This window comes from Protopterus annectens, chromosome 6.part0 (genome assembly GCF_019279795.1).
Source record: "Protopterus annectens isolate FY-2018-M chromosome 6.part0, PAN1.0, whole genome shotgun sequence".
Lineage (NCBI taxonomy): Eukaryota > Metazoa > Chordata > Ceratodontiformes > Protopteridae > Protopterus > Protopterus annectens.
In genome coordinates this window covers 135,942,257-136,014,345 of record NC_056737.1, presented here as the reverse complement: position 1 = coordinate 136,014,345, position 72,089 = coordinate 135,942,257, and positions in this window count along the sequence as shown.

The window sequence follows — 72,089 nt, the reverse complement described above, 5'->3', positions numbered from 1 at the left end:
CACCAAATGGCCTTCTGGCCTCTGCCAAAGGCCTGTGTCTCACATGTACTACCAATGCATGTTATGTCATAGACACCGACATAACACACTCCACATAAGCCATATATGCAAGGCCATGTGGACAAACCACAGTAACATAAATAACTAAATTCCAAACGGAAAAAATGGTAGTAACAAAAAAAGAGAAAAAACAGCCACCAAGAACAAAACCAGTAGTCTTGATCGGTGTATAAAATAAATTTAATAAAACACTGAACCATAGAAAAAAATGACTAAGCGCTTTCACCAGATAAACACACTGGCTTCTTCAGAGTCATTCAATGTTACAAACACTTCACTTAAATAGTGAACTGTGTGGTTAATTGATTAATTAATTATTAAAACCAACCAATCCAACAATATATAAAACAAGGCTGATTACAATTCAGTCGCAAATGTCCATTTAACATCCATTTCTTGTCTCCTCAACCGGAATAAATAGTTAAAAATACACAAGCATAAAAACAGGCAGAAAAATCCTTCTTGGTAAAACTTAATCATATTCTAAACATATACAAAGTAACAAACCCTAATAATTAAATGTACTGATTAATTCATTGGTTATTTAAATCCTACCATAGTGTAAATATTAAAATAGTTGAGAATAATAATGTTGTTTTTCTCACATTTTACATAAACCTGGCTTGCTTTTAACTTTACGATGGGCTTCAAAGAGACCCCATTATTCAATCCAGGTGACTTCAAAGCATTAAGCCTGAGTTGCCACTTGGTTTCCAAAGAACCAATTGTATTGTTAACATCACACCCCATTTCAGTGGTGACTACCCAATCTACAACAAAAAACACTATTTTTTTTAAATTCTTACATTGTGTTCGTCATTTCTTTTAATGCTTCTTGCACAGCATGTGAAGTGTTTTACGTGCGGAAGACCATCCGTAAATTACGGGATAGGATATCCGAACATTTGAGAAGCACTATTTAAGTGAAGTGTTTGTAACATTGAATGACTCTGAAGAAACCAGTGTGTTTATCCGGTGAAAGCGCTTAGTCATTTTTTCTATGGTTCAGGGTTTTATTAAATTTATTTTATACACTGATCAGGACTACCGGTTTTGTTCTTGGTGGCTGTTTTTTCTCTTTTTTTGAAACCACAACAACATGTCCACCATGTCCAACTGCATGAACTGTGGATCAACACCAAAACACAGCTGTGATGAAGTGATAACCTTAGGGAAAGTATCAGAGATTGTATGCATAATGTATGGCAGAGGATAGAATAATGGGGGGGTGGGAGCATGGGCAGCATGGAATGTGCAAGGTCCGACACACAGCTGTGTCAACACACTATCCCTGGCTGCAAACACATAAATGGGTGGCTATAAACCTGCCTGTACACCACAATATGGGCAATGTCCTGACCCATGGCCCCTGCCTCTGGGTAACCTGTGTGAATCTGTACAGCTGTGAGGTATTGCCACAGCAAGTTAAGGCCATACTGTTATGTTGATGGATGTACAAGTATGGGATCCTCTGCCAGCACTGTACCAAGGTGCTGAACTGGATACACAGACCCAGCAGCAAGTATCTGCAGCTCCCCCTCCAGAATGCCATAACTTACGATGAATATATAGGCATCTTCCCACAATACTGGACACAGCTGCATTCACCCTTGTTCCCTAGGACATCACTGTGAGCAAAAATGTCCACCTGACAGTACTTGAGGACATAAAACATCACAGTGTATAACAGTACACATGTCTGAATATCTCTGCTAACACCAGTACCATGTAGCAGAAGCAGCACAGACACAATCACCTAGAGTACACATTATCCCTTGCACAGTGTGTCCCCATATTGCCAAATGATCTACGGATACCCTGCAGAAACAGTTTGCTACCTGTACGTGTACAACACAAAGGTCTGCACTGGAGTACAAACGACCTGGAATGGATTCACACATTCAATACAGAGGGGCATACTGGGCATGCTCACACACTTAAACAAATGAAGCCCATGTCTGCAAACAACAGTGGACCATACATATCTGACTGTTGCAGATGTTAGTGCATACACTCCTCAGTATGCACCAGTCAAGCTTTGCACACACAGTGGATAGGAATACAGACATATATCCAAGAACAACACACTATAAAAAGCCAAAAGTAGACATACAAAGATGTATGGAAGAGAGTGACTATGACAAAGAGCCATCCATCATGAGGCCTGTTGCACCCAGCACACAGCCAAATGGCTACAATCTCATGCTGTGTAAATGTCACACATTAGCTACCAGTATCCGTCAGCATTACAGACTATGTGGTGCAAGTGCTAGCTGTGCAACATGACTGTACAAGGAAGTAGTCATCTAGCTGCTGCATACATGTACCTGCAGAATATAACCCTGTGTGTGCCTGCATGTGGTGTGTCAACCTCTGGATGAATGGGTTGTGGCCCATGCACACATACTGCCCTCCCCATAGCCCTACTATGACAAGCCTGCTGATGTCATCTACTTTGAAATACACCTTTAGGAATGGCATAGCCTAGTAAACTCTGTGGTGCATCCTAATACCACATAATGCTGTATTGTGATAGACTAGTTAGGTCTGAGTTCTAATCCCAGACATGGCAAGTGTGTGTCTCTCTGTCTGTGCAGGGAGCAATGCTTTTTAGGCTAGTCACGCTCATTACAATTCAAATGCCCTACTTTGGCAAGGCTGCTGATGTCATTCACTGTGAAATATACCTTTGGGAAAACCATAGCCTAGTAATCTCTGTGGCACATCCTATAACTGCATAATGCTTGAGTGTGATAACCTACCTTAAGTAGAAGTTCTAATACCAGACATGGCAACTGTGTGTGTCTCTGTCTGTGTAGGGAGCAATGCTTTTTAGGCTAGTCACACTCACTACAATTGAAATGTCCTACTTTGGCAAGGCTGCTGATGTCATTCACTGTGAATTACACCTTTGGGAAAAGTGTAGTCTGGTAATCTCTGTGGCACGTTCTATAACAGTGCAATGCTGTAATGTGATATAGTACTCTGGTAGGGGTTATATTCCCACACATGGTAAGCGTGGATGTTTGTGTGTGTTTCTATGTCTGTGGAGGGAAGAATGCCTTTTAGGCTAGTCACACTCACTGCAGATCAAATGCCCTACTTTGGCAAGATTGCTGATGTCATTCACTGTGAAATATACCTTTGAGAAAAATGTACCTCAGTAATCCCAGTGGCGCATCCTATAACAGTGTCATGCTGTAGTGTGATATAGTACTCTGGTAGGGGTTCTATTCCCACCCATAAAAAGTGTGGATGTTTCTGTGTGCATTTCTATGTCATTGTAGGGAGCAATGCTAGTCACACTCACTACAGATTAAATGCCCTACTTTGGCAAGGCTGCTGATGTCATTCACTATGAAATACACCTTTGGGGAAGTAGTATACCAGTAATGTCCATGGCACGTCCTATAACTGCGTAGTGCTGTAGTGTAATAAACTAGTTAGGTAGGAGTTCTAATCCCAGGCATGGCAGGTGTGTGTCTGTGTTTGTCATTCATATCCTGTGTGGAGGTGACCATAAGTGTGTAACAACTGGACTCATTGTGTAGTGGGTTTTGCAAATTTCTTATATGGTGGCCCTATTATATGTCACAATGTCCACCGTGCAAGGATAACAGATGTGATATAGCTGAGAGGCTGGGGTCCCAATCCATACCCCTACATGTGACATCAAGGCCTGGCGACCAAAGTTAGCAACCCTTGTATTACCCAGAGAACACTCTCAACCCATGTTTCATACACAAACACACTTGCCTAGGCAACAACCGCTATGGTGGTAGTACCCTGCATATTTCCCACAGATAGTTACCATGGTGTGATTGCAGCGGACTACAGAGGGCAGGGCACCCTGTCCATCAGTACAATAGGCATACACATGCAGACAGTGCACCTTCATTATGTTCCCCACTGGACATCTGCAGCACCTGTGGTGCCATCAAATGTCACCCACAAAGGACATACCATGCCTTAAACACATGCCCTATTTGAACAGATGCCATTGACATCAGGGAACACCTGTATAATGCTATCATTGTAGGTGCAGGGTCAAATTGCTGTCCATTACCTGTTTCCGCCACATGAAGCCAGGACTGGCACATCTGATGATACCAATCTGTGTGCACAACATGGGCCAGACACCTCAGGTACAGTTCCACATCTAACTGTACATACATGTGGGATGGGTGTACATCCCAGACACCATCCATGTCATAGACTAAAGAACACATACATGGCAAGCAATGTACAGCAGTGGCCACAAACAATAGTTACCCAGGTGACTGGATGGTGAATACAATACTCACCTGTGTGGGCCAAGCCAGACACTACACCCCTGAGCCACACTGCAGACCATTGTCATGTGGCCTGATGCCAAGGTATGACCATCACCTAGCTTTGTACAGTACATGGTGACAGACATGAGAGTTACTGACTTCATATCCCTCATAGGACATATGTCACAACAAACTCTTTTACAACAATAAATGTATGAGGTTATCACAGTAACATGTCAATATTGGCCCTGTGTTTGTGCCTCCAGCCACAACTCTGTCAACCTGTGTATTCTTGTTCTATTCTTTTTCAAGGGAAGGAATAGGTAAGCCATACTTTTCAGATATGGATACCATCATAGATGAAGGAACTGTTAGTCAGAAACACATGAGAGTACAAGTATCCTACTCGAGTAACATTAGATCTTTACAGGAAGTATATCGAAAAAACTGGAATATACTATGTGCTGATGATGATGATGTTAAAAGGCTGGTAGGTGAGACCCCGAGATTTGCTTACAAGAATAAAAAATCTATAAAAAGATTATTATGTGGACCACAACCCATGGAAACAAGAATAGAAAATGCAGTCAGATATGGAACCTTCCCCTACAATAAATGTAATTACTGCACCTTCGTTGACACTGGAAGTAGATTTCTACATTCAAATCTAAAGAAGGAGTTTACCTTCAGAATATTAGCTAACTGTGACAGTATGAATATTATATACTTGGCACACTGCACAGTCTGTCCTGCCTTCTACGTTGGAATGACAACGCGAAGGCTGAGAGACCGGATGAGGGAGCATGTATATGATATCACCAGAGGAATAGAGACAAATGCCTTAGCCAGGCATGTGAGGGACCATGATGAGACACACAAATTTTTATTTTTAGTAATAGAAAAAGTCTATACCGACAATAGAGGTGGAGATGTTAGGAATAGAGTAGAAACTAGGGAACTAGAATGGATTATAAGGCTATGAGCTAACATTGGGGTAGGCCTGAATGACAAAATCAATATTAAACCCATTCTTCTAAATAGAGATTTAAAGAAATGGTAGGTAGTACCCCCATCCCCCCTCGACCTTTTATACTTTTTTATAATTTTTTATACTTTTTTATATATTTTTACACTTTTATATATATTTATACTTTTATATTGTATGTATTAAGTTGCATGATGTAATATGCTGTTTCTATTGTTGAGCTGTTTTTAATTTTAAGCTTTTAAAATTTTTCACACTAGATATAAAACTTTTTATACTAAGTATATGGCTTTAAGGATTAATTGGGCAGTTGATGGCAATGATAAGCTTGGTATAAATGCTGTGCTTTACTCTTCTTTGATTGCCTGATGAAGTGGCTGGTGCCACGAAAGCGCTCACCTCTTTTACTAATAAAGCTGTTATTCTACATAGCCGTGGATGCTACCTACTGCTTTGTTTTTTACTGTTCATTTTATTGTTGTTGGAGGTAACTCTTGCCAGCACCGTTTGGTTTTACTATATATATATATATATATATATATATATATATATATATATATATATATATATATATATATATATATATATGTGCATACAAAGAGATGTACACATGGCCATATATATATGTTGCACTATACAGATGTGTCTACAGACATATGTATGAATATACATGTGTATGTACATGTAGACATATATCAACCAGTTATATGTATATATTCATATTCCTGTCATGTGTAAGCCTCACGGTTGTGTATACACTCCCAGATGTATCTCACTGTATCTGCTATGTGTACATTATGATAAAACAACATATGCGATGCAACAGTCATATTAATAACAAGTACTACACAATTGTGAAAGTAAAAGCAATTGTTCAATACTAATTAATATGTGTATTGACAGATATATTGTAAAAGCACCAGCTGTCTTTAGAGTGGTCATGGCATAGTGGTTAAGTGTTGTGACTTTAGTGTGCATGGTCCTGCGTTCAAGACCTACAAGGGCTGTTCATTTTGTTGCTGGGCAGAAAAAGGGATGTCAGATACAGAGTGGTTAAGGCAGTTTTGAGCAGCTTTAAATGCGTTTGCATGGGTTTGCGTGAAGCTAAGCGATGCTAAGCTACAGGTAAACATACGGGCACTTACACACTGTAGGCTTCGCTTACCAGTGCACAAATCAGTTTAGCTGTTATATTGCAGCAATGTTAATACCTGCTAAGCATGGCTTAGCCCTGGTAACCAGTTCACACTACCCAGTCTGATAACATAGCAGGGTAATGACATCTGTAATAAGTGTATGTCATGCCATGTACAATACATGTGCCTATGTGTTGTCATTACAGTAGCAAGGGGTGTGAGTGTCATGTGTGGGACACAGACATATATGAGGCCTGTACAGCACTGTCATCCATGTGACTGTGTTTCATACAGGGGTAATAGCCCAGGGTACATGCTGTGACACTGGCATGTAATGTATCATGGTGGTACTACTGTTGACAGTGCCTACCCAGGCAACAGTCAAGTGCTAAATGTAGTACTGACAACAGGCACACCTGCAGGCATAGCTGGACTCTGAGGCCTCCCTGTTGTATCCCTGGTGTGTGAGCTGTGTCACAGTATATAACCCCTATGGGGTAATGATCTGACATGTGGAATGTAACTGTAGACTACCGTCTGTACAGCACATGATAGGGAGGGCTCCTGTCATGTAGGTATGGCATACATATTGTTATCAAACGTCTGTCTGTCAACACATTCATCCTACTGCATAGCTACTTGCCAAGCTGAAGACTGTCAGTCCCTGTATAGATGTGCAGATGGCAGGTATCCAGCTGGGATATGTACAGGCATCATAAACTTGATTGACACTGACATGTCTGCCCAGCTGTGTAAGAACTGGCACATATTGTAGATAACACCCTGTATGCATCATATGCCATGGGTACTTCCACTACACTACCACAGTCAACAGAACATGCTTGATTACAGGTCTCCATCACAGACACTGACCATGTCTTGTAATGCATGTTGCATGCATGTCAACATGATCATCTCATTGGCCATGTGCAGGAGGCACCTGGAGGAATGGCTAATGCATGTCACTCTCACCCTGAGGGTGTCTGTTGATAGATTGCCTGCTGTGACATGGCAGGTGGCAGGATACCACTGTACATACAACCCCTACACAACCCATGCTCCTTGGACAATAGCTAGGTACACAGCTATGACCACCTGCAGTGATGCACCCCAGTACTGTCATGTGTACATGTGCATGACTGAGTATAGCAGTGTCTGTGTGTTAACACACCAGTACGTGAGAATTCCATGAGGGCCTTCACAACCACCATAACACATATTGCCATAGCCAGTCATGGCTGCTGCTGTATGGGACATTACATGTACCCTGTTAAGTTCCTCCCCATACCGGTTACACGAGCCTTGCAGTGCCATCACAACAGTGTTGTACAAAGGGGTTGATAGGCACGGGATATTCATTTTGTTCTGGCAAGTGTGGGTATGTGTGTATGCCCGTTTATCTGTAGGGTACAGCATTCCAAGGCCACATACACCTATTACAATACCCATTGCCACACGGTAGTACAGATAGTGTTGTTGCTGCCCATTGGTGAGGCATGACAATGCAACACCCTGCTATGCATGTGGCATGTGCATCAGATGCATATCCCTGTAGTACCACTGTTGGGATCTACAATGGCTTGTATCACAGCCATGGCCAATGTGTGATGGTGGGTATATCAGAGTGTCATCATGGGTGTCAGGGAGTACAATATCCACTGGGGGATATGGGTGCTTTGTACACTGTCATTACACCAAGGTATACCTGATATATGTCCCATGTACCATGTTTTCGTTATCACTGTCACCAGGTACTCTTCATAAGCTTACCCAAGAATCCTTCTGCTCCATGGAACAATGGATTACCGATATCCAACTCATTCTAAACCCCAACAAGACCAAAGTTCTCCTTTTTACCCCAATAAATCCAAATCCACACCTTTCACCTTCTCTATCACATCCAAAAACGGGACCACAATCGCCCCCACCCCTCACACTAAGCTGCTTGGGGTTGAAATAGATAACAATCTAAACTTTAATGTCCATATCTCACAAACCTTCACAAAGGTACATAAGAAACTAGGATCCCTATACAAACACAAACAGTTCCTATCGGACCAAGCTAGAATCTCCTTAGCCCAAACCCACCTCTTGTCTACCCTAAAGTATGCATCACCAATCCTAATTCATATCAGGAAAACAGACCTAAACAAATTAGAGGCATGTTACAATAAAATTGAAAAATTTGTTAACAACTCCACTTTTAGAAGTTATCACTGTCTTGCCCTGAAGCAACTATAGTGGTTAGAACTCCCTGAGCTAATTAGCTATCACAAATTAGCCCTCACCTTCAACATAATAAGGAACCCTCAGAAAACTCCAACCCTAAACCAACTTCTTATAGGTTCATAGGTTCATAGGTTCGTACTAGGCTATCTGCCCTAAGGCATTTATAAGCCTAGCCAGACTGTATGTGGCTTACACCACCCCTTAGGATGAGAATACTATGCCCTTTTAGGGTTTAGTTTACTATGCCTCTGTCTAGTAGTGACACAGAGATGACCCCCGGGGTAAACCTATGATCTCCCATCCACTCGTCGAGATTTCTCTTGAATAGAGTCAGTGAGGGGCTCTGCCTAACATGGACTGGGATTCTGTTCCAGAGTGTAGGGAGCCTCTGGGTTATGAATCTGTCCCCCCAGCACATCCTATTTATTTCTGTGTTGAGGTTTAAGTCACTTGTTCTCATGGCTCTGATGGATTTGGATTTTCTGAGGTGGAGCATGTCCATTAATTCAGGATTGGACATGGCCTTGTACTTTCGGCACAGATCACCTCTGAGTAGGCGGTATGCGACTAAATAGAGCTGGAGTTTTTTCAGTCGGGCAGCATAGGACATATGTTTAAGACCCTTTATCCTCTTGGTGAAGAACTTTTGGGGTCTTTCCAACTGCTGCAGGTGTCGGGTGAGATACATCCCAAATGGGGCATTGTACTCAATCATTGGCCTGATAAGAGAAGAGTACAGGGGCACAATGACCTCTCTTGATCTAGATGTGAAACCCTTCATGATAAGGTGGGCAATATAGAAGGTCTTCCTAACCACTTTGGCAATGTGAGTGTCAAATGAGAGGTTACTGTCAACCTGGGTCCCTAGGTCCCTGATTACCTCTTCCGTACTTAATGGATTACCGCCTATGTGGTAATTTGTCGGTACCTTGTTTTTCCCAAAGGGTATGACTATACATTTTGGCGTTCAGCTTAAGGCCATGGCTCTGGCACCAATTATCCATTTCTATGAGGCCTCTCTGAAGGATGTTTGTGTCTGCTGGAGTATCAATTATGGCCCAGTTTGCAGTCATCTGCGAACTTTGTCAGCCACAATCCTCCTATGTTTGCCTGTACCTGAAAATAAATGCCGAACAAGAGGGGTCCCAGGACTGAGCCCTGTGGGACACCGCTTGTGACCAGCTTAGAGTCTGACATAGCACCAGCAACTCTGACCCTGTGGGTTCTGTCCTTGAGCCAGTTTGCAACCCATCTTGTGACATATGGGTTTACATTTAAGCTGGTGAGTTTGTCTATGATGCCCGAGTGGGGTATTGTGTCAAAGGCTTTGCAAGGTCAAGGTAGGCTGTGTGAACTGCCTTACCCTCATCAATGGCCTTAGTGACTGTTTCAAAAAGTCGACCAAGTTCAAAAGGCAGGATCTGCCCTTGACAAAGCCAAATTGAGTAGGATCCAATGTCTGTAGGTCCCCAATGTCTTTGTTTATGAGTTCCATAATGATCCTCTCCATAGCTTTGCAGACCAGGCTCGTGCTTATGGGCGGTAATTTCCAGGGTCCAGAAGCACCGCCTTTGTGAAGTGGGACCACTGTTGCCGTGACGCCACTCTTTGGGCACGTATCCTGTAGCAAGGCTAAGATTAAACAGCAGCCTTATGTGTGGGTTTAGTTCCTCTTGAGTTCATGTAGCACACAGCCCAGGACACCATCCGGTCCCATTGATGCTGTGTTTTTAGCTTTAGAGAGGGCTCTCACCTGGGCATCTGAGATGTTAGGGAGGCTACACTCTGCTGGGATAGTTATTTCTCCTTTTGGGGGAGAGGAGAAATTTGCACTGAACCTGTCTGCCAGAATGTTGGCAATGTCAGTGGGTTCAGTGTATTTTGTGTCATTTTGGACTAACTCTGAGCATATCTGGGAGTTTCCACCCAGGTTTCTAACATAGCTAAAGAAGGCCTTGTGATTGTCTTTTGTGTCTTTTGTGATTTTTCTCTCAAAGTTGGCCTTGGATGATTTTATGAGTGATCGTAGTTTTTTGCTAGTACTGATCAGAGACGCCTTCCCTTTTAGGGATTTTGCTCTGTCATGTAGTAGCTTCCTCCTCCTGTTGTAAAGTTTGTTTATGGCTGGGGTCCACCAGACCAGGCGCCTGCCTTTGGGGGAATGGGTCTTGGTTTTATTTGGGATTTCATGATTCATGCATTCTTGAAGGTGCCCATAGAAGGCATTTGCAAAGGATTCAGCAGTGTGGGTTGTGGTTTCCAATGGCCCAGGGACTTGAAAAATACCACTTCAGTCTTGAGAAGTGTGAAGTTTGCTTTTGAGAAGTTCTTCACTGTGGTCTTTTGTGGGGGGGGGGGGGGGGGGATGTGGATTTCCAGTGAGATTAATTTATGGTCTGATCTTACCAAAGAGGGATATACTTCCGGTGTGGAGCATTTTGTCCCCATGTTTGTGATGATCAGGTCTAGTATATTGTCTCCTCTTGTGGGAATGGTGACTAGTTGTTCCATTGCATTTGAGTTTATGAATTCTAGGAATCTTTGGGCTAGGGTGTTGGGGCTTGAGTAATGTTCCCAGTCTATGTTTGGGTAGTTGAAGTCTCCCAAAATGATGGTATTTGGATAGACAGTCATACTCTCCAGTGTCTTCAGGAAGGCTGTGTGGGGTTCCTGAGTTTGAGAGGGTGGTCTGTAGCATGCTACAAACTGTAAGGCAGTTTTGCCTATGGTTAGTTGCACCTGGATAGTCTCCGATGCTTCGTGCGTTGCCACTAACCTGGAGGTGTGGGTATCTTTGATGAAAATGGATACCTCCTTTTGTGGTTCGGTCCAAGTTTTGGGGCCGGAAAGCATGATATGAGGTAAAACCTGATACTGCTGGGGTGCTCTCAGGAGCCTTGAACCAGGTTTCAGTCACTGCACAGACATCGATGTTCTCCATACTGAGGAGGGCTTGGTGCATCTTGAGGTTTAGACTTCTGGCATTGAGCAGCATTACCCTTAGTTTTTTCCACTTGTTTTCTAGGGAGGTAGGTTTGTCATTTGAGCCTTGCCTAAAAAAGGCACTATGGGGGTGGCAAGAGCCTTGGCCAATATCCGGAAGCCCAGGGATGACAGGTGCAAGCCATCCCTTGTGAAGCAGCGTGGCTTGTCAAGCATGTCATCCCAAGCAGACAGACATTGGATCCCCTTAGAATGACACCAGTAATTAAGCCAATTGTTAAAACTGATCATTTTGTCTTTGTACTGTGGCATCATTCTTGGTGAGGGTAAGATGCTGCTCAGGGTCAGGGTCATACCGCCTGGGCTACATAATCAGAGAGCTCCTCTATGTCTCTTTCATGTAGTCCAGGGAGGTATGTCTCAGGTTGTTCAAACCGCATGTACAATGACTGAGTCATATTTGTACTTGCTGTGGAGTGACCTGAGTGCTTGTGTTATGTGGCAGATTCTAGCTCCCGACAGGCAGCTTACTGTGACCTTTTCCTTGTTCAGTCTGGTGAGTGGGACGTCAGTGTGTCTGACTATGGAGTCACCTATTACAAGTGTGTCTGGCATGTTGTTTGGCCTTAAGGGCTGTGACTGTTTAGCACACTGACTTTGTGAACTATGTGTTGCATGTGCTATGTCTTGAGGTGGTGGTTGCTTGGGTGTCTGCTTTGGAGGCCTCTGTTGTTTTGGTAGATTTTTAATCAGCGCCTCCGAGTATGTTTTTGTGTGTTTATGTGTTTGGTTTGCTGTTGTGATAGTTCTATGTGAGACTGGGTTTGTGGTGTGATGGTTACCTTCTCCTCCTGACTGGTCTTGCCAGTACTGAATTGAGAGAGCTCAGCCTCCAGTTTGGCTATATAGTTGCATCTCTCTCATATATTTGTATTTGTTGGGAGGAGGAGAGGGTTGTCTGTGTACATGAGGCAATTGTAACATTGCCTCAAGATTCCCAGGTTCACCAGCTGAACAGGAGAGGACGCCAGCAACTGACCCTTTGACATGCTGGAAATAGTGAAAAATCCAAAAATCATCCAGCAAAACCATCCTCTGCACAACCAAACACAATACCACTGCAGGGAAAAGCCTGTTCTCTTATACCATTGTTAGAGAATGGAATAACCTCCCCCAAAGTATCTCCTCTGCACCATCCATCTCACTTTTCAAGACATCACTAAAGTCACACCTCTTGCAATCATGGCTCTGTCCCTGTATCGCATAAAATCTTTTCTGCTCTCCTCCTAACTTGCCACACCTCATCTCCTCACTGCTTACCTCAGCTATTCTATACTACTCAAATACTCTCTATCAGGAACTACTGTCCTACAAACTACTTCTCACGCTATGACATATCTCCCGAATAGCATTATTTTCCAGATTCCATTCCTTCATTTCTATGCTTTGTACTACCAATAGGGAATTCAAAGTTATGCTACCTATATACCAAGCTTGCTCAAATCAAACTAAGATACAAAAAATCTCCTTGATTGTATATATGCCACTGTATAGAAATTTTCTATCATTTGTAGATTATGTGTTGTCATATAAAGACATGGAGCTCTGATTGTATATATGCCTCTGTACAGAATTTTTTTTGTCATTTGTTGCATTTGTACTGTTATGTTATGGAGCTTTTCTCCCCAGGCCTTCACTGTAAATGGACATTGTTCCAATTGGACTTTCCCAGTAAACAAATGTAAAATAAAATAAATAAAATAAAATAAAATCAACCATATAGGTAAATGATACCACATTCCAGGCCAGTTATGTATGTGCTGTGTGCAGCCCACCTGTAACACATTGGACACACGGTCAAGTTAGTTAGCAGCGATAGGCCCTGGTCTCTCGGATGCGTGTCTGCCTGTTATGTGTCTGTTAATGTGTATATGAAGGTATGTCACACTATGTATTGTCCATATACACCCATTACATCCCCCATTAGCATACTGTACATGTCTGGGGATGTTCTACATGTAACATGTAACCTGGGACACACTTCTCCCTAAACGCTGTGTAGTGTGTCCAATGTAAGCCACACACTTCAGTATCACTACATATCTAGGTAGGTGTCTAGTCCCAGTGTTACCAAGTAACAGTGTGCATGTATGTGGATGGGTCTACATCAGGTTGCAGGGTATACACGCCCCAGTGGGTCACCTGTCCATGTGGCACAGGCAATAACTGTTATACTAATGTGTGACATGTGTTCAACTGTACCCCAGATATGTCACAGCCATGGTGTCACCACAGTGCCATACCCCATTGTGGATTATGACTGCAGACCATCCTCATGCTGACACATGTGCACCTCCAACACAAATGGATAACATTATAGAGACCACAATCAGGCAGTGTTACTAACAGCTCTAATGCCTCATTGCTGGACGGCTACACTAACTGACATATAGGCATTACACTTTACTCCTTACAACATGTTACACTGCAGTACAGTGGTCCACTGTAGTACAGTCACCATATGCATCAGAACTATATTAGCCTGTTCCTGCATTGATGGTATGGATGACAGGGATGTGGCACAGGTATCATCATATGCACAGGGCATCCTCATGCTGACACATGTACACCTACAACACAAATAGATAACATTACAGAGACCACAATAAACCAGTGTTACTAACAGGTATTATGCAACATTGCTGGATGGCTACACTAACTGACATATATGCATTACACTTTACTCCTTACAACATGTTACATTGCAGTACTGTGGTACACTGTAGTACAGTCACCATGTGCATCATGACCATAGTAGCCTGTCCCTGTGTAGATGGTATGGATGACAGGGATGTAGCACAGGTATCATCATATGCACAGGATGTGTTGTTGGTTTTCCAGAGGCCGAGGGTGGGCTATATATTTGACACCGTGTGTGTGGGTGAGGAATGTAACAAGGTGAACTGGGCATGGTGATGTAGTGTGTGTAGGTATGGGGTTGCCCTAGGTGTGTTTATATAATGTGTGGGTATGCATGCACACAGTTCTGCCATGTGGTTGCTCTACACAGGCATTTATGGACAGCTGCAGACCATACCTGGCAGAGTGTGCAGTTCACTGCCTCCGACCACGGACACGTGAACTGTGCTTGCCAGGGGTTCCATGGGCATGTACAGGTACAGGCTTCGATGTGCTACTCTCATCTGATGATGACAAATGTCTGTCTGCTGGTACCAGGTCCCTCCTGGGACTGGCCAGGACCATGTGCTTGTGGCCTGCTGTGGTGTGGACAGTGCCCCCCCTCAGTGCCGGGGCTGGTACTGCCACTATGGGAGCCCCTTGGTGTCCTAGTACATCCACATTGACTACCAGCTGTTGGCATTGCTGGCATATGTCCATGTGGCCATTGCTGCACTCCCACCACACGTTCAAGCATGGACAGACCACGGTCAAGGTGGGCCATCATCTTACCAAACCATCTATCCATGAACTCAGTTAATGCACGGATGGCACCAGTCAGTTCACAGGCATTGTCACTTGCAGATGTGAGAGCAGCCCTCTGCAGACTTAGGCCCTGTCTGGTGTAATGTTCTATATGTGCCTGCACCTCCATGACAGCCTGAAACATGCACCTGCTGGTACCAGCTATGTTGCCTCTGCCAAGGGCATGATGCCCAGTGGCCCTAACATGAACACCTATGCCTATGTGGTGCCCTGCTGGACATCTGGCTATGCCTGCTGCAACCAGACACAGTAGGCATGGTTACATCACTTTCCTGTGCACAGCCACCAAACGCCAGGCATTATGAAGCAGATCAGAAAAATGATGCCGGACATGCTCATAACTGCGGTTGTGCAGTCCGACATAATTGACCCTCTGAACTAGTACGTTCCACAGGTCCATTCCTGCTGATCATGGGTGGCCTGGCCAAACAAGATCGCATAGTGCTGTATTAGTTCATTCAGCGGGATTTCATTTTCAGCTGCTGTGTAGGCTGGCAGCCTTCCATGGGACATCGTGCCTGAAAGATATAAAGATGAACACAGGTGTGAGCAAGTCATGCAACAAGATTACCACAGTTTTTAATACACATCACTGTCACCCCCCCACCATATCAGCAACAACAAACTGTACACACACCTCAATAGGTATGGCTACAGCATACCTACCAGTGGGGCAGATCTTGTACTGTACCACACTTTGTGTAATGTGTTTGTAGCCATGTTCCCTGTGTGGACACTATCATTGCTGGCCTGTTACAGACTGTTAACCTGCATGCCATTGTCAGGGCCACAATGGTTCCATATATGCCTGTGGTATGCTTGCTATGTTTTTGCTGCACATCTGACATTTTATGTTATTGCGGTTATCTATGCATGCTGTTGGACATGTTCTGGGATTATGTAGACTATTACTACCGACATATGTTCTATAACAGTGACACAATAGCATGTATATGTACTATTGGCCAGCAGAACCAATTCTCCAAACTCATCTTCCCATGTTACCAGGCAACATCACATGTATGACCCACCCTGGGGCCTCCTCATGCACTGGTCCAGCAATACCATCAGGTGGAACCGACCCAGGGGATGTTGTCCCCCCCAGGGGCACACACAGACATGTTCCTGTCCCCTGATGACAGGTCCAGGATCTGTTCCATAACGGGCACCACAGACACATGTGAGATGTGCTACATCCCCTTGAGGCACCCTTTACACATTCACAGGGCCCACATGCTCCTCCTGCTCAGCCTTCAAGCCAGGCACCTTCAGGACATGGATTGCTGTTGTGAGTAGCAGTGGGTGGGAAGCTTGATCCCATTGTGTCCATATTGGCACCCATGGGGCATCCACATCACAGACCACACACACCATCCAGGGTGTTTACCCACCACATGTGCCACCATCCCTGTAGGCTGTCCTCTATATCTACCAACCCTGACCACCTCCACAACTATACCTGCCATACTTCCCCATATTCCCATTTCATACTTCACAGACAAGGGCAATGTGGTCCCAACAAGGGGTTCACATGTGACATACCCATCCATGTTGCACACACTGACAGCTGTAGATATCTGTGTGCATTGCTATGTGTACTGTTTCCTCGCACATAGAATGCAGCACTGTGGTAGTAATATAGGGGACATGTATGTACATACATATATGTTTATGTGCATGTTTGTATATATGTAGACATGTGCATATAGGTATATATCTATATGCGTGTAGATATATGTGATGTTGTATATATGTGCTCATATATATGTCTACACGTGGGTATCTGTATATTTGTGGACATACCTGTAGATATATATATATATATATATATATATATATATATATATATATATATATGTACACATATGCATACCTATATGTGGGGTACATTCAGACATCAGGTCAACAATCTCAAAACACCTTCCTGCACAGCTGCACTGTTCTGCCTTGCTACAACACAGACAGGTGCCACATATGGACACAGACTGAGATTAGGAGAGTATATGTAGGGCTGGATTGCAGGTAACCCTATTACACACCTATGGCATTCCTGCATGCTACAATACAGGTTAACCTGAGTATCCTGCAAGAGATGGGCTGTGGAACCCACATGTCCATCATTATGGCATTACTTCCACTACCAGCTATTGGCCACGTAATATACATGCTTCCCATTATGCAACATACTCTATGATGGCTTACATCTTAACAGTCAGTGCTGCTCTGCACGGTTGACGAGTATGGCCCACTACCCACAGGGACGGACTCTATTGTCCTTAGCAGTTTTTCAGCTCAACATCATTACAACACCTGAAGGCACATATAAATGTTTCCACATCATCTATCCCATTATTATGGACCAAGTACTATGGTCAATTACATACATATATACTTCACATACCTGTTCTGGGAATGCAGACTCTTCTGGATGTTTTTTTTCTATGCCTTATACGCATACACACACTCTTTCTCTCTCTCTATCTCTCTCTCACTCTCAGTATCTCTCCAGTAAATGGCATAAGCTGCTTTGCATAGATTGCAGCATGGAATTTGTAGGTGATGCACATGATCAGGTGATGGCCTCTGCACCAATCAGTGTCCTCCACTTGCTATCTGCATGCAGCATACTGTGTAGTACTCTCAATTACCACTGTCATGGCAGCCAACTACTGTATAAATCCCTACATCATGTGGGCACGGTCCCTTTACCTTTCCTGTATGATGGACATACTTCCTGTGTGTGGCCAGCAGTGTTATAGACAGCAGGTAGCAATACCTCTTACAGGAGAACCTGCACACTCAGGCCAGCCACATATTTGTAGGAGGTTCCAGAACTACAGACATAGTGCGAGTAGTGTTGTTGTCTGCATTTTATAGCACCAGTGTCACAGGGTTTGTGTGTACATACTAGTTTAACTTGAAATGCAGTCTGTCTGCATAGCTCTCAACTGTGGGTCTATCTTCTTGATGGCCAGAGGTGTGCCTGTTATGTTTTGTCTGTCCACCACACAGGTCATGTGTCAGATATATCACTGGCAGTGTGTGTGTTCAGTGGTATTGGTACAGGGCTACATCCATTTCTGTTTCTAACTTCATATTCCTGATTAAGGGTATGTTGCAGACTATCCTGTAACATCAGTGACTTGCTGAGTGTATGACAACAGTTTTACACATATGGACCTGTGTACCAGCCTCTGTCCTCCACCTATATACCAAGCTTTGTACATATGGCATGCTGTCAGGGGTTGTTATGTAGTGGGCTGTGAGTATGTCATGCTGCTATTCCTTCCATCTGTCGACTGCTGTTGTGTCCCCCACACATACTGTGGGGTTGGGTCCATATATGTGTGGGCTTCACCTACACAATACATGTGTACCCTTATGCACTCCAGAGGGCAGTGTATGTTACAGTGGTATATGACCCTGTATTATTGAGTCGGGGGGGATGCACCATAACTAGCCTATGTTGTTACAACATGTGGGGGTATCAGGAGTAAGCTGCCTTAAGGTATCTGGATGTACATTACCATACAATTCACCTTGGGTAAATGCAGGCCTACTCTCTCCTGCCATACAAACTGTTCTGTTTGTCAGCGTGATTGTGATGGTGTCAGTTATGCCTTGTTATGTAACAGATACATCCCATTGTGTCAGCTGAGGTCTTTACCCCCAAGGGATTGTGTACAGAGTGTAGATAGATGCTGCTGGACTATACATCTGCATTACTTACTGTTGATTGATTGGTATCCTGTGGCCCAGTCTGTCTTTACTATTGTACTACTTGAAGGCCTCGGCCTGGACAGCAACATATGTAAACCTTTCCAGACTGCTGTATTGATATAACTGTTTAACAGTTGTATTACTCTGTTTATTATATCTATGTCAGTGTCTTAACAGCTATATGACATGGCATATACAACTGTAATAGTACACAAATAAAGCTTTCCCATGTATGCAAACCTGTGTGTGGTGTTTTATCCTTTGAACTCTCTGTGGGTATATGTTGCAGGCAACAATTGTCATTTGTATGGGTGGCTCATACAGTGTCCAGTTGGTAAGGTGGTAACTATAGGCATAGTGGCTGTTCCATACTGTGTGCACCATCTACATATGTATCTTCCTATACATATCTCTGTGTGCGTAAGTGTAGTTACATAGATATATATATATATATATATATATATATATATATATATATATATATATATATATATATATTATATATATATATATATATATATATATATATATATATATATATATATATATATATATTATATATATATATATATATATATATATATATATGCATATCTGTATCTGCATATATGGGTCTGTGTATATGTATCGTAGGGATGTTAATTGCTTCCACATTGTACATTCCCTATGGTAGCCAGACTGTACTGCATGATATGTTACTGATACCAGCCTGACATCATACAGGTGGAATGGAGTACTGCTAACATCTTGTGCCCATGTTGTGTCAGGTCCTGATTATGGGATCTGCAATAGTTGGTAGTGTATTGCAGGGCAGACGTGTTTGACTGCGGGGAGAATACCTATGCATACAAGATATATGTTGATTGGGCCCCCTCATTCCCATTAATGGTGCATGTGGACATATATGTTTTTGTTATGTTCCCATTTTTATCTACAGATGTATGTCTGTATATACCTATATAGACATATATATCTGCTTACATATATATATTGCCGTATATATATAGACATATAGATGTAGACATATATATCTATAGACGTATGCATATGTATGCATACATGTTTTTATATATATATATATATATATATATATATATATATATATATATATATATATATATGTATATATTTCTATATATATATATCTATATCTACATATATGAATATGTATATATCTATATATATATATATATATATATATATACACACACACACACACCCACACACACACACACACACACACACACACACACACACACACACACACACACACACACACACACACACACACACACACACATGTACATGTTTAGATACATTTTCTGTACTGTTGAATGACTGGGCTTGATGATATGCTTCTGAAAACATCAGAATTAAGTGTATCTGACATGGCTGAGTGGTAAATCACTTTGATTATGGTGTGCAGGGTCCTGGGTTCAAGCCTTACAGACTCAGTTTATTTTGTTGCTGGGCAGAACACAGGCCATTGAATACAGGGTGATTAAGGCACTTTTAAGCAGTTGTAAGCGGGTTTGCGTGGGTTTATGCAGAGGTAAGCACTGCTAACTTCTGGTTACAGTTTCTTATACTCAGCTTCTAAATTGCTTAACTTGTGTAGGCATTGCTTACCCGCATACAAACAAGCTTAAACCCACTTACTGCTGCTTAAAACTGCTTAATCCTGCTTACCCCCGCTCTAATTTCTTTAAAAGAAAAGAAAAAAGGGTTGATAGGAAAGTGGTGAAAAAGGGGCTCAAAGAGGGAAAGACAGTGCAGAAAATAGCTAGGTATGTGCAGGAGGGTGTAGGGAAGGTCCACAGCTGCCCATTTTTTCAACAGCAACAGCTGTGCATATGTACTGAATTTGGAGGTAGGTTTGGACACTCAAACTCCTGAGAGAGGGTTGAGGACAACAATAATATGTTGTGATGCCAATTAGACTAGATTACATGTGTCCAGTGGACACGTGTGTGAAATGGACAGCTATGTACAGGGCAATATTTTTTTTGGGGAACAGAGTGCCCTTTTTTTTCAGGTGAAAGTGGGATGTTGGGGGGGTAGTAGGTATATTTGGGGAGGTAGTTTGGACAGGTTAACAGACAAGACATACAAGATGCATACATGGGCAGTATATGACACATGTGGGGGGCAAACACCTTGATGGGGAGGGGTGTTGGGAAATTGGAAGCCCATGAGCCCCCTAGTAGAAACAGTGGGACTGAGATCCCCACCCATGGGCAGTCACCACTGCACCTTCACAGCCCCAAAGGTGGCTGTGCTGGGGGCTAAGCCAGAGAGCCAGGCCGACCCTCTAGTCATGACATGTGGCCCTCGAGCTGGCATAGAAGATTTCCAAACTGCTGATTGAGCTCTCTACTTACCATGACCCAGACCTGGTGATGGGTGTCAGCTTCCTGTCCACACCCACTCCCAGCGAGGGGGCAAGCCCCAAACCCTGAGGCGGTTCCACCAGAAGGTAGTGCAGGACCAATGGACGAGGAGGTCCTGGGTTGGGTCCCAGACATGCTGGTACCCGGTGCCACGGCCAGCTGAGGTGGGACAGGTGGGTGCGCTGGGACCCACATTCCCATATGTGCTATGATTATTATGGTGTATCAACATATGTGGGTTAGTTATAGTCAGCACTTTCCAGGGTTAGGTATAACAGCATGCATAGATATTCCCATTAACCCAGACACCAGATACGGAACAGCTGCATAGCAAACGGAACACATGCATATATGGGACCACAGTGGTAATAACAACAGCATGCAGGTATGTTGATGGCACCATGCCACCAATGTTGGAGTATTTCAACATAGCACATGCAAAGAAACAGATTTAAATAATTATTGACCAATAGGACATATGTCTAAACATAACAGTGGAGTCATCACATACCAGTTGAGATGGGTATGCAGTGTATTATTTGAAATATGGTGGGGGGAGAAAGATGTCAATTAACAACTAGTATATTCCTGTAGTTCGCATTACTTTCCTAGTCAGTGCTGTTATCTGTACCTTACACGTATTACTACACTACCCTATTGCCTTAGTTTGGAGAGTAATATGGCTGTTATCTGTATACATGGACTGGTTTTACTTGCAGTATACACCTCTTACCTGGTATACCTGTGGAGGAAATGTTTAACACTAACTAACTGTTTCTACACATACTCCCAGATTCCAGGCTGATGTTGTGCACATATCTGTCCATCTCTTCTTGCATAGACTCTGGCCATGTCTTGACCACATGCAGGTGAACTGGGACATATCTAGACTATTGCCCTCTTCAACCTTTACTGACTTACAACACTCTTATATAGGATTTCCTACACAGTTATATTATGTAGCACAGTGTGGGTGACAGTGATCAGTGATACTTTATTATTCAGAGCAACTGCATCACTCACAGTTCCATACAATACCAGAGTAAACAGTACCAGTACAGGGTATCAAGCTTTTATTTCTCGGCACAGTGTTTGTATCTGTGGGAGCAATGTTTGTTAGCACTACCTGAATGTTGCCACACAAAGTACCAGATTTCACATTAGTATTATGCACATACATCTCACTCTGTTACTGCACACACTCTGGTCACAGCTTGACAACATGGAGGTGTAGATAGGACATACTTCACTTATTACTCTCATAACAGTTTCGGGAGTTGCTAGAGTGACAGGTTTGTTCTGATAGATGTGTGACAATCAATTGTATTTCCTGTTTGCTGTCTAAACAACTGGGAACATCCCACTGACGTCCGAGGGGGACAGGGTGACAGGCGGCAGATATGGGCCCATATACTGGACATTCTGGACTTATCTGTACAGTTGTGGGGTATGGTTCTATATGCAGCCTGCTTCCATTCCCAGGTTTCAGACCATGGCTGTGTCTGCTAAAACTAAAACACTGTCCATCACAGTTGTGTGTACTATATATATATATATATATATATATATTGCTGTATATCTCCTATCTGCTTTCTGTCTTATAATTATAATTCTCCTGTAGTTTTACATTCTGACCTTGTATTACAACACTCTTATACAGGATTTCCTAGACAGTTATATTATGTAGAACAGTGTGGGTGACAGTGATGAGTAATACCTTATTATTTAGAGCAACTGCATCAGTCACAATGCCATACAATACCAAAGTAAACAGTACCAGTACAGGGTATCATTCTTTTATTTCTGGGCACAGGGTTCATATCTGACAGACCTGTGGGAGCAATGTTTGTTAGCACTACCTGAATGTTGCCACACACAGTACCAAATTCCACATTACTATTATGCACATGCATATCACTCTGTTACTGTACACACTCTGGTCACAGCTTGACAACATGAGGGTGTAAATGAGACATACGTGGCTTATTACTCTCATAAAAGTTTGGGGAGTTGCTAGTGTGCCAGCTTTGTTCTTACAGATGTGTGACAATCAGTTGTATTTCGTGTTTGCTGCCTATACGTCTGGGATCATCCCACTAATTTCCCAGGGGGACAGAGTGACAGGCAGCAGATATGGGACAATTTACTGGACATTCTGGACATATCTGTACAGTTGTGGGGTACGATTCTGTATGCAGACTACTACTACTCCCAGGATTCGAACCATGGCTGTGTGTGCTAAAAAATACAACAGTTCACATCTCAGTTGCATGTGCTATTTGAATTTTGTTGTCTTCCTTTTCACTGTTTTCTGTCTATATGTCTCTCAGTTGTACTAAGCGACCTCTGGGGATTACACCAATCATATACAGACATTCCTACACATGCTATCTATGTTGCACAGTGTGGGTAACAATGATTAATGCATCAATACTATTAAGTGATTGCAAATCTACATTACTATATGATACCAGAGTACACACATGCAGTCCAGCAGTTAGACCTTGATTGTCAGGCTATCATGCCTTTATTTACATACAAACTATATGAGACTCTTCCTGCCATATTCTCCAGTGTATGCAGTACTTGCCTTAAACAATACAGTTTTTATACTGGCAATTAATTTACTAATACTTTAGATTTGTTTCCTATGAGAGTACATGCAAGAGTATTACTAACCTGCCTTGCATTGCAACCTCTCCAGATGACAGCCATGGGCCTCCTGGTTCACAACCCGCTCACTTGCTGCTGTGCAGGACATAAGAGGAATATTTAGCCATACCTATCCATAATATACATGAGCTGTCAATTATTAAAAGGTAGTGGAGTGATACTTACACACAATTGTCCTAGCATCTTGGATCCACTGATCCAAGAGATCCCCCTTTTGCCACTTCAGGTTGGAATAGTGATACCTGACCTGCTCACCAGTTCGGGGTATACCAGAGGCACTGGTGAGGTCACGGACGAGATGGTCCCAGGCTTCCGCCTTATATTGGGTACCCTGGTACTGGCCCTGCAGCAGTCTCTGCTAATGGTCTTTGACAAGGAGTCCTGCCATGACTCTGGACTCCTGGATGACCCAGCGCTGCACCCCAAAGTGAACTCCATCTACGCTTTCTGCCATGGTGCCTGCAAGGGGAAGCTACAACCAGTTATGAGATGTATTCTTGCCTGTTGGGTTTAAGTAGGACCTAATTCCCACACTTTGCTGTGATTGGCCAGTTTTGAAAAGGCTAAGCAATGGGCACACCTGTTTACCTAAGGTTGACATTGTTTAAAGAGGTATACCACTGGGCACATTGAGTTAGCTGGCCTACACATTGCTTAAACCTCCTAAGCTGGCCTGTGCAATGCTTACTTTTGCTTAAAATTGACTTTGCATTATATTTGCTTTTTGATATTATTCATTACATCTTATATATATATATATATATATATATATATATATATATATATGTGTGTGTGTGTGTGTGTGTGTGTATGTGTGTCTGGTATCCATGATTCATGTGCACGTACACTGTATGGGGTCCTTGTGTTTAGTAGGGGACTTCAACACTCTATTAAATTTACACCTCACATCTGGCCTTACTTCTGTACTCCAGTTCACATATTTATGTTATGTAGTAGGTTATAGAACATATGACTGTATACTGATTCCTTTCTCATGTTCAGTTTGATTTTACTATAGTGAGGGTTTGTTTGGTGATACCTCATTCTTATGCACTGCTGTGATGGCTTGGTGGTTAACTATGGTAATTATAGTGTATAGGGTCCTGGGTTCAAGACCTGCAAGGGTGTTCATTTTGTTGCTGGCAGAACAGCGGCTGTTGGATACAGAGCGATTAAGGCACTTTTAAGCACTTCTATGCAGGTTTGTTTGGGTTTGCGCGAGGGTGAGCAATGATAACCTCCAGTTAAATATGCTTACAGAGAGTTATCTTCAATATTGCTTAACCTGTGTCCGCATTGCTTACCCTCGTGCAAATGGGCTTAAACCCACTTACTAGTGCTTACATATGCTTACTCCCACTTACTACTGCTTAATACTGCTTACACTTGCTTACTAGTGCTTACTCCTGCTTACCACTGCACTAATTTAGACAGTAATGTCTAATGGTTCTTGGGAAGGTGGGAGATTTGGAAGCTGTATGGAGTTATCATTCATTACACATTTTACCTTCCATTTGTATCTATGATTCCTGTGTACATATACTGTATGGGGCACATGTGATTATCTGTAGATTTTGCAACATTATGACACTGACACCTCACATCTGCATTTAACGCAGTACTCCAATTCACAAATATATGTTATTTATTAAGTTATGCAACTTAAATATTGGTCATAATGCGATTTGACATAGAAAATGGAATGTGCTGTAGTGGGACTTGAACCGGGAATGCCTGATCATAAGGCAAATACTCTGTTCACTACACTATTGATATACTGCTGCTTTTGCATATATCTTCCTTGTTGTCCTCTTCAGCCATTTAAGCTGCATTAGCCGTAGCTAAGCAATGGGCAAACCCGCGCACCTATGGTTAAATTTAATCTGTTTCATAAAAATAAAACATGGTATATTTATATTGCGTACTTACTATTGCTGTTGTACACATGGGGAGATGTTGCTGGGGGTATGCAGGCACCTATGAGCAGTCTTGGTCATTTTTTTTGGGCTTTCTGCTGTTCTTCATTGCAGGGGTGTGTACATTCTGAGAGCTCTGCTCTCAGACATGCCCCCTGCACTCTTACATGCTCTGTGTAAGATTAGGAGCTCAGGCAACGCGCCTTCATTAATATGCATGGCACGCTGCCATTCTGCTCCTAAATGGCTGCTTCCATGATGGAAGATTAGTAAATCAGGGGGTAGACAACTCAGTAATATATATAGTTAACAGTAGAATCAAAATTAAATGCGAACACATCTCTGTACAGATATCTCCATGTGTAGGTATATATACACATATAAGTAAAAATCTCTCAATGACAATATTTCTTAAATTAATTAAAAGTGCATTGTACTCCACCAGGAAACATTTCTACTGTATAATTTATATACAGCCTACTTTTGCAAAATAAAATTTGGCACAGGCAGTCGAGGTATGGGGTTACTTCTTTGAGTGATGTCCAGATGGGATTCCTTGCATTTTGAGTTGACTTTAGCTACAAGAGTCCATAAAAAAAGCTTAAGCATATGTACTAAAATAAAAACCAATTTACTCTGTAAAGCAACAGAAAGTGATATGTTTGCACATTCTATTTGAAATCAGGCACCTCTTTCCTGTGTACTAGAAAAATCATTTAAAGTAAAGTTTAATGAGTTCCCTTTCAGATTTCATTTGAACAGTGTTTGTTTTTAGAGATTGGGCTATGCTGTCTTTACTCTGCAATCTTAGGAATATGCAGAGAGCTAGCCTAGTAAAGAACTTATATAACCTAAATCTTACAATGGAAGAGTGTTCAGTTTTAACATCTCAGCTAAGATGTACACTTCACAAAGAGAACTGAAAAAAATTTCCAATCAGTTTACAAATTTATTTATTTCAATTATTCTAGCCTGAAAATGATCAATTTTAAAGTGTGTTTGATTTTAGATCGGTTAAAGCAAAAGAGACCTAATGAACAAAGTAAATTGTAGGGTGAACAAATATTTCTCTAGAAGAATACATAAGGGACTGGATGCCAAAACTATTTGTGAGTGCACAAAGTGTTGATGGAAGACTTCATCACACCAAATGTGCACATGATTTCAGAAGATAAGCTGCAAGCAGTCTGAGTATTTAACTTTCATCGTAGGATAATTACTGATTCCATGCACACCTGTCAAATTACAAAGCATATTGTGCCCACCCAATGCAACTTAAATGCAATAGATTGCAATGCCAACTCATTTTTCACAATTCTCAGCATATGCAATATTGCATCACAAGGAAAAAAAGCTAATACCATAGAATTATTAATTTATTTGCATTTGTTTACCAGGAAGGTCCACTGGGCCTAGGTGTGCCCATCTTCAGTGGAGACCCAGAGAGAAAAGCTCCACCAGAACTTCTTCTTTCGGCTTTTCCCGGTTAGGGGTCACCACAGTGGATCACCTGTCCACTCATGATTGGCAGTGGAGTTTTTACAGTGTCGAGTTGCCAGCCCGGTACCCAACCTTCCACAGAAGCCATACACATGCACACACTCACACCTAGGGCCAATTTAGAGTGTCCAATCCACCTACAGCATGTCTTTGGGATGAAACTGGAGCACCTGGAAGAATCCCACATGACCACAGGAAGGACATGCAGACTCTGCACAGAAGGCACCCCTGCTGAGGATCGAACCAGAGAATCTCTTGCTGTGAGGTGACAATGCTAACTGCTGCACCACCGCTACCACCCAAAAGCTCCACCAGAACAGTTATGTAAAATACAATATGGTAGTAAACATTACACATAACACAAGTCTTTGGAACATATGGACTCAAGAAGATTCAACAAGTGATAACAGTGTCTAGTAAGTTTACAAAAGTGCAACATAAGGAGGTATACATAGGTGCAATTGGGCAGGTCCCATATCAAGATATTTTGGAGCCTTCCACAGGAAACCAGTATAAGCATTCACTTGAAGCTAGACAGCAAAGAACAGGAAACTGTGGAAACTCTGATGCAGTCAGTGTTGAGGAGTGACAGGCCAATGAGTTCCCATATGACAGAGCAACAAATGGCACAGGATGAAATAGAAGAGAAGGTGCCACAGGAAGATGCTATAGAACTTTCTATAGAATGCCCTCAGGAAATGGAAAACAAGGTATGTGCCCTATGTTTTGCAGAAAATGAGCTAAGAGAAGAGTTGCTTGATTTATTAGACATGGATAAATATATTAAGATCAATGAGGGAAATAGACTGCAGAAGGTCAATAAAACCCCAAAAGTTAGAAGTCTGATAAAACAAATGAATGCAGTAATTAGGGCTGTCCATAGAGATTCACGCAATATAGCAGAAGTAAACAGGATATATTAGTGTGCTGCTAAATTCATAACTGGTAAAATTCTACCACAAGAACACAGGTTTACACAGGAAAGGAAGGGGAGAAATTGAATACCATCATGGAAGTATCGAAAAGAGAAATCTATAAAGCAATTAAGACACAAAGTGTCACTGTTAGAAGACTATAGAAGAGGGAATAGATCAACAAAAATACTAAGAAAGATAGATGTGATAAAAGCAATGTGCAGTATTAAAACAGACCAGGATCTATCATGCACTATCGCAAATAACTAACAAAAAATTTAGAACAGGTGGAAAATCTTAGAAGATACACAGATAAATATAAAGGAAAAGAACAAAATAAGCATTTATTGATGGCCCAAAAATGTTTTATAGAGAACTGGGAAACAAGGTAAAAGGAATTGAAGGACCACCAAAAAAGAGGAAATAGATACATTTTGGAGAAGAAACTATGAAGATCCTGTGGAACATAACAAAGATGCTAAATGGACAGAAGAAGTAAAAGAAATAATAAGTTTAAAAGTGTAGGATATGAAATGGGATGAAGTAACAGCCAGAGAGATTGAAACAAAGTTAAGAAAAGCCTATAACTGGAAAACCCCAGGCCCAGATGCAGTACCCAACTTTTGGTTAACAGTATTAACATATTTGCATGAAGATTTATCCATGAGTAAGAATTATTTATATGCACACACCGAACAGACATCAACCTGGCTAACAGCAGGCAAAACAATGCTCCTACTTAACAGTAAACCTGCAAGTTTCCCTAAAAATTATAGATCAATAACTTGCCTTCCGATGACATATAAACTATACATGGGAATTGATGCTGACAGAGTTTGTAGTCATTTAGAAGAAAACTCAATAATGGCAGTAGAACAAAAGGGCAATAAAAGAAAGTCATATGGAACAAAGGATCATTTGTTGTTAAATAAAGCCATACTGGAGAACTGTAAAAAGGGGAAGAATTTAAGTATGGCATGGACTGACTATAAAAAAGCATTTGATAGTATCCCACATTCATGGATAAAAGACTGCTTAAAATGTATAAGATACACCCTACACTGATTGACTACATTACAGTGACCATGAAGCAGTGGGAGACCACTTTGCAATTAAACCATGATAAAGGATAGATTATTATCCAGGGATTAACAATTCAAAGTGGGATATTCCAGGGTGACTCTCTGTCACTGTTGCTATTCTGCCTTGCCATTAACCCATTAACCTGTTTACTTAGCTTAGGCCATGGCTACAATTTGGCTCCTAGAAAACAACAAAATGTAAAGGCTTCTCATCTTCGCTGTCAATTATTTAAAACTGTATAGCTCATCAGATGAGGAACTGAAAGCACAGCTGCAGGTTGTCAAAACTTTTTCAGATGATATAAGAATGTCATCAGGTCTCGATAAGTGTGAAAAAGCAACCTTTAAAGCAGGAAAACTGCAGCACATGGAGAACATCAGTTTGGGACAAGAATGTGATATAAAAGAATGTGAGCAAGAGGGAGTGTAGAAATATTTGGGAATTGATGAAGGATCAGCAATAAAACATGAACAATGTGAATAAAACTTAGTAAGGATTACTTTAGAAGACTTAAATTAAATCTGAAAACAACATTGACATCTAGGAACAAAATTCAAGCTATAAACCAATTTGCTCTTCCTGTCATAACTTATAGTTTTGGAGTGATTGACTGGCCCCAAAATGTGTTGGATAGATTAGATAGGAAAACAAGAAGGATGCTTCATGCTTACCAAATGATTTATAAAAATCAGTGTATACCAAGATTATATATTCCCCTTTCTGAAGGAGGGATGGGCCTCCTTGAAATTGATTACATGTATAGATCTGCAATTGCGGGACTCCACACATATTTGCTGACCTGACAAGACCCAAATGTAGTAAAAGTTTTGAAACATGAGGAGAATAAATCTAAGATGACTTATCTGCTTAATTTAGTAGAGGCGTATTGGCTTCAAGCAGGAATGGAAATCAAACCAGAAGTAGATAAAAATCAGGAAACAACTGAATGTGCCAACAAACAAAATAAAATAAGGTGAGGACCAGATGAGAAGGCAAGAAATGTGGAAAAAGCAAAAATCTAGTTTCAAGTATTGAAAACTTCTGGAAGAACCTCATGTTGATCAGGAACGAATGCAGGAATGGTTAAGGAGAGGCGAATTTAAACCAAGAGATGAAAGGTTAATATTGGCAGCCCAAGATATTGGGCTATGTACACACTGGTTTACAAAGTCCATTGAACATGTGGGAGAAACAGACAAATGTAGGTTTTGTAAAACTGAATTGGAAACAGTTGCACACCTTGTGTCTGGTTGTGACATACTAATGGCAGAAAGATTGTATACTGAAAGGCATAATAATGTGGCAAGACTGTTGCTTTGGGGATTGTGCAAACATTATGGTATTGATGCAGCTGAAAAACAGTGAAAACATGAACCATCATAGAAAATTATGAAGTTTATTTCACATGAGATCACCCATTACCAACAGTTCAAAAGACAGATGCTAGAAAAATGGATACAGTGGTCCAGGAAAAGAAGACAAAAGTAGCATTGATAATTGAGATTGCTACACCCAGTGACTACAGTGTCTTGCTTACAGAGAGAGACACAAAGTCATAAAATATCAGGATCTGCAGGCAGAAGCAAGAGCAATGTGGAAGAAAGATACCTAGAAGGAGCAACAGGTCTTATAAAAAATAATCTACAATTGTATTTAGATATGTTACCAATCCATGTAACGCCATACAAATTGCAGAAGGAGTCATTACTGGGCACATTGCAGGTGCTACGAAGAGCACTTTTGGCTGACATCAAAGATTAAAACAATACTAATTTCATTAACTTTAATCATACTTTGACTTAGAAATGGGGTCCATTCCTGTCATATTATTAGAAACCCAAAAGATTTGGAGAAATAAAAAAGTGCAATGTATTACTTAAACTATTTTAGCTTGTTAACAGCTTAGGATATAATGACATAGTATAAAATAATAGACTATACAATGAGAAAAATTGATACTTGTAACTTCACTATTTAGTTCAGTAGAAATTTGAAGACTGTAACTTCAGTATTTGGTTCAGTAGACTACGTAATAATCTTCAAAAAAATAAAAAAGTAAATGCTACTTGCAGTGAATGAACTGCAACAGGCTACAGTACTGCAAGCCATGGAGAAGGATGTGGCTATGCATCCCAGAAGGCAGCCAGCTAAAGAGAGACCAAGGCTGCAACTACACATGGGGGATGCTGTTGGAGTGTTACAGACAGCTGCAAGTCGTATCCTGTCAAAGTTCCTGGCAACAATGTGTGACAAGGTGATGACTTCATATACTTTCCATCTACTTTCATGGAGTGGAGAACTGTTATGCACCAGTTCTATAACCTCGCAAACTTCCCACGTGTACTTGCTGCAATAGACTGGACTCATATCCCTATCAAGAACCCAGTTCATCCAGAATCAGATACCTCAACAGAAAGGGGCATCCCTGAACTGCAAGTTCATGTGTGCAGCAGATGGTAGAATAACAAACATCAAGGCAAGGCACCCTGGAAGGATTCCAGCAAGGTAAAATACCTGAGGGAATACTACTGGGTAAGTACTGCAGAACAGCTAGGATTTAAGCTAAGGACATCCCTGTCAACATATTTCATGATGACAACATATGTGTTTGCTCACCACAACAGGTGACTGTGGTTATCCACTTAAGCCGTGGCTCATGACCTCATACCATCAATCTCTGCAGAGTAGGCCTACAACAGAATGCATGCAACAACACAAAATACGTGAACAACCAAGATACCAGCAAATGAAAAATAGGAAAAACAACTCTAGCAAATCCACAAATCCACAAGTGAAGAACAATGAAAACAAATTTATTCCTCTGACGTCTCGGCCGTAGCCTTCAAGGAGTAAAAAACATAATAGCACACATCATTTATATATACAAAATTAATTAATAAAACAATAATTCAATTAATCAATTAACAATGTAACATAATTTAAATAAATACTCTCCAATTTAAGTCTTCATTAAGACCTTGTGGATACATAGTGTTAAATTTTAGAATATACATAGCTTCCTTGTGTACCAAAGCTTGTTTGATGTACAAAATATTATGCCAGGAACAATTTATTTTTCTAAAACTGTGGCTTGAAGTTCTTCATTTTTACTATTATGAAAATCTTTAAAATGTAGAGCTACAAAACTTTCTTCTCTATTATTAATAATGTCCCTAGCATGTTCCATCAACCTAACCTTAAATGCCCGTTTGGTCTCACCGATATAAAATTTATTACATGGGCATTTAAGGGCATAAATCACCCCCACAGAATTACAGCTGAAAACACCACAAGTGTTAAACCTAACATTATTAATATAAGAAAATGTATTAACCACAAAACCACAAGCTTTACATTTCCCACACTTCAAAGTACTACTAAATGATAAACTTTGTTGTAAACTAGCCACAGGCATCACAAATCTACTCTTTACTAAAAAAATGTTTATATTCCTAACTCTCTTATACGAGAATCGTAAATTAACATCCAACCATGATGACACATTATGTAGGGAACTGAAATAATTCCAATAATGGTTAACTAACTTAACCAGTTCCCCACTAAAACAACCATAAGTCGAAACAAAATATAAAATATCCTTCGGCTTAACTTTGACATTTTGTACATCTAAACACCTAGTATAAACATTGTTACCAACTTTTTTACCCCTATATCCACAAAACCTATTGTAACTATTCTGTATAACTTCCTTATTATATCCCCTTTGGCTAAACGTATGCATTAATAAGTTCAATTCCTTATTAAAAACAACCTCATTATTACATAATCTGGAAATTCTAAGAATTTCACTATATGGCAAAGCTTCCAACGTATGTGTAGGATGGCAACTAGTGCCATAAACATACTGTGTACCTCCATCAAACTTCCTATTAACATAAGTTACTAAACTCTTTCCATCAACAATGTTTAAAATGATATCAAGAAAAGGAATAGATGTACCCTTTTTGAACCCATCAAATTCCAAAGAGAACCTGTTTCTATTTAAATCTAAAATAAAATTATCTACTAAAACTTCACCACCCTCAACCAAAAAAAATTAAATCATCCACAAACCTAAAATATTTAATAACATACTTCTGGAAAAATGTTTTCTATATAAAAATTCAGATTCAAATAAACCCATAGCTAAATTTGCATACATGGGGGCAAAGGCTGCCCCCATGGCTGTATCTCGTTTTTGTCGATACAAACAATCATCAAATTCAAAAAAATTATGTGTCAAGGAAAAATGAATAAGCTCTAAAATATACTCTGTGGCAGGGTAATCCCCTAAGAAAAACCTGACGGCCTCCATGCCAAATTGATGACTAATATTCGTATAGAGGCTTTTAACATTGATGGTAATCCAATACATTTGCTTATTCCACTTAACATCTTTAATTTTTTCTATAAAATCAAAAACATCAGTAATATATGAGGGTAAGGTTTTTACCTTAGTTAACAAAAAATTATGTAAAAAAAGACCAAAATTATGCAAAAAATAATTACACCCTGAAACAATAGGTCTCCCTGGAGGTGTTCTCAAACTTTTATGTATTTTGGGAAGACAATAAAAGTTGGCCATTTTACAACCTTCTCTATTAAATTTCTTCTTTAAATCCATTTGGGAGAAATAACCTAACCTTTCACCCTTCCCAAGTAACTCATCATATTCCTTTAAAGCATCATTATACAAACTATGTCCTACCTTTTGATAAACATTTTCATCATTTAAATGGTCAATACACATTCTAAAATATTGGGACTAGTGCATGACAACAAGCTTGTTGCCTTTATCAGATGGCTTAAAAACAATTTCATTCATTTTGCTCAGTTTTAACAAAGCCTTCCATTCTTTAAGACATACATTATACTGTATATTAGCTCTACATTTCATATATTCTTCAAACGCATGTTCAATGGAAAAATTTAATAAATTAACAAAATGCACAACATCATTATTTAAAACTGGAGGAACAAAGCTACTAACTTACTTAACACAATTAGTATCAAATTTATAATACGCATCATAAATATCTTCGGATGCACATGTATAAAAACTATCACATGAAGAATCCAAACTATCTAAAGAAGACACAGCACTAACATTATTAAATGAGTTGTAAAAAAAACTTTTTAAATGAAGCTTCCTACCAAATCTATAAATATCACTTTTCATTTCATGCATACGAGACACTACAGTGGGAATGAATTTCAATCCCCGGTTGAGAACAGTTAACTCAATTTCCGTGAAAGAATGTCCCGACAAATTAATTACATAGTCTTCATTTGGAGGTAAAGAAAAAAACATCACCATTTACCTCTTTTATGTTCACCTTGTGGAAATTGTTCTCTTTGTGATGAACCATGTACTTCCGTGCTTTCTCCCCTGGGGACCTCCACGGGCATTATTCATCTCTCCACGAAAAGTTTGATAAACTCTATCAGATTGTTGAGGCTTTGGTAGTGTTGGAAATTCTACATTGGTATTATCCATCTCTTCATAGGAAGTATAACCCCCTTCAGACGCTGAAAACAAAGAATTGTAGTTACCCTCACTTCCATGGTCGTTTTGAAAATGCACCCGATGACGTGGCTTCTTGCGATTGGCTCTAGACAAAAAAGCTTTGTTATTCTTATAATCACGTAGATCCCTAAGTAACTTAACTTTCTTTCTTTCAAGCAACAAAGTCTCATAATCTCTTAGTTTTTCATTCATGTTGCTCAAAAAATCATCCATAGTTGGAGCAGAAGTACAAACTGTAAGATTTTCACACAGTCTCTTTATCTCTAAATCCAATTCATGCTGTTTAATTCTATCACGCTCAATCAAAATGTGTACCCATTCGGAAACACATTTATGAGCGGCTGCAACCCAACGTTTATGGAAAGCAATGTCTGTATCTTTTTGCAAGTCAAAAGGGGTAGTTGGATCTTTATAAACTCTTAACCCCCTAGGTGTTATGTCCAAATCAACATATTTTTGTAAGCCACAGATGTTAAAATACGTAGCCGTCTCTTTCCACATATTTTTCTCTAGCTCGTCAAACAGGGACTTACTTTCAATACTGATGGAAGCCGGTAATTTACGCCCCACGTTATTGAAGGGATTAGGGAAACGTTTCTTTCTATCATCCTCCCATTTATCCCAAACATTAGAAATGTTGCCAATCACATTTCTTTGTGAAGAACTTTTTTCAGCACGATCCGAAGAGTTAGCTAAAAAATTGTCCAATGACATATGTGTGCCATCCACAGTGTCTCTGAAAATGCGAGGCAAATGAAGTTGTGGATCGCTCGCCATAAATATGTGAACAACCAAGATACCAGCAAATGAAAAATAGGAAAAAAAAACTCTAGCAAATCCACAATTCCACAAGTGAAGAACAATGAAAACAAATTTATCCCTCTGACGTCTCGGCCGTAGCCTTCAAGGAGTAAAAAACATAATAGCAAACAACATGAGGGAATACTACTGGGTAAGTACTGCAGAACAGCTAGGATTTAAGCTAAGGACATCCCTGTCAACATATTTCATGATGACAACATATGTGTTTGCTCACCACAACAGGTGACTGTGGTTATCCACTTAAGCCATGGCTCATGACCTCATACCATCAATCTCTGCCGAGTAGGCCTACAACAGAATGCATGCAACAACACAAAATACAACTGAGTGTGTGCTTGGTGTACTGAAAACTATGTTCAGATGTCTGGACACATTTGGGGTGCACTGCAATACACAACATGCCACATGATATCCTAACAACAGCAAATGGAAGTCTTCTAGATGCAGATGTGGGCGAACTACCACAAGAACCCCAGATGTCTGAAAATGACATCCCAGAGGGGGCGTAAGATACAGGCGTGGGTGATGGAGGTTGCAACCACAAGTCCAAGCCCAGGCAACATGACAGCATCTGACACATAACTTTGAACCATGATAAGCCACACATACAGAAGTACACACATTAAACATTAATGTCCAGATGTTGTCCCACCACAGCAGTACAGATTGCATCTAATGGCAATTAACCAGTAGATGTACATACTGGACATCAGACATAACAACATAATATTGACATATAATAGTATGAACATATACAAATCTATCCCAACAGGGCACAGGTATGCATTACAGACTCATATTGGTATATCTGTGTATGGCAGATAATAAGAGACACACATCTGTGAAATGCATTCCTTTCTGTCCACTATAGAACAGACATATGCAAACAGGAAAATAACTCAGGATATAATGCAGAACTGCTGTCAAAATCACAAGCCAAGCATATCAATGTAAAGCATGAATAAACTAATGTAATAAATGGTGTCACCTATGGTTAGTAAAACTGTCTGACTTATGTGGCATCAGACTTATCAATGGACAAAGACAGATGACATTGTCAGTGTTTTGCACAAAAATAATCACCACCAGAGGGTGAGATTGACACTACTGGACAGAGTCGATCAACTGTCAGTGTTACTCTGACATAGTCTAGGGTGCTCACACTTATGGCTCATACCATGGTCTGGTCTACACTACTATATATGCTAACATTTGGCCTAGGTTGCTCCACCAATGAGACTGACGGGGTGATGCAAGAATGTGAAAATATATAGTGGGAAGAAACATGACTGCAACTTGACTGCCTGGTTGTGAATACTGGGCCCACATCAGATGGGTCAGCAGTGGAAGTGTCTGCAAGTTTAGCATAGACATTTATGGGCAAAGTTTGGTCTGCTGAGAGGGAGCCTGCCTCTAACATGTGACAATCAGCTAAGCACAATCAAGGCACACAGAACTCTGCTTGTACTACAGGACTACTGTAGTACTTTCATGGCCAGGGATTCTATGGAACATGACACAGATAGCATACTTTAATTTTGTGCAGCCAATGATGCCGTGACCTCACCTTGTCTGCACTCATGTCCTTCATGCAGCACACCTTGCTGGTGTGCCACGTGATCTATGGTATGGCCAAGTGCATGGATATCAGATCTGTGACATCGCTGGGATTGTTCATTTGTCTATAGGAGTATTCAGACACCCACTGACATGTGCCTATGCACACCAGCTGCATGCCTACATCTACTATGATGGGCACTATCAATGTGTTGTGAAGGACTGTCAACATCATCAGCAGTTTCAACATGGGTCTGTTGTCCACAGGCCTCATCCCCTCATTGTCAGAATGGTTGGACAAGTTTTCTTTGACATCTGAGGCTATATCCACATCCACATGACTGTCACTATCTGGGCCAGACTGTACATACATATATGCAAATTTTTCAGGCACAGGCATTAATGCCATTCTAGCCTGCCAATATACCAAAACAATTGTTTCCATAATAAGTGTGCAGGCTATTCTTAAAAATATCCAAACTAGTGCTTGCTTTAATTAAATTTTGTAATCTGTTCCATGCATCAGTTGCTCTCTTAGAGAGCCAATTAGTGCATTTTTCATTCTTATAAAATCTTCTACATAGGTTGTCTGATGATTCTTTAGTATTTTTAATAACCCCAAACTTTTCCAGAGATAGTTGTTTCTAAATGCCCTATATACCTGAATAAGATCTCCTCTTGCATATCTGTAAGAAACACCGTACAAGTTCAGATATTTTAATCTTTCAGAATAACTTAGATTTTCACATCCATGGATGCCCTTGGTATATTTCTGCTGTACTCTTTCCAGTTTGTTCATGCATGCTTTCTTATAAGGTTTCCATATTGTTATTCCACACTCAAGTTTGGAACTAATGTGACTAACAAAGAAAATGATTTTATCATTTCTGATTTCCTAGACTTCATACATCTTTTTATACAACCTATAGTACTATAACTCATTAACCACTGGTTGATATGATTAGAAAAACTCAAATCTGGAACTACCAATGCACCCAGGTCCTTAAATGAGTCTACAGTTTCAGTCACTGTGTGCTGTACTAAGTATTCACCTTTCAATTTTTGTCTCCCAAATCTCACATGCTTAGTTTTTGATATATTTATCAGCATATTATTCTCCTGTGCTCAAATGGTCAATTTAGTTCTTTTACAGACATGTGTAATCAGTTTACCCAATTTCAGGTCATCTGCATATAGATTGCAGAACACCTCAAAGATACAATGTAAACAAGTAAGGCCTAGAACAGAGCCATGTGGAACACCCTGACTGTAAACAAGAATTTCACCTATCTATTTGCTGTATGATGCTTGCCATATCCTATTTGTAAGCAATGCAGCTATCCATATTAGCAAGACTACATCAATACCCAGTTGTTCCAATTTATTGATCAGTGTTTTATGTATGACTCTGTCAAATGTTGAAGTTAAATCTATATACATCATATCACAGCACAATTTTTCATTCATAACTTTTTTAAAATTGTTATAATTATAACTCTCAGTCTTTTAACTGCACTCACATCATACACTTTCAGGCAAGATTATCTAGGCAGGTTAGTGTCAGGGTTAGAGTGTGGACATAGCTCAGAGGTCAGATTTGAATCACAGGTCCTCCACTCTGTGTTCACTTCTGTTCCAATATGTAGAGGACTGTGTGTGTGTGTGTGTGTGTGTGTGTGTGTGTGTGTGTGTGTGTAACATTACAAAATGCATATAGTGAATCTGTGATGTTCTTCAACAGAAAGATTTTTAGAACCTAATCTAAGCAAATGTATATCACTGTTATTTGAGGACTACATCATTCATAGTTGTTCATTTCTTTTTGCAGGTGAGGAGGACAGGACCCTTAACCATGCCCTGTGCATTACGTGCATGCACAGGTTGAAGGAACAGAGGTGGGAGAGAGGTATGCTGCTTATTTTGTGTGTTTTGTTAAATAAAATGTATGTGATCTTTGTTACAGGCCTGTATTTTTAACATTATTGTATATATTACTTATAATGCAGGAATACACATAATGCATCAATAAGATAAGTGCAATACTCACTAAAGATGTGCATACAAGTCTGACTGAAATACAAATATGTTTAAATATCATTTAGTAGCAAACCATGTTTTCTGAAAATAGTTTTTGAAATGTAGGCCACAACCTAAATGACAGTCAGTTATGTGTAACTGTCACACTGAGTTTAATGTGGATGTTTCATATATGTTCATAGTGCTTTGCCCATTGTTTGTAATGTATGTATTGGCAAGCTTTTATGTGTGCTTGTGGTTCTCAGTGACTGATTTGTTGTGCACAGCCTGCCAGTTGACATACTGAATGGGGTCTACTATGTCAGGGTTCAGAGTGTCCTTGGCAAACTGTGTGGCATGCCCTTAAGTTCAACATGAGTATTGCATCTGTCTACCACATTTGATGGGTTTGTTAAAACATACTTGTATCCTGTGTTTGGGGATACTATTGCACAAAGGCATTTCTTTGCACCATTTCATAATCAGCAAGCAGCATCTGGGTCCTTGCATTTTACAGGGTAGTGATTGCTAATAAATATAGGTAGGTCATATATACAGTTGTAGACAGGCAATAATGTTTGCACAACAAACACTACATCCACATGTCACAGGCTGTGGCTGTGTTTATGATTGAACATTATTACTACTTGGTAATGTTTTATTCCTTAAATTGTTGTGGGGTCAGCCAATGACCATGTTGCCTAGGTCAGCTGTTTGCCATATGTCTTTTATATTTTCCACATTATTGTCATTCTCTTCATTATAACAATGTTAATTGGTGGCTGTTAGTATGACTGATTACATGCACAGACACCTGGGATACATTTTACATTCACACATAGACATTACTACTCAGGGAAAACATGCAAGGGAAAAATAAAAGAAACAGTGATTTCCTGTTAGACATTCAGCTGGACAATTTATTGAGGCAGATATCATTAAGAAACAGTGCAGGTCCCAATACTAATGTTGTGTTGTCATTTTACATTTTTTTTTTGTCAAATTACAGTTAACTGAATGTTGCATGAGGCAGTGTCAGGGCATGCTTTCCTTGAAATGTCAGGATATGTTACATGTGGTTGTTTTGCATATGCTTGCCATGCTTAATGCTGGCCATTAAACAACTGTTCAGGTCATGCCATGATCACCACTAGCAAGCAATGTTATGCATGCCATTGCAAGGCCTTCATTAAGCTGCTCACATTGTGTGATGGATACAGTGTCCCTGACATGTTCTTCGATTGGACATATCCATAAGTATAGCTAAAGTGACATAGTGAAGGTGCAGTGTGCATGAAGAGTCAGCTGCTAGCTGAAAATCTGTTGTATTCAGTTGTGCTACTTGGTAATGTTTGGTTTATTTTATCTTGAATTGTGTTTTACATGAGACCTTCAATGTATGCTAATACACCTTCATTCTCATAGTCATTCTTATATTCTGATATATGGAACTCACATGTAGACAGGATGTTATTTGGTTAGCTTAGCTCAGATTACTTTTTTCCCAACTCTTACAGCCAGTTTGCTTTCCAATCTTTTTGTATCTTATCACTCCTCATCATACTGTACTTATATCCTAAACTCTTAGTTTCCCTCCTTCTCTCACATCCCACCACTAACTACAGTTCCTCCTCTGTCCATTTATCTTCTGCTCATTTCCATAACTTCTCCTTTCATATATATTGTATCATTTTTAAGCTACATTCTTATTGTCTGTCTGTAAATTATTACTAAACTCAAATATACCTCAGTTTGATCTTTTCCCTGCAGCCATCATGCTATTAATACATTAATTGTTATTGTATATTTTTTCTATTCAATATTTAGCCAAATTATATTAATTTCTGTCTTGTTCTTGTGTTAGAATACTATGTTCCTGTAAGAAATATTTAAAAAATCATGTAACTAAGCTAATGTATAGATGTTTTTACCATGCAATTATAAAAATACATGTGTAACTTAAATGTGGAGCATTTCTCCCCATGCCTCCACTGAAACTGAATTTTGCTCAGTCCAACTTTTCCCAGTCAACAATGACAAATAAATAAATGATGTATCATAGATTGCAGATGTGCACGTCAGTTTCAATTTAAAGTCAGCTATGATCTTCATAGGAATATGCACCCTGATATAAGTTTGCTTTTCATTGTTATGGTTTAGATTACTGACACACGTCACATATGGCAGTACAGTGGACTATGGTCATAATGTATTGCAACATTTCATGAGGACTATTTTAGCCTGTTCGTTGTGCGGTTATGTTATACAGACAGGTATGCATATGTAGTTTCTATCCCATGTTGTGATTCATCTTGACAGAGCATGGGACCTCTGGACGATCAATAATTAGAGGTAGGTGACGTGTGCATGCCAGGCCACTGCCAACGTTCTCTGATGATGACAATCAAAATGATGAGGATGACAAAAAGGAAGATGGACCTGCATTTGCCATCATCCCTGCCGGACTCCAGAGGAGACGACATGAGAAACAACAATGAGACGATTATCTGGAGCAGATCCAGGAGGTGGTAACCATGTTTCATATACAGATGAGGGAAATGTTGTGGAATCTTTTTTAGAATAGGGCACATGCTATACATGAATAATTCAGGGAGATAACCCAAGAGATCATTTGCAATGTTCATCCCAATCAGGGTGGTCTTTCAAGTTCGTAAGTATTGTCTGTGTGATCCAATTGTGTAATGCTGGCACCATACTGTTTGCCATATCACAGGTTGGGCTGTATATACACTCTTGTGCATGCATACCATTTAGCTGCCATGCTTATGTGTTACAAGTCCAAACATACCATGCAGATATCATGTGACATTTAACATTATGTTTGAACACATGCATGACACACATTAAAACATTAGACTTTCGTTCAACATTCAACTGTCCATAATTTTCATCAGTTAACATGCAGCTACTGCTGCAACAACTCCACTGTAAACATGTGCATTAGTGACAGAATCTCACAAACAATATGTTGGTCATAGTCCAGTACTACCACAGTTGTATGGTTATGATCTGTGTATTGCAATATCATGTGTGTGCGACAGAAAGACATGCTCTTGCCCATGTGTTTTAAATGATAGCTGTCATGCTGACCCACTGGCATGATGTCATGTTGGTGGCATCTGTTAGCAATGCTGAAGCACTGTTGAGTCATATAAATGCATGTCATACATATGGGCAGTACTCCTTTACTGACTGCATATACTGCCTATGTAACATTCATGTATACTCCATGGCAATGATAATTTCTTCAGGAAAACAGCATGTTATGCTATGTTTGGTCTGTGTTACATTTTGCACATCCATTAATTATTCCTATAAATTCACACCTTTTGGCCAACAGTCTACATGGCCAATGATGCATGCACATTTCTCTGCACATAGTCTGATCCTTAGTGAAACACCATTGTATTTTTGACATGTAAGAGTTCAATGACTTAAGGCTGATGCTCACAGGATTGCCCTCTCTTCAGTAATGAGCAAGGTCCATGACAAATAACTGCAGTTCTTTATTCCACATTGGCATGAACAAGGTCCATGACATATAACTGCAGTTCTTTATTCCACATTGGCATGAGCAAGGTCCATGACATATAACTGCAGTTCTTTATTCCACATTGGCATGAACAAGGTCCATGACATATAACTGCAGTTCTTTATTCCACATTGGCATGAACAAGGTCCATGACATATAACTGCAGTTCTTTATTCTACATTGGTATGAACAAGGTCCATGACATATAACTGCAGTTCTTTATTCCACATTGGCATGAACAAGGTCCATGACATATAACTGCAGTTCTTTATTCCACATTGGCATGAACAAGGTCCATGACATATAACTGCAGTTCCTTATTCCACATTGGCATGAACAAGGACCATGACATATAACTGCAGTTCCTTATACCACATTGGCATGAACAAGGTCCATGACATATAACTGCAGTTCCTTATTCCACGTTGGCATGAACAAGGTCCATGACGTATAACTGCAGTTCTTTATTCCACATTGGCATGAACAAGGTCCATGACATATAACTGCAGTTCCTTATTCCACATTGGCATGAACAAGGTCCATGACATACTGCAGTTCTTTATTCCACATTGGCATGAACAAGGTCCATGACATATAACTTCAGTTCTTTATTACACATTGGCATGAACAAGATCCATGACATATAACTGCAGTTCTTTATTCCACATTGGCATGAACAAGGTCCATGACATATAACTGCAGTTCTTTATTCCACATTGGCATGAACAAGGTCCATGACATATAACTGCAGTTCCTTATTCCACATTGGCATGAACAAGGTCTATGACATATAACTGCAGTTCTTTATTCCACATTGGCATGAACAAGGTCCATGACATATAACTGCAGTTCTTTATTCCACATTGGCATGAACAAGGTCCATGACATATAACTGCAGTTCTTTATTCCACATTGGAATGAACAAGGTCCATGACATATAACTGCAGTTCTTTATTCCACATTGGCTTGAACAAGGTCCATGACATATAACTGCAGTTCTTTATTCCAAATTGGCATGGCAGTAGATGTGTATGTGATCAAATTCTTAGCTTGCTTACCTATGGCCGTTGGTGTTCATGATTGCACAGTGGTGTGTATGCATGATTTATAAATGCCCATTTTTCTTGACATCAGCAATGTAGCCTGATCATATGACATACATTTGCCATTTAGGAAAATAGGCAGGAGAGCTTTTTTCAAATCTGCACTCGTAGAATGTCAAACACTAATAACAACGGCCAAAATAAGCAAGAAAAACAACTTTATTGACGTGAAGCGCTTTTCATCTCACTTATAGCGAGACTTCTTCAGACATAGGGTTTTTACACAGTGTTTGATATGTGCTGACAATTTACTCAATCCTCCCAACCACCAATCAGGAACTAAGAAACACAGAACTGGAAATAAATATCCTTTAAGCTTCTCTGATTAACAGCCCTACAAGATGTAATTCTAAAAGAATATATATAAATATACATGTATAAAATATTAATATGAATAAAAATATATACATATAAATAAATTACATCTAAGAAGTATATGTTTAAAAAGAACTTCCAAACAGTGCAAGAAATATGCATAGTCTAAATTGGAAATATAATACAATACACACATCATTACGTAAAAACATAAAAACTTAAAACCAGCCTGGCCGACCTGTAACTAAAGGGTACCCAAATGGTGCTGTAACAAGTCAGAGCAGAGGCCCCACCGGGAACTAAAACACATCAGTGTAAATAAATTAATAATTGATAATATGATAGTTAAATGTAATAAATTAAAAAATAATAGTAAAGGAACAAACCAAGGCTGAAGACTCTCAAATACATATAAAGTTCATGCATACAAACATCCAACACAGGAACAGTACAACCACCGATAAAAATATATACCTATAAATAAATTACATCTAAGAAGTATATGTTTAAAAAGTACTTCCAAAAAGTGCAAGAAATATACCTAGTCTAAACTGGAAATATAATACAATACACACATCATTACGTAACAACATAAAAACTTGAAACCAGCCTGGCCGACCTGTAACTAAAGGGTACCCAAATGGTGCCAGCACTGTAACAAGTCAGAGCAGAGGCCCCTCTGGGAACTAAAACACATCGGTGTAAATAAGTTAATAATTGATATGATAGTTAAATATATAATGTAATAAATAAAGTCATGTAATGAATAAGTAAATAAACATCTACCTAAGATAAAGACATAAGTTTCAAAGTCAGACTTTATATAGTATTTATACTATTTATTTATATGTATATATTTTATTCATATTAATATTTTATACATGTATATTTATATATATTCTTTTAGAATTACTTCTTGTAGGGCTGTTATCAGAGAAACTTAAAGGATGTTTATTTCTGGTTCTGTGTTTCTTGGTTCCTGATTGGTAGTTGGGAGGACTGAGTAAATTGTCAGCACATTTTAAATATCAAACACTGTGTAAAAACCCTGTGTCTGAAGAAGTCTCTCTATAAGTGAAATGAAAAGTGCTTCACGTCAATAAAGTTGTTTTTCGTGCTTATTTTGGCCGTTGTTATTAGTGTTTGACATTCGACGAGTGCAGATTTGAACGAAGCTCTCCTGCCTATTTTCCTGGTTTGTTTTTCTATTTCATTTTGGAGGATACATTTGCCATTTGCTTAAATGGCGTTTAGGTTGGCTTCAACAGCACCCTATGTGGTGTACACATGTACGTGTAATAAATAACCTCACCTTGTTGTCCTGCTTTATTGTTGTCTTCCTTGATGTGGACCCAGGTTGTCCACCTCCCTTCCACCTTTGTAGGCATGTAATATATTTTGCAAGTTTGTTTGCCTTTGTTGGAATTATTGTCCACTGCCATGTATTAGTTTGTTTACAAGGTCAACATATGCAAAATCTATGGCCATTATACACATGCAGGACATGTGCGCACAAGTCACTGGCTACAGCTTGCAATACATCCATGTTCTTGTTATACTTGTAATGTTAACTATTGTACATGTGTTCAACCTGATATTTTTTATACAGCTGTACTTCTAGATTTGTGAACATATATTATTCTTAGATGTCATGGGTATGTATGTGTACTGACATTGCTTTTGAGTAAGTTACAGTTAGACCACTGACAGCCATACATATATGCCTACACCTGTGTTTTGCCTTTGACATGGCATATGTGTGTGACATATGCATTCCATACACATTTGTTTGGGTTGCAAACACCTAGTTGTGCAGGTAGCAGCCAGTTTGCTGCTTTGCTCCAATACTGTTTTTTGGCACAGTGCTTGGTTGTTTACCTTTCACATGCAGAGTTGGAGGTTCTGTTCTGTCCTCTGCTGAAATTATCTAGCATTCCAAGATCTGCATTTACTCATCTGTGATGTTGCTTGGCTTGCACTAACACTGCTGACACACTACTTGGATATCAGTTTATTTATCCAATGTGTACTGTGATCCCTATTCATTACCGTACAACACACATCTACCATTGGTCATACACATCCAGGTTTGACTGCCACACAATTTGCAACATATCATAATGTGATAGGTCGTAGGCAATATGTTTTTCTGCATTTTGCCATGGATGGTATGCACCCCACCCTGTTTGACAACTTTCCATTGCCCACGTTGTGCAGTGTGCTGTCTGTGTAACTTACCTATTGTTACCATTTTTTTCCAACCTTTGTCTTTCATGTGTTGTGATATTTGTTCTATGGGTGTACCTGCTGTAATGGCCTTCTCCTCCTGTTTCCCTATATTTACCTTTCCTTTTATTCTTAAAAAAATATAAAAGGGTCCTAGTCCCACCAAAAAAAAAATTGCCCATGTTCATTTAGCTTTCCCTTAGATTTTCCTGTTCCAACATACATCTTGTATGTCCCTATTCTTTACCCATACCTGATCTCTGCTTTTCTATCTCCCAATTTTCTTGGGTGTGTGCATTACCTGTGTTCCCCACACATGTCCCGCATCCAGTGGTAGCTAATGCTAGCTGTGGCAATGTGGCTGTGATTGACCTTCACCTTTATTAATGGAGTTAGACAAATATTTCATAGTTGTCTGTAAGCTTACTGGAGAATTTCTGTTATAGATATGTATTTATGGATGCCAGGCTGCTTAGATTTTGAGATTCTTTCCGTAACTTTGTTAATATACATCACAATGCGCTAGATTCAGTGATCTTTACCTAATATGGCCACTGTGGTATGGTAAAGCCTGAAAAATGAGTCTAGTACCTTAATTCAGTTGTTAAGAGTACCAATTTCTGAGTCCATCCCCACTTCTGAAGTCATTTTTTTTCTGGGAATTGCTTATGTTGGAAAGAAGATACATCACTTCACTTTGTAAGCACTGGAACCCTAAGGTTACATTTCAGCTTTGTTACTGTACTATTGTCTAAAATGAAACTCATCTTGCAAATCAAAGAATAGCATTTTCTATGTGAACTTATCTATAGGTCACCCTCTTGTCCTTTGTAGAAAGCTATATGTATAAACAGGGCATTTGGGGTCCAACTCCTTGGAGTTCAGTTGTGTATAAATATATTTTATGTGTTACATCAGTTCTCATTTCATAAGATTAAATGTTCTTGCTTTGTTATTCTGTCTGACTGAGGACCATTACTAACATCTAGGTTTGTTGTTTATACCCTTCCCCACACACTCATGCCATTAATGTCATTTTTTAAGTAATAACATTTGAAATAAAAAAAAATAATGCTTAAGGAGTACATTGTAAAATAATAGCCATGTAGAAACTTACAGATGACGCCATTATAATGGGATGAATTGGTGGAGCATTTGGTCTGATTGTTTTAATTAAGTATCATATTTCTGCCTTATTGATGTATCTGTCCACCCTTTTATCATACTGGGCATCACTCTCTTATTCATTATTTATTTTTATTGGTGATTGCTATCCAGGATGGTGGGCTGATCCAACTGGACACATTTCACAACTTATTTTCTTGATATACTCCTTCAACATATTCATATAATTCAGTCCTCTGAAGGATAGCTGATGCTAAATGTCAGTTTGCTCTAAAGACCTTCCTGTCCACCCACATATACTTCTTTTAATGAGAAAAGTGTTCATTGGAACCTGATATTATCCCAGACTGACCTGATTCAATGCTTTGCAAGATGCATATAGCACTGATGTTATGCTTTCAATCCCACATACACTCCATCATCTTGCTTCATTTTCCATCTGTCCTTTGATGTGCAGTGCATTCCCTAAGGCTCCAAGCAGATTCTACATTTGCCTCCAGATTTATATAAATGACAAATTAATTTCAATGGTTTTAGTGATTTTGGTACTTAATGTTGCCAAACATATTGCTCTTGTTAACTGCTTACTACTTTATGTGAGCTATGGTGCTCATCAAATCATAATTGTTTGTTTATTATTTTTTTAAAGTAGATACAAATTAAAATCAGTGCACTCTCACTTGCACTCTGCATGCACTGTTCCCCGTTACATAACTGAAGCAAAACATCACCCATCCTTGAACATCGCCAGGCCATTCTCACCTCTAGCACAGCAGCTCTGTATAATTGAACTCTTCATCAGACTACAGCAACCACAAATTCAGTACACAGACTGCAGCTTCCATATACAGCAGACATCCTAGTAGTAGTGTTACTGCTTATAAACTGACCACACTACTGCCATTTCATGGGTATTTTAAAGTATCAGATCTACTAGACATTAAGAATGAACAGCTCAGTCAAGGTACTGGTTACAGCAAGCATTTTCTTCTAATACTATTCCCCAGATCAGTTCATCAATACTTATTTTAAATTAATGTCCCAGTCTACAAAAAATTGCTAGGGTTAGAGTCTCAGGGGCTCATTCAACCATGTACATCTTCCCATACTTACGAGCTTAAATCTTTACTTCTTAAATGCTGGTAGCCTACCAAAGTTGTGTAGTTCACCAGAATAATGACTGCAGTTTAATTCCTGAACTCTGTGTTTTGGGCACTGTATCCTGTCCTAGCTGTTCAGCCTTCTGTTATTCTTTCATAAGTACTTATTTTATCAAAGCCCCCTACTGGGAACTATTGCAATGTTTCTGCATTTTTTGCAGTTTTTTTGTTTTAATTTCCACTATATTTTAGCATGTATTCATTTCTGCAACTCCTTATCTCTGAAGTCATGTGGCCAGCCGTGGTGACACATAGCAGACTGAAGTGCAAGCAAACAAAACAGATAAGAGCATACCACCACTACACTTCTTAGTATGGTCTTAGAGTACACCCCCAAACTTAAACTGATCTCTAAAAGAAATAAAGATGATACAGTAACTTTGGCAACTAAAACAGCTTTTGTTGAGATGGCAGCTCCTACCAGGAATAATAGTTATAGGAAGCTTATGCATAAGAGAACATTGAGCAAATCTCACTTGAGTAGTTGCAACTGAAAATAGGCAAGAAAGAGCAAAAGGTGTAATGATCCTTTACTTATATGAAGGAAGGATTTGAAGCCAAGTATATAGTAAAATGCCTTCACTGTCAACTTTTAAAGACTCTCCAGATGTCTCAACAAATTAATATGAAATGATTGTCATCTGACTGTTAACACAGAAGATTAACATTATACATTATTAACAAGTTGCTTTCTGTAGTCCAAGAGTTTGATTCACTCATATCTAGTTGCCTAGTGTGTGCACAAGTCATTTAAGCAGACAATGCTCCTGGGACAGCCCTGAAAAAGGAACCCTTGTCCCAAATGGGCTTACCCTCTTTAGAAATAAATACAATAACATAAAAAGTATGAACACAAAGGGAATTAAAACCATCCCAAAATAATAAAAAGTCACTATGAGAAATCATACTGAAAAATCATGTATGATGGGAAAAGGTTCCTCTTGAATAATCAAAAAGTAACATTTTCCAAGAATTCTCTACAGAATGGATCATAAAACAAAAAATGTTTGCCAGTACCTGCTCCCTCTGTTACCACAATTATATTCCCTCTGTTTCTAAATATCTTCTGAATTTATGGTAAGCTATCAGGGTGAGTGGAAAGCTTTTTGCTCCGATGAAGAGACAGTGGACTTCCTACAGTTAGCACTTAAGAAGCAGATTTGCCTGTCAGGTTGTGTTACATCACAGTTTAGATCCATACCTGCACCATCATTGTCTCCATTACTTGCTATCCCAACTGCCATCAATTCTTGAGATATTTGCTACATTGCCTAGATCTAAAGATAGAAGCTTTTCAGATAGTCTTAACAGTGCTGACAGTTTGCAGAATGGTACTGGAAGTCCTGAGTGTTTACCTCCAAATGAAGTCCAGACTTCAAATAAATATGAGGTTCAAATTATAAATGATTCCTAAGATGTGGAAACACAAATGTGGCCTCTCAAAGATCCCAAGGACCTATCACCAGAGGAAACATTGCCTAAAATGACTGCCAAAATGCCTCACCTCTTCCTTATTAATTAATCTTTGAAGAAAGAAGGAAATCTCATCAGTCAACAGCATTGCCACGTGGGTCTAATAAAACTTAAAATCAGACTCGTATACCAACTGGTAGAAAGACCACCAAGCATCTCTTTTCTCAGGCCATGCCCGGCTGGTGCTATTAGTGTAGTGGGAATATGTGCTAACAGATCAGGCCATTCTATAACTGACAGTGGTTAAATACATAAGAAACATAGTCCACCCTGAGAGTGAACCTGCAAGCCATCCTAAGAGCTATAGACCATTAACGTTCCTTTCAACAATACAAAAATTTTATACCAGAATTGATGCTAACAGACTTTATAGTCATTTAGAAAGAAATTAAGACATGGTAACTGAACAAAAAAGTAACAAAATAAAATAATATAAAACAAAAGGATCATTTATTGTTAAACAAAGACATAATAAAGAGTTGTAGCAGAATCTAAGTATGGCATGTATTGATTACAAAAAAAATGATGGCATCACACATTCATGCATTGTGGAATGCTTAAAGATATGTATAAGATTCACCCTACATTGATTAATTACAGAGGTGAATATAAAACTGTGGCAAACTACATTATAAATGAGCCATGACAAAGGGCAAATGATTATCATGGGGGATATTCCAGGGTGATTCTTTGTTACCACTTCTGTTTTTATTTGCCCTTAACCCATTAAGCTACTTACCTAATAGTCTAGGAAATGATGAACGCTGACTTCCAAAAGCATCCTTGTCTAAAGGCATCTTATCTACTTCTTATAGATGATTTATAAACTGCACAGCTCATTAGACAAGCACCAGAAAGCACTATTATAAATGGCTAAAACCTTCTCAGTTGATATAAGTATGCCACTGGTCTTGTAAAATGTGCACTAGCAGGGAAGCTGAAACACCAAGAAAATATCAGTCTGGGACAGGAATGTGATATAAAGGAACTTGAACAGGAGTGTATTTTTAAAATTTTGCAAATAGAGGAAGGGATTGCAGTAAAACATGAACACATGAAAACAAAGCTTAATAATGAATACTTTAAATAAGCTGATATTGAAAATTGCCTTGACATCTAGGAATAATATTCAAGCTACAAATGCAATTGATCTAATTCTAGCTATAGTGTCATTTACTTGCCTCAAACAGCACTGAATAAGGTGAACAAGAAAACAAGAAAAATGTTTAATGCTTATCAAATGATATATAAAACATGGCACAAGTATGTAAACCCACAGCCCTAGCAGCAGACCATCTTCCAGCAGAATTTCCAAAACTCACTGCCGAAGCAATAGCATTCCCTGTGACCATCCTTATCAATAAATCCTTGTCTGAACAGAAAATCCCACAGATCTGGAAAATTTCCCACATAATAACCCTACACAAAGGAGGCAGCTCTGCAGAACTGACCAATTACTGCCCAATAGCCATTCCACCTCCCCTATCCAAAATCCTTGAAAGATGCATAAACAAATTATGGATCACCTAAACACACTCAAACTCTTAACAAACACCTAACATGGTTTTCAGCCCGCCCACAGCACAATCACTGCATTAATAGCCTTCACCAATATTGTTAACCTTCATAGAAATAGTGGTAAATTTGTATCTGCCATCTTTCTTTACCTTTCTAAGGTCTTTGACATGGTGTCACATAGCAAACTTATACAACTTCTCTCTGATTTTGACATCAGTGAGCACTCCATCTCTTGGTTCCAAAGCTACTTTTCAGGTCATCAACAATCAGTCCAGTGGCAGAAATAACTCTCCTCTCTCCTTCCAGTTACAATAGGAGTTCCCAAGGCTCCAATCTAGGTCCACTACTTTTCTCACTTTTCACCAACAAATTACATACTTCCTTTACTCATGCCTCAGTTATCCAATATGTGGATGACTCTACCTTAGTCTGCTCTGCCTCCTCCCTTCATGAGCTACAGTCAATCATACAAGAATCATTTCTATCAGTCAAAGCTTGGCTTACCAATCTCAATCTAATTCTAAACCCAAATAAACCCAAACACCTTCTATTTAGCCCAAGAAAATTCACCTCTGCTAGCCGCCCCCCTCAATATTATGTCTAAAAACAATACCACCATTTCTCCTGTATCCTACACCAGACTCCTGGGTGTCGAGATTGACTGTAATATGAAATTTGACATTCATATCTCCCAGACCATAAGAAAAGTCTATAAAAAACTAGGTCTTCTCTACAGATATAAACAATTCCTTACTAAACACAGAAACTCCACCATTGCATGCACCAGTCTTATATCTACCCAACTCTATGCCTCCCCTATACTCACAAATTTGAATAAAACTGAAACCGACAAACTCAATTCCTGCTATGATAAAACAGCCAAGTTTGCCACTGACTTGACACCATTGCTCAGCCCTTGAGCAACTTAACTGGCTGGAGCTACCACACCTGCTCCTCTATAATCAAGTGATCTTTGCTCATAAACTCCTTCACCAACCTGATAATACCACCACCCTGCAAAACTTACTACTCCCATATAAAAATAACAGACCACTCTGCTCTAGTAACAAGCAACTCTTACAGGTAACAAAAGCCAATAACACAGCCGGAGATTCCCTCTTCTCCAACTTAATTTCCAAAAAGTGGAACTCACTCCATCATAGCATAGTATCCCAATCTTCCTTAACACAATTTAAATATATGCTGAAAACTCACCTGACTGATACGTGCCTATGTTCCTGTGCCAGCCCTGATTAACCTGCCCCGCAATTGTAAAGCTAACCAAACCACTGCATCAATCAACCTACAAAATGACTAATCCCACTCTTCTCAAACCTTGACTCACCTCCTTCTGCAATGCTAAATATTCTGCAGTACTGGAATGATACCTCTAACCTCTGATCTGTTTTTCATTATAACCTTATCAGCTTCATCCTATATACCCCCTAACCAACTGTTTCTCTCGTTCACACCTTCTGCAACTCTGTAGTGTTTATTGAACATTGCCAAATCATACTTAGCTCAAACTGTAGTTGCTTGGTATATATATATATATATATATATATATATATATATATATATATATATATATATATATATATATATATATATATATATATATATACATCTACTACATGGCATCACTGTAGTACACACGTTATTTCATTGTTGTAATATTATTGTCTATGTTAACTGCAACTTAATTTATATATACTTTATATTATTGCACTAGTACTTTAGTGTGGAGCTTTTCTCCCTGGGCTTCCATTGAAAAAGGACCTGTGGCCAGTGGACTTTCCCGGTCAACAAATGTAAAATTAAATAAATATATATATATATATATATATATATATGTATTCCTCAGCGTGAATGATGTAAGGGCTGCCTCAAATTTAACTTTATGTATAGGTCTGAAATCATGGGACTACATACATATTTGTCAACATCATCAGATCCAAGCATAGTGAAGAAAGCAAGTATAAGATGACATCTTTGTTCACATCAGCAGATGCATTTTGGAAAAGAATGGACATTGAAATCAAAATAGAAGAAGAAAATCAAGCAGTAGGAGAAAGTGCCAAAAAACAAGAAAGATTATAAACAGCAGTACAAGAAAAAAAAGGACATACAACACACAAGTATAGTGGTAAGTGTAGAGAACTCCCGGAACAACAGAATGTTGATCAAGATTTGTGCCATGAATGATTAAGGAAATGTGAATTTAAACCAAAAGATGAAAGGTTAATAACAGCAGCTCTTGACAGAAAACTACATGCATGTTGGTTTATAAAGTATATAGAGAAAGTGGGAGATAAACAAATGCAGGTAGATAGTGCAGCTCTAGAAATGGTCGCAAATCATGTAGAAGGGTACAATATTCTTATGCCTGAGGGTCTGTATAATGAAAGGGACTTTAATATGACAAGACTGTTGCATTGCGGGTTGTGTAAACACTATCACATACAGATAGCAGAGAAGCATTGGAAATATATGGTCCACAAAGGATTACTGAAAATGAAGAAGTTCTGATCATGTAGAGGCATCCAGTACCACCAGCTAAGAAAGTAGAAGCAGAAAAACAGGATATAATAAGCAAAGAAAAAAAGATAAAAGAACAAGACATTGCAGTTATAATGTCCTCTGTACTGACAGGCACAAATTCATAAAACAACTGGATAGGCAAGCAGACACGAGAGCAAAATGGGATAAAGACACCCAGATAGTTCTGACTGAAGTGGGAACAACAGGGCTAGTTAAAAAGAATTTGCAAACTCTTTTAACTATGCTACCAGTACATTTAACTTTGTATGAGCTGCAGAAGGAAACAGTTCTAGGTATATTGTGGGAGCTGAGAAGACCTATCTTGGCTAACATGAACGACTGAATGAATATGAATTTCATTAACTGTAATTGTACCCTGATTCCAGAATGAGGTCCATACCTTTCATGGTATTAGAAACACAAAACATTTTAAAAAACTAAAAAAAAAAGCTTATAAAACATGGTACTAGTAGTACTTAGCAACTCCTTTTCAGTGTTTGCTCTAAATCTTAAACAATCTTGTTTTGTAAAATATGTTACTGTGGAAGCACACTGTACATGGTCTTCTTATCACCACATTTTTTACTGCTATTTTGTTGCCTAGTTACTCAATAACCAACAATATTCACTAGTTCTTATATTTATTTAGTATTTATTGAATATTGCATACTAAAACAAACATAAAGATACAAGGATGCAATGATTCAGAGAGAATAATTAAATATGATACAAATGCAATTTAGAGAGTGATAAGATGTCAACACACCTTCAGTGTGACATGAAATAATAAGTGAGGGAAATGCTGAGAATAGTTAGTGAAAAACACTTACATATAGTAATTGAGAATTGTCAGTAATATCAAGAAATGGACAGCTGGACAAGTTAGTATATGTAGTGCCCAAATTAAATCTAGCAGTTGGTTGCAGTGTGTTTTTTATGGACATTTCTTTTCTGCCATCATTTTTAATATGAGTCTTAACATCAAAAATCAAATGTAGCTCTCTGTCTTTTTTCTTATTTTGTCTGCTATGCTGTGTTATTGCAAGAGATGAAAGTAGCACATAAGTGCATTCGGAGTCTAATGAATCTTTATGCTTGTCTAGTTTGTAGCAGTCCAGTCAAATTGGGTAGGAGGAAGAGTTGCTGTACTCATTCATAAATGTGTAGCATGGGAAAATGTAAACGTTAAGCATGATATTGATGGCTAATGGATACTGGTTCAAATCTACCCAAGAGAACATGGGTATTACTAATGCCTTCTTCTTCTTTTGGCTGTTTCTCTTAGGGGTCACCACAGATCATCTGTTTCCATTTCTTCCTGTCCTCTGCATTTTGTTCTGTCACACCAACTGACCACCTGCATGTCCTCTGTCACCACATCCATAAACCTTATCTTTGGCTTTCCTCTTTTCCTGTTACTTGGCTGCTCCATCCTTAGCATCCTTCTCCCAATATACCCAGCATCCCTCCTCAACGCATGTCCAAACCAACACAATCTCACCTCTCTGGCTTTTCACCAAACTATCCAACCTGAACTGACCCTCTAGTATACTCATTCCTAATCCTATCCATCATTGTCACACCCAATGCAAATCTTAACATCTTAACATAACTCTGCTACCTCCTGCTCTGATTCCTGTCTTTTCATCAGTGCCACTGTCTTCAACCCATATAACATAGCTTGTCTCACAACAAATCTTGTAAACCTTCACTTTCACTCTTACTCGTACTTGTCTGTCACAAATCACTCCTGACACTCTTCTCCACCCACTCCACCCAGCCTGCACTCTCTTTTTCACCTCTCTTCCACACTCACCATTACTCTGAGCTGTTGTTTCCAGGTATTTAAACTCATCCACCATCCCAACTCTACTCCCTGCATCCTCAACATTCCTCTGTCCTCCTGCTCATTCGCACTCATATATTCTGTCTTAGTCCTTCATTCCTCACCTCTCTAGAGCATATCTCCACCTCTTCAGGGTCTTCTCAAAATGTTCCCAACTCTCACTACAGATCACAATGTCATCCGCAGACATCATAGTCCATGGGGACTCCTGTCTGATCTCATCTGTCAACCTGTCCATCATCCTTGCAAATAAGAAAGGGCTCAGAGCTGATCCTTGATATAATCTCACCTCCACTTTGAATGCATCCATCACTCCTATAGCAGACCTCACCACTGTCACACTGCTCTTGTTATTATGTCCTTCCTTTTTTAATAAACACATCTAAGAAATTCTAAGTTTAGTCACAGAAATATCTTAGTCATAATTGGGGAAACACATAAATATTATAATAAATTCAGGGGCTGATGGGTGAAATCTGCATGCAGAATTTAATATTAAGACACAGACACTTTGGAAACAGTTTTACGGGGATATGCCATTATGATTCCTGGAGAATCTTTTAAGGCATAGACTAGGATTAAATATTCTCAACTTCTAAGAGGTCAGCCATACATTTGTTTGCATTATTGGTTAACCATAGCCAACATGCTCTGAGAGATTCAAAAAATGAAAATAAATTACTAAATTACTGCCCCCTGGCTATCTAAAGACACATGACAAAAAATGATTCTTAGAGTAGAAGAGACACCTAGACACCTAAGACCTCTCCCAAAAAAAAATCTTTTCTGGAAAAAAGAAGTTAAAATAACAACAACAAACAAGCAAAACACAACAACCAAAAAAAATTCTCACCCCCAACAGGCTTCTACACCCTTAGATCTGGACTACCTTCCACCCCGGAACTGAATGACCCCCTTGACACTGCCAACACTTTCAACTCTTTCTTATATTCACTTTATACTCTACTATTAACTCTTTCTCTAGTGACAACACTAGTATCCAACACTAGTATCTCTCCAAAGCCCTGGCCTTTCAAACTACCCATCTCCACTGCTCCTTTACAAAAAATGTATTCACAAACTTCACCAACCACCCCCCTCAACAGACCCCTCCCCCATCTGAATTGAATCAAATCAAAAAAAGAAATTGCCTACCTGTTCTCTACTTATATACAGAACCATATAGAACCATACCTGATACCGACATCTGAAAAATCATCACAATCTATACCCTTACACAAAGGGTAACTCCTATGAATACCTAATTAATACCATATTGCCTTTGTCTAGCAAAATCATGGAAAAAAAAATGTGTCCATTATCAGTTAATGGACCACCTAGTATAAAAAATAACATTCTCACTCCCTGCTCACATGGCTTTAGGCCTTTCATAGCACAACCCAACCTCTCCTCCTTACTACAGACCTTATTTAAAAAAACCGAAATAATTCTACCCTGTCTTCAGCTCTGTAAAGCCTTTCATGGTCAACCACTCTATTCTCTTAAAAAAATCTTGAATCTCTCTCCTTAGAATCTATGTACTCATAGACCACGAAGGCATACTTACAGTATTTCCTTTTTCACTCTACAAATCACAGAATACCATTGCAAATAATGCTACTTAGTTCCTTTAATTCTACTACATAAAAGCATTGTTTGCTTTCTTCAACAGGGACATGGAATGTTTGTAAAAAGTAACCCACTAGAGTTAATACCTTTCTACATCTAGTGTGTGAGATACAATGTGAAAAAAGTTTGCTTAACTGCTAACATTTAATTCTAAAGGAAATGAAAATCCAATCTTATTTTTAGAAAATTTGATAGCTGATCAATATTCATGGTGTAAACTGGTTAAACACAGAAGAGCAGACTTAATGAAAGCCTACAAATTAGCGATGGTTGACTTGCTTGCATTGCTTAAGCAGAGAGTAGAACTGTACATCTGCAGTGCAGTTCTTCCAGCATGGGCACTGATTAAACTACCAGGTAAACTCCTTGCATACAGATTTAAACAACATACAATTTATATTTCACCTATAAGACTGCAGAGTTAAATAATTACAAGCCCTAGTAATATTAATAAATCTTTCCAGGATTACTATACCAAACTTACTCAGTTGATGCTTGTCAGTTTAATGAATGGGTTTGCTAACTATGGCTTAGGAAATTAAATATTCCTAAGCTTACTGTGATTCATGCATCTTTTATGGCTGTATACATTATGGAAGATAAAGTTATCATATGCATTAATAAAACCCTGGATAGGAAAGTGCCAGTCTCTGTCAGTTTGACAGTAAACTTTTATGAGTTATTGAAACAGTGCCGCAAAAAAATCACATGTTAACAGTAATTTTAAAACTCTGAAAGGATATTTGAAGAGTGGAAAACTATAGGCTTCAATAGTTGACTAATATGGAGCTGAAGATTTATGCTAAGGTCTTGGCAATTAGAATTAACCTGACTCAGGCTGGCTATTTGAAGGAGTAGCCCATCATAGACCACTTTAGGGCCCTAGTAACTTCCATGTAGCTGCTTAGCCATTTTGCCACCTCTGCTGTGGCTGTAACCAGATGGCTTTGAAAAGACATTACACTCCATCAGCTAGAAACTTTTGTGGATGGTGCTTGAATGCCTTCATTCTCCACCTCTCCTGTTCAGGGAAACTCTATCAACCTCTTTTGGGTTGTTTAAGGGCACCAGGCAGGATGTCATCTCCTCCTTCTATGAATTCTACTACCAATGAACCATTATCAGGTAATCTCAGAGATTAAAAGGCTGGTCATTCCCAGGGGAAAACATTGTACATTTGTGCTCACTGATGATTGTTTAATTCAAATTAATTCAAATGGAAAACCTTCACTTGCTATTCTAGTTATTAATGATACCTTCTGTTTATTTTGTACATTCTCATTTCATGTGGCTATTAAGCAAAAAAAAAAAAAAAGAAAAGAAAGAAATACTGACTATTAATATAGCAATGAAGAAAATGAGACAAAATTCCTTCATGTGTGTGGTCTGACTTCACTTTGCAGAAATTGTTTTGGGACTGATTTTTTCAACAGCAATTTCATAGAAAGGCATTCATCTGTCCTTGCTGGGTGGCATAGCTGCATTTAAAATGATTCTCATCCACAAACACTTCTTCCTTATAAGGCATTGACTGACTCCTCACTCTTACAAGTTCATTGTCAAAATACAGAATATTTTAAATCAATTTATTGGGCAGGCAGATGTAGAATATTTTCTAACCCTGTGTAGCACACAGTTAGCATGAATGGTGACCCAGTTATTGTAGTTCCAAGGGTGTCCTCTACAGTGCTGAAACTACATAAACATCTTATAGATTCAGCATCAGAACCTACCATATAGATCAGTCTAAGCTAAAATTCTGAAACATTGTTATAATAAAATAGCAAAATGTACAGCTCACCAAGTGAAACTCATCATTGTCTGGAACCCGGCCAACAAAACCAGCTGGAACTGGGTTCATAGGACATTACTAGGTGAGCAACTGCAGAGGGCATTTGTGAGCCTGATCATGATTCCCAAAGGTATCTGTCAAGTTCTGATATATTTTTTCTTTTCCTGTTATTTTATATTTGATTATTGGGGAAGTCTGACTGGACATGTGTCCTTTTTCAGTTGAGACAGGGGAAAAAAGCTCCTCAACATACATACAAGTAAACAAACATTTCATTACATATGGATACACAGTGGATTACAAAATACAATATCATAGTACAGAGATACAGACTACATACAAGAATAAAGTTTATAGAATGTCTCTACAGAATCAGATATGATACCTTGTGTGAGATCACTGAATAGTGAAATGGCTACAATACGACATTATACAACTTTGAATTGGAAAGCAAGCACAGATTTTTTGGTTGTTTGTTCTTCCTTATTATCAGATCTTAATGAACGTATTGTAATATGGTGCTAGAGCCAATGCAGTAGAAATATCGGTCTCACCTGAGGGAGACAGTTTAGGCAGGAGCAGTGCATAGGCACAGCCAATTCTTGGATAAGTGAGTTTTTAACATTTTATTAAATTTAGGTAAGGCTGTACTGGATGTAATGTTAGGTGGTAGGGCATTCCATATTTTGTCTATGTAGTCTGAGAAGAGGGATTCTCCAGCTAGATTGTTGGTTGTGGTTATCTTTAGAATAAGTTTGTTGGAGGAACATAGAGCTCTGGCACTGGAGTATGGCTGTAGTAGTTTATGCAGGGCAGGTGTTTTCTCTGGTTGATAGAAGATTTTCTGGGCCATGGTTAATTGTTAAAATAGTAGGAGTTGGGGTAATTCTAGCCAACTGAGTTGTTTGTGTGATGTACAGTGGTGTGATCTATATGGTGAATTTGCAGCATACCTGCAAATTTTATTGTAACAGGATTCTAGTTTTGCTAAATCAGATTTTCTTAGATTAGTGAATATGGGGGATGCATAGAGCAGAGTTGAGATCAGATGGGATTGGGCAATAGTAGCTTTGGAGGTTTTTGAAAAATACTGCTTGTTCCTATACAGTGTATCAAGTTTTTTGTGAACTATTTTATGGTTTGGGATATGTGGATGTTAAATCTCATGTTGCTGTCAATTTCAACTCCCAGACATTTAGTGTAAGGTCAGGGTGAGATAATGGTGTTGTTTGTTGAAACAATGTTAAATGTGTTGGGTACAGTTGTTTTAGTGGGTTGGAATATTATTAGTTTGTTTTTGGGGGAGTTTAGGATTAGGTGGGAGTCTGTTAGCCAAGTTTCTACTGCTGGGAAGGACTTGTGTAAGTATTTGTAGTTCATATATGCAGCACATATCACTGTTGAATCCTTTGCACATTGGATGACTGACATATGAATGGCTGAGCTATGAAGACTATTTGTAAATATTGAAAAGAGTAGGGGGGCTAAAATACAGCCTTGAGGAACTCATAGGGTTACAGGAAGAAGAGGTGATAGATTTTGTTGCCAACGTACTGTTTGCTGACACTCAGATAGGTAATCTTGGAACCAGGCAAGAGAAGACTGACTTAAATTCAGCTCAGAGAGGACATTTAGAAGTTTATTATGTAAGACCTTATCAGAGGCTTTTGATAGGTCTGGAAAGATAGAAGAAACATATATATTGTTGTTTCTATAAAGGTTGACAGTATTAGTAAATGACATTAGTGCAGTGGCAGTACTGTGATATGGGCAGAAGCTATGCTGAGTATTGGTAAGAAAATTGTTAGTGTGCAGGTAGTCTGTGATTTGTTTATGAACTATTCTCTCTAATATCTTGGACAGTGGGGGATAAGATTGTGATTGGTTGGTAGTTAGAGTTGTTGACGTATCTCCTTTATGAAGTGGAATAATGTGGGAAGTTTTCCAGATGGTAGGGACTTGGTGTTCTGCTATGGATCTATAGGGTTATTTAAGGGGTGTATGTAGGCTTGGGCATGGGTGCTCAAACATTTACAGGCTACCTCTGTCTACTACATTCATAGGTGCCAGACTAGGAGCAAATTTCTGATTCCCAATCCACTTGTCCAAGTAACACTTGAATTGGATTAAGGAAGACTGCCACTTCAGATGGATGAGAAGCCTGTTTCAGAGAAAGGGTAGTCTCTGAGACACATATCAATTCCTCCAGCATCTCCTATTTATGTTGCAGATGAGATTTATGCCCTAGTTCAGGTAATTCTTATGCTATTTGATTTACAGATATAGAACAGGTCCATCAGATTGGGATCAGAGAATGTTTTGTAGGCCTGGCATGGATTATAGCTCAGGATTTGCAGGAGACAAAGATGGGACAGGGCTTTGAAGCGGCCCATACTAGAAGCATTGTTTAAGCCATGTATTCTTTTTGTGTGGAACGTATGTGTACACTCCAGTTGTTGCATAGCAAAGGGGGCATTGTACTCAATGGTTGGTCTAATTAGGGCAAGTGCAATGGAGCAATGACATACTTGGATGCAGATGCCATAGCCTTACATATAAATTGTAAATCACAGTATTTTTCCTTACTACCATAGACACATGATGTTCAAAAGCCAAGTTACTGTTTACATATATTCCCAAATCCCTGACCGCTGGGTCTAGTGTTAGGGGTTTTGTGATCAATCTGATAGTTTACAGAGGTGGCTGTCTTCCCCGAAGATACTATTACGCATTTCTTGGCATTGTGTTGTAGACTGTCACCCTGGTATCAGCCATTGGTCTGTGGCAGGCCTTCTTGGATGGTATTTGCACCTTTAGGAGATTATATGAACGCATCTAGTTTGCAATCATTTTCAGACTTGGCCATCCAGAGGCCCTTGATGTTGATCTAGGATTCAAAGCAGTAGATGCCAAAAAAGAATGTCCCCACCACCAAGCCTTGAGGGCCCCCTGTAGTGACTGGCCTCTTTGTGGAGGTAGATTCCTGTATCCTAACTTCTGGAATCCTGTTTAGTTATCCAGTGGGTGACATTGGGGTATGTATCTAATTTTTTGGGTTTGTCAACAATGTCCAATTAGAATATTGTGTCAAATCCTTTGTTCAGGCTAAGCTAGGCAATTTGCACCATTTTGTTTGCATTGGTTTGATGACCTTCTAGAAGTCCACCAAACTGAGTAGGCATGACCTGCCTTTCACAAAACCAAAGTGAGTTGGATCCAGTGTCTTAAGGTTTCCTATGCCATTGTTTGTCATTTCCATGATGATTCTTTCAATGGCCTTGTATATGGGACTAGTTAGACTTATGCATCTGTAGTGACCTGGATCCATAGACTGCCTTCCCTTGAGCAACAAGCAGACAGTTGTAGCCCTTCATTCACTTGCCATGAAGTCTGTCTTGAGGCTATTGTTAAATAGTGATTCTAGCAGTCCTGATAGGTCATGCTTCATACTATGAAGGAGGCATCCTGGGATGTTACTGGGGTCTATTGATCAGTGTTCTTGGCCTTAGAGAGTTCATTGAGGACCTGGTTCCTAGTAATTGTTGGGTGAGTTAAGGTTGAGGGTATTTCCTGAGGGGTGTGTAGGTGGGAGAGGGGATAGAATTGGAGCTACACTTGTCAGTCATTAGATTTGGTACTATCTACCTGCTCAGCATAGGTGGCTCCATTTATAATTAATTCAGCACATTGTTGTGCATTACCCTTGAGGCAGTTAACAGCTGAAGAATGCCTTGTCATTGTCCTTGGCCTGAAAGGATATTTATACTTCAAATTTGGCTTTAGTAGACTTCATTACTCTTCTGTATTGCTTGCCTGCTTGGATTGATAACAGAGTTTTTACCTTGCTGGACATAGCACATGATTTTCTTCCTTTTTGTTATATGGCCTACTGATGTTGGGATTAAACTAGGATAGTTTGTTTCTTTGAGTTTGTCTGGTGCTTTTTCTGAGTACATACAGCTGCCTGTATGCAGTCATTCAGGCATTACCATGATTGTAAATGGTTTCTGTGAACAATCCCTTACAGGCAGCATTGTTCTTGGGATTCAGGTTGGCTTGGAATTTTGCCTAGATCTCACTTGATAATAGGAAATTTGCCTTAGTACATTTACTTTCAGTGTTAGCTGGGGTCCCAGGTTTTATTTTTATTTCAAAGGAAATACCTTTGTGATTTGACCTGACCATTGAGGATATTGCACTTTGGGGGGGGTGCAACTTTTTCCCATATTTGTGAGGACCAGGTCAAAGATGATCATGCCCCTCTATACCTGACTATGTGGTCACTGGTCAACTAATGACCCTGTGGGAAATTACCCGACAAAAATACTGGTAGAGGTCGCATGTGTGCCAGTTGTGATTGTGAGAATTATGGGACGTGCATGAGTGTCACACAAACAGATTATATATATATTACCCTGTGCATTACACATTATCTGGCAGCTGATGAAGTGAAAACCCTTCCATTTGATACATGGTGTCATGCGGAGTTGGTAGGATCTTGATGGCAGTGAAGGTACAATTACTGGTCCAAAGGACATCAAAGAAACTGGATATTTTGTAAAATGCCAGCATTGTTCTGGTTCTCTCCTCTCTTCTGCTTCACATGAAAACATATATTTCCACACAAATTGCAACATCATGTCAGAGAAATCATGTATGATCCTTGAAGATGATGCTTGAAAATGATTCTGACAGGTTACTGTAGCAAAGATGGTTAATGCTAAACAAGCTTTCTTATCTGCTGCGATGAGCAGTCCCTACAGCTACCAATATTTCACATATGGGAAACAAAGGAGTACCATATCTATTAACACCTTTATGGGCCCTCTATCAGTAGAATAGTGGCTAACAGTATTCTCGTCATGACAGTAAAGTTGTGGTAGTTGCTGTTGGACCCATCTGCGATGCAGAGGGTAGGGTTGAACAACATCATAGGTGCTGGCACCGAGATTAGCAACTAATACTTGCTGTTTAGTTACAAATGTTGCTCTTCCTGGTATAATGGCTTCAGTGAAGCTGTTGTCCACTGAGAATCCTGGTGTTCAGAGCATGAGATCACTGCAGCCCTTAGCACTGTACTTGCACAACTCTGAATCATACTTCTTTGTTTTAAGTCATCATTTGCATTTGCAGTGAGACTCTTCAGCTAATAGCACTCATTTGCATACCATTATGCTGTCATTTGCATACCACAGATACCGCATCATTTCTCCCATAGCAGGATCACAATGTACGTGTCTCTGACTCGCCCCTCCCTGCGAACAATTTTAGATAACAAAGTATGTTTCTGAATACTCCTGATGTGTATTTCATCGATGTAGAATGAAGAATGTTGCCAGCTGAGTACCTGTGTTCTGCATTACTAGTCTGAACTTGTGAAATGTAAGTGGCATAGCTCCAAGATTCTATATCAAAGTGAAAAATATTAATAGGAACAATGCTAAAGAACACTGCAATAAAGTACAGAACATTGTATTTATTAATGGTACTGCATACACGGGCACATTCTATTTCTTCTCTGACAGCATCTAGGACATCAGACCCTAATTAACAGATTCTAAGAACAGTTTCTTCCCTAAAGCCAATTTTTAAAAATTCAATTTGCTAAGAGATGCTATTACTTTTCCATAAAGCATTACTTTGACATCTCATTCAGATGACTCCAATGTATTACATTATTTTAATGTTAAAACATTTTAATGAATATAGTCCTTCTAGGTTTCCTCACACATCTTAGGCAGTGGCTCAGTTTAACAACTGTTTCTTTCACTCATAGATATTTCATTAATTTATTTCTGATAAATCCAGATTTTGGCATCTGCGATTCAATTAAATGCTACAAAATAAAATATTATACCAAATGAGGTTATCTTTTCAGGTTCCTTCAAATAAAACTGCATAGAGAGAGAGAGAGAGAGAGAGAGAGAGAGAGAGAGAGTGAGAGAGACAGATAATGTAAAAGAAAACTAGTTCAGCACATATAGTATTGGCTTTGTGGTAATGCTACCTCTGTTGCTAAGACTGTCTATCACACTGCTGCTCATTCTTTGAAACAAATAATATTGATCTGAATATCTCAGTGTATTATCAGTAAGGGTACTTCACCTAGGCCGAACTGTCTTGAAGAAGTGTTTTTTTTCACTCTTTGAAAGGGCTGAAATCAGGTGATATTGACAAAGTCAGAAGCAGTGCACAACTGAATGCAGTAATGAATTGTCCTGGAGAGAAGCAATTAACATTTGCAGAGGTATGCAATGATGAGTTTGGGATGAACATAAAGATTCTAACTTCTGCAACACTATAAGTATTATATTTTTGTGATGTCTTCTTGGTCAACTATATGGGTAAACTTATATCATATTTGTGTGATGCTTGCAACATTAAGTTTTTATTCTTTTTTCTTATGATTTCTCTTGTAAAGCCTTTGCATTCTTATGTTGCTGAAAGGCTTTATACAACATTTGTATTGCTGCAGAATTTCCCCTTGATATGTTTACTTGTCTTGAAACTGTCCTGGGACATGAAAAATGTCAGATGACAAGATTGCTTACCTGGGTAACAGAGTTTTAATAAACGATAAAATAAAAAAAAAGCATTAGCCCTGAATATTATAAAAGTAAACCAAAATATTAAGTAAACAGGTATGATTGGTGCTTTCCACCCTGATACAAAACCCTGAGATGTACCTTCCTGGACTATAATCAGAGAGACATGATGGAGCTCTCGGACAGTGTGTCCCAGCCTGGTAAGACCCTAGCACTGAGCAGCATTCTACTTTATTCAAAGATAATGTCACAATATGAACAGAAGATAACTGAATAAAATAATTGGCTTAGTGTTTAGAGTTATTGTCATCCTGAAAGGATATTGTTGACAGACAGCACTCCTTTGCCAGGGATGGTCTGTACCTGTCCCATCCAGGTTTTCAAATATTGACTAAAATCCTGTCTGCTCCATAGTGCCATAGTGTCAACCTGATAAACATTCCAACATAGCAAAATCAACTCAAGAAAATCTAGGAGAGTTACTGCTCAATGCCATGACCATTCTCTGCAAGCTTTCCTCACACTGAAGAAGGTAGACATCTGCGCAGTTACTGAGACATGGTTTATAGCATTGGAGAGCAAACATGCAGTGCAGGGATATGATACCTTCCACACATTTATACCAGTCACTGCACAGGAAGAGACAAAAGGTAGAGGTGTCTCAAATTACATCAGAAACAAATGCATCTCAAAGCTGGATCAACAGAATGGCATGCTTGAGCTTCTCCATGTCCAAATCACCTTTGGTAAAGTCCCATGCCATATCCTTGCAAGCTAGAGCTCTCCCTCAATGACATAGGATACCCATAATGTATATTTAAACATTGTGGAGACATTCCCCATTCAACCTAACACCATATTCATGGGTCACTTTAACCACCCCACTATAAAATTGGGATTATATGTGACCCCTAACATGCAGGCCCAGAGATTCTTGAACTCTGTAAAAACAAACTGGACCAACTTGCTCTAACAGTATTTTCTATGGAGTAATTTCCCATAAGGATATATAGTTGACAAGTGAGCACATAGCCAGGTATATAAGAGTATGAACATCTTTGATCTGGTCCTCACAAACAAGGGAAAAAAACTGCACCCCCACCTACACAGGGTCATTTATTAGTCATGTGACCACATAGCCAGGTATAAAGGCTAAATTATATGGTTTTCCTTTAAGCGGACAGCAGATCATACATAATTATGTTCACTATTGTGTGTTGCAGATGATGCTAGAAATGCCTTGGAACCATGGAATGTGACCCCTTTAGAAACTCTTAAAATATTTCTGAGATGAAGCACAGCACAATGCCTGCACAGAAACAGAATGTTGATGAACAGATTATTAAATGAATGTTTGCCATGCTTGGAAACATCCAGAAGCATATGTCAGTATGCACCACAGACATGCATGCAAGCAGTTATTTGTGGTTAGCACCAAGTAACACAGTATATAGTACAGACGCAGCACCATAACATGACCTGTGAGATCTGCTGCAGCATCACAGGAGAGGAGGAGTCTGGAGCACAGTCATCAGGGAATCTAGATGCCCTACAAGGCAGGGTCAGAGGTACTATATTGTGATACTGGCAAAGTCTAGCCCACAACTGTGGGCTTTGAAAAAGACAGAACAGAATAAAACTGATGTTCCCATTAACACACACTGGCTATGCGATACAATGCATTGATGGGCTGCAGTGCACATAAGACAGCACCTTAACCACACATGCCAGAGGTGTGGGCAGGCAAAGTCATTATCATTTGCACAGGTGGGGATGGTGCACAGTGACAGGTGAAAGCAATGATATCAAATGGGTAAGGGTCATGGTAGGTAGAAGGTTGGAGTCAGGGATTACATCATCAAGTGTTATGAAGGAGCTTCTACATTGCAAATGATAGCTGGTAAGGTATGGTGGCATTTTCAGTGCTGGATGCATTCTGTGAGAGGGATGGCACAGAACTTAGGGAGCATGTAGGAAAACCTTGATGTGGCTTCTCATGTTGGGGATAAATAACTAGAGCACATCTTTGCCTGTAAGGATGGCCACATCTAGGTGTGGCATTCAGATAGGCAACAGGGGATAAGGTTGGTGTGAAGCCTAGGGAATTAGATTGGTTGGCCTAGTGAGATGACCTAAGGATAGAGTAAGATGAGCATCATCAGTCATGACCACAAGCTTGGACATGTCCTAGTATTGTGGCAGTCATGGAGAGTGAAGACACCGATGCAGTCTCTGGAATAGTATGTGCCATCTGTTGAAGCAAAATTGTGACCAGTCACCATGCATCGATACCTTGCTTGGCAACTGCCAGTATGGCCTGCAGTGACAAAATGGAAGGCATTTGCCTCATAGGTTCATAGGTTCATAGGATGATACTAGGCTATTGACCCAGAGGCCCTTATAAGCCTAGCCAAGAATTTCACCCATGTTCCCTCAAAGTCAGCACATGTTTCCCCTGTCCATCAGGCACACAGGTATGATCCCAGGGGAGTATTTTATGTTTTCCATCCAATCGTCCTGGTTCCTCTTAAAGATGGCTAGTGAGGTACTCTGCTTAACATGGAGAGGGAGTCTATTCCACAGATGGGGGAGTCTTTGGGACACATATCTATCCTGCCAACAAGTTCTATTAATGTCACAGACCAGGTTAAGGCCTTTCCTGTGGGTTTCGCGAGTGGGGTTTGACTTACGAATATGCAGCAACTCCAACAAGGCTGGGTCTGAGATAGGCTTGTATGCCAGAAACAGGTGACCTCTGAGCAGTCTATATGAGACTGATTAGAGGGACAGAGCTTTTAGCCTATCTGTATAGGATAGGGGTTTGAGTCCCTGGATTTTCTTGGTCAGGAGCCTCTGTGGTCTCTCTCCAGCTGCTGCATGTTGCTTGGCAAGGTACATACCAAAGGGGACATTGTACTCGATAATGGGTGTAATAAGGGAGGAGTACAGGGATGTTGTGCCCTCCTCATTCCTGTATGAAATACCCTTGTTTATGAGGTGGGCCATGTAGAAAATCTTCCATACAACGGAGGCAACATGGTGGTCAAAAGTCAGGTTGCTATCAACCTAGGTTCCCAAGTCCCTCATGACTGATTGCATGCTTAGTACCTTGTCATTAATGTGATAATTAGTGGGGATGCCATTTTCCGCAAAGGGGATAATGATGAATTTCTTGGCATTCAGTTTGAGGCCATGCTTCTGGCACCAGTCATTATTTTGGGTAAGGCCCTCTTGGAGGATGTTCACATCACTAGAGGAATTTAAGACAGCGCCCAGCTTGCAGTCATCTACAAACTTGGCCAGCCACATACCACTAGTTTTGGCTTGCACCTCAGAAAAGTATATCCCAAACAGTACAGGCCCCATGACTGATCCTTGGGGTACACAGCTCGTTACAGGTCTACTACTAGAGGTGGCTTCCCCTATTTTGACTGAGTGGGTTCTAGCTGTGAGACAGTTAGCTACCCTTCTGCTAACATATGGGTTGATGCCTAGCTGGGAGAGTTTATCTATTATGCCTGAGTTGGGAATAGTGTTGAATGCTTTTGCTAGGTCAAGGTAAGCAGTGTGCACTGTCTTCCCGTTGTCCATGGCTTTGATGACTGATTCGAAGAAGTCAACCAAGTTTAACAGGCATGATCTCCCTTTGACAAAACCGAACTGTGTGAGGTCAAGAGTTTGAAGGATGCCAATGTCCTTGTTTATAGGGTAAATTATAATGCATTCCATGGCCTTGAAGATCAGGCTAGTTAGGCTGATGGGCTTATAATTTCCTAGGTCAGTGGATCATCTACCTTTGTGTAGAGGGATGACAGTGGCTGTCCTCCATTCAGCTGGGATGAAGCTGGTGCTCAGGATTTGGTTGAATAGGGTACGTAATGGAGCAGAGAGCTCATGCCTGAGTTCATGTAGGATATTGCCAGGGATGTTATCGGGTCCCATGGAGACTGTATTTTTTGCCTTTGAGAGGGCATTAAAGACCTGCTCTCTGGTGATGAGGGGAGGGGGGCATGTGCTGGGGATGTCTTGGTTTACTGATGGGGGGAAAGGGGGGTGAAGTTTTCACTGAACCTGTCTGCCAGCAGGTTGCCTATATCTATGTCATTTGTAAATGTGGTCTTATTGACCACCAGTTCAGAGCAGATTTGGGTGTTACCTTTGAGATTGGGGACATATGTGAAGAAGGCCTTGTGATTGTCCTAAGTGAATGTGGTTATTTGGACTCAAAATTAGTCTTAGAGGATTTCACCAGTGTTTCCTAGCTGTGCAAATGGATGTTATGTTGTTTACCAGTGGAATGAGCATGTGGGTTTGTTCTAAGTCCCTATAGGCCCTGTCCATATGCATGAGCTAAGGGCTATTTCACAGTAATGTAGCTGCTGCATATCCTGATACAGGCCACACAGCATGCTCACTAACTGTACCATAACTCTACCACTTACTCTGTAGCAGTGCTGGAATATAAGTCACACACATACTGATGCATGTCAATAATTTCAACAGCATATATGTTCATACACACATTGTCCTGCAGTTGTCGTAACTGCAGTCCTGATGCAGCTGGAAAAACGATGTGAATAGTTCTATGAAACAACTCCTCATGTGTGAGTCAACATACTACTGGAAAGGTACCTGTTGTTACTTATCTGGTGCATCTTCTATAGATACTCAAGCACTCTCTAGGTTGCAACTACCACATCCAAGCCACTGCCAGTTAAACCTTGCTCCTTGGAAGAGGATAACAAAGAGATCAAACATCTCAGTAAGCTGAAGCAGTAGTGGTATCCCGCCTCTTGTAATGGACTTGTCTTGTGCCTTGGTCTTAGCATGCAGTATGATATTGCTTACTCTGCCTTGCTATGTACTTGTTTCATTTTATTTATTTATGTTTGTTAACGTGGGTAGAGCATTAATCCAGATAGACCATTTTCAGATTCAACACAAGGTTATAAGCTAGAAAAGCTGAAAAGACCATCAATAATTCACAATAAATAAAAAAAATGAATATTGATAATAATTACAAACTTTCAAGACTGAGCAATAAAAAGAAGAAAGAAAGAAAGAAAGAAAGAAAGAAAGAAAGAAAGAAAGAAAGAAAGAAAGAAAGAAAAAGAAAGAGTACACGGCTCATCTGTACTAGTGCTCTACAAACCTCATGCACAACACTGATACCCTTCACTTCTCTTTGCCATAACTCATCTTAGTAAGCCATGTCAGTTTATCTTTGTCCATCCCATGTGTACGTAGGATCTACAATAACACCTCCATCTCTTGGATAGTGATCTTTTCCAGCTGTTACTTCACTCTGTCCCATCACAAGATGTGTGCACCTGTAGGTTTTACATGTTGATCATTATATGTGTGTGTGTGTGTGTGTGTGTGTGTGTGTGTGTGTGTGTGTGTGTGTGTGTGTGTGTGTGTGTGTGTGTGTGTGTGTGTGTGTGTGTGTGTGTGTGTGTGTGCGTGTGTGTGTGTGTGTCTGTGTGTGTGTCTGTGTGTGTGTAACTTATCTTGACTAACCCCAATGATTCAGCATTGCTCCTTAATCCATTTACAAGCCACATGCCTGTCTGCTCTCATGTTGTGACCATGCCCATTCTGTCCTATAGAAATAGCTGAAATGGGCACAGTATCACTGTCCTCCTTCCTACATCAGTGTATTGATTGCCAGTAATGCTGTGCTGTGCACATCATGTGCATCTGCCCTCCTTCTAGTCATATGGCTAAGCCTTGACCTATGTGTTGGGGGTCATTGTTTCCCCTGTAGCATGTCTAGCAGTCTGTGAACATAATCCTCGGTGTGGGTCCCTTATGTACTTTTGATGTATTCTTTATCTAGGAAAACATCACCTCATGCTGACATTTATATATCATGCCCTTGGGCTATGTTCTCCTTCATTGTAAGTCCATAGCTAGACTATCATTTACCATGGCCTTGTGCTATGTTTCCAGTCACCATAAACCCCCCAGCAGAGTATTTGCCTGTCATGCCATTCTTGTGTGTTACCTCACCC